The following is a 72089-nucleotide window of genomic DNA, read 5'->3' as shown; positions in this document are numbered from 1 at the left end:
TAAAAAGGCTCAACAACCTGATGAAGAAGGTTAGTTCTGTTCTAGGGACTACTTTACCTACAGCTTAGTTTTCTAACTGAATGCCCAACTGAACTGATCTGTCGGAAGCATGAAAAATGATCCAAAATGATAGATATTACTTTAAAGGGGTGTCCAAAAGTATTTATTGGAATGTGACTGACAGCCATCATAGTCGCATGACAGCATTGTGTGACTGAGCCTTCTTGGTGTCGTGGGCTCAGCTTACCCATATATGGTAAACCATGAACGAAACATTTTTAAAGTAAAGTTGCAAAGTAAAGCTACAGCTACAAAAATAAAGCTACAGATCATTATATGCTAGACAGATGTACTGTAGAGAGTTATTACATGAGACATGAAAGACTTCCTGTATGTTTCCTTGTTACAGTAGAACAGTTTGTAGAGAGAAAGTGCTCCAGTGCCCAAGGGGTAGTCATTGCGATCAGGATTATTCATGCTGGATAATAGCTTTTTCATTGATTTCCTCTCCAGCTATGCATCTGGATTATCCATGTCATTTTTGTTTTATTTAGTGGATATTTGTCTAGCTTGATAAAGAGCGATGAGTGCTACCCACCTGAGAGTAGTTTGATGAAACCAAATCATGCCAACGTAGATATGAGATTGGGCAGTTGTGTTGTGTTTTGTGAGATTAAAAAAAACACTTCAGCCAATCCTTTGTAAATAAGATACACACACACATCTTATATTTCTGTTTCACTTCCCTATGCTTTTATTTCAACTATCTTGGCAACAGGTTTCAATATTCCCTTTCCCTCTTTGATTGCCCATATTTTTTCCTTCTGATGTCTCAGGGTGCTCTTTCAGATGGGAGGGAGAAATCTGTCAGCTTCAAAAACACCAGAACGCATTCCCATTCTTGTATTTGTGTATTTGTTCTTATATTTGTATTAGATTCACCAGCTCTCTGTGACATTAAGGGAAACAAATTTCATAACTATATTTGAATAATTTTTTTTTTTTTAAACAAAGCTTCCTTGGAAATAATGAAGACCTTGGTTGCATCTCTGCCTCTTCCTCTACTTACATACTTGAGAAAAATAAGGACTATAATGCAAACAGTAAATGCATAATGACTACAAGATGTTTGAAATACCCTTTTCAGATCTGAGAGTTCACTCCTTAATACTTTCCTGCATCTAGGTGTCTGCTGATGGTATTGCTTCCCACACCTCACCCCTTCCTGTGCCTCATTTCTTCCTCCCAGAGCTGTCAGATTTACTTCCAATTAACGTATATCTTTTCCAGTCCAATGACTCAACACAAACTCTGCAGCCACCATGGCTCCCAGCTCTACTTTTCTCTAACTTTCTCCTGTTGCTATGGTGTCTGTCTTTTTCCTGAAAGGTGCTGGCTGCTTGAATGTTTTTCAGCCCTCAGCAGGCACAACATTGCCTTAGTTTGTAGGTTTATTCAGTGTTTTGATTCTGTGACTGTCTAAGTAGTATTTGCATGTCTCAGTAAAGCAGTTTGCCTATTTTCTATTTTCCTAGGAAAAAATAAAGAAATGAGGCATGTCTCTAGACTTTTGAAAAATACTGTATATACACAGAATACCTGTGAAAAAACAGATACACACACATCTTATATTTCTGTTTGGTGCTTTTATTTCAACTATCTTGGCAACAGGTTTCAATATTTGTCCCTTTCCTTGTTTCATTGCCTGTATTTTCCGCTCTGGTGTCCCAGGGTGCGCTTTCAGATATGGTGTTATTTTTGTGCCTGTGTTCTGAGCGCATGTTAAAAAAAAAAAAAAGGCATTTGAGGAGAAAATTATTTTGAGCGAAGAAAAGATTAATTTGAGTGAACAAAATTCATTGCTGCGTGGAAGAAATGTGTTTCCTATTATCTGTATACACGCACAGCAGCCCCTCTCGCTCAGTTGTTGGCATTTGCTCTTGCTCAGATCTCTGCTCTATGTGCTGACAGTCATCTGCAGACCTGCTCTCAGCGTGTCGCTCGTGCTCACAACATCTCTGCTCCCTGCACGCTCTTTTCATAAGTGAGCCACTCGCCTAGCTTGGGAGTCACCGTACCTAGTGCTCCGATCACCACTGGGACCACTGTTACCTTCACCCTCCACATCTTCTCCAGCTCTTCTCTGAGCCCTTGGTATTTCTCGAGCTTCTCGTGTTCCTTCTTCCTGATGTTGCTGTCACTGGGAACGGCTACATCGATCACTACGGCCGTCTTCTCATGTTTGTTTACCACCATTATGTCAGGTTGGTTAGCCACCACCATTTTGTCCGTCTGTATCTGGAAGTCCCACAGGATCTTAGCTCGGTCATTCTCCATCAACCTTGGGGGCATCTCCCATTTTGACCTCGGGACTTCCAGGTTATACTCAGCACAGATGTTTCTGTACACTATGCCGGCCACTTGGTTATGGCGTTCCATGTATGCCTTGCCTGCTAGCATCTTGCACCCTGCTGTTGTGTGCTGGATTGTCTCTGGAGCATCTTTACACAGCCTGCACCTTATTAGATTATTCTGTTATCATATGTTACCTTATATATGTAATCAAAGTAGTTGAATTAGAATACTGCTGTAGATCATATTATACCCTTTAATATAGAGTGTGTGATCTGTATGTAGTTTAGTTCTCATTATACTTTTGAGTTAAAAGAACATATTCACGTATTAGTTCATTAGATAAATGTGCATCACTCTGTATCCTTGATCTGCTGTGAATGTATTACACTGTTTTCTTAAAATGCTTTATTGTTGAATCATAAAAAGAAGGTTGTAAGCAGGAGACTCTGTGTCTAAGACAGGGGAGATAGACAGACCACATTCCACACCCCCACCTTACAGAAAGCAGAGAAACAACTGCCGAGGTCATAACTTAGGCGCCGTAAGAGAGAAAGAATGTTAATGTTTGGTCTTTTACGACTAGGTGGGGGCCGCTAGGAGCTATAAAAGGCTGTGTAACCCGTCACCATTTTGAGACTTGCTGTGACCCTCTTCAGGCATGTCTCCCCATCATGATGGTTCTAAATGCTCTTTGTGTTGAATTGTATGGAAATACATGATTGTTGATTGAGCATAAATACACCGAGTATTGTCCTTCCTTCAGCCCAAAGATTCAAAGAATTGGGAGATTTCAACGACCTGGGGTCTTGCCTGGTGTGATAGACCCCAGCCTCTATGTATCTTGTGCTTAGTGCTTGTTCCTTTGCTGCCATGATTAGTGCTTCCATGCTGTCTTTCAGTCCAGCTTTGTCCAGCCACTGGTAGGATTTCTGAGGGTCCTGGTCGGCTCAAGCACCTGTTCTCCTCCGCTCCGGTCCTAGTCTAGGCGGACCTCAGCTGGTCCTTTATCGTGGAGGTGGACGCCACCTGACTCTGATGTGGGGCGGTCCTCTCCCAACAAATCGAACGCAAGTTACATCCCTGTGCTTTCTTCTCCCTTAGGCTGTCTCAGGCTGAGAGGAATTATGATGTGGGCAATCGAGAGTTGCTCGCCATCAAGTTGGCCCTCGTAGAATGGCAGCATTGGTTGGAGGGCAGTGAGCAGCCTTTCGTGGTGTGGACGGACCATGAATACCTGGCGTACCCTCCAGGCAGCCAAACGCCTCAACGCCCGCCAAGCCATATGGGCCTTGTTTTTCACACGCTTCCACATTTCCATGACCTACAGGCCCGGCTCTAGGAATACCAAGCCTGACGTATTGTCACGGCAATTTGCACCCAAAACCAATGAGGACGAAAGGGAGAAACCCGTCCTGCCTCCTACCTGCATTCTGAGCGTGCTCACATGGGAGGTTGAGAAGGTGGTCAGGGACGCCCAGCGACTGGAACCTGACCCAGGAACTGGCCCGAGGGGAAAACTGTATGTTCCAGCAGCGGCACACACCACCAAGTTTGCATGCCACCCAGGTAAAAATCGTACAATTTCGTTCCTTCAACGTTTGTTTTGTTGGCCTTCTCTTATTCTCGATGTCCAGGAGTATGTTGCAGCTTACCCAGTGTGTGCAACAAGACCTCCAACTCACCTGCCTCTGGCCTTCTGCGACCGTTGCCCACTCCTAGAGGGCTGTGGTCACACATTGCCCTGGATTTCGTCACTGGCTTGCCTCCCTCTTCAGGTAACACCACCATTCTGACCGGTTTTCCAATGCTGCCCACTTCATCGCTCTGCCCAAGCTCCCTTCAGTCCTGGAGACAGCCCAGTTACTGACGCAGCACGTGTTCCGGCTACACGGCATTCCCCAGGACATAGTTTCCGACCGAGGCTCTCAGTTCACCTCGTGAGTCTGGAAAGAGTTCTGTTCGGAGCTGGGAGCTCAGGTCGGCTTGTCCTCCGGTTTCCATCCTCAAACTAATGGACAAACTGAAAGGGCAAACCAAGAGATGGAAGCCATGCTGCACTGTGTCGCTTCGTCGAACCAGTCGGCCTGGAGCGACCAACTGGCCTGGGTGGAGTACGCCCACAACATGAGCACCTCATCAGCGACCGGGCTCTCGCCCTCCGAGACATCGCTGGGGTATCAACCCCCCCTCCTCTCTATCTCTGAGGGAGAGTTGGCAGTTCACCTCTGTCCAGCACCACCTTCGGACTGAGTCAAAGAAAGTGGCCCCTCGGTCTCCTGGCCCCTTTTCCATCCAGGAGGTCCTGAACCCGGTGACACTCCGGCTGGCCCTGCCGCCCGCTATGAAGGTACATAACGTCTTCCATGTTTCTCAGATTGCTTCATAGTTTTGTAACTTGTACTAAGCTACAAGGTTTTTGGGCTTGAGTGGTTTTTTTCCCAAACTTTTCGATGTACAGTTAGACCCTGACCCTATTTTCATTCTTACTGGACTGTCGGAACGATCTCAGAAGAATTAAGAGCACACAGACCTCACTCCTGTCCTATGGCCTAATGTGTGAGACTGATTCTCCTGCTATGGAAGGGAAACAAAGTGCCCTCTTTAAAAGTCTGGATTTCAGTACTGACAGATACTTGTCATCTGGAAAGGAGCCGTTACATTATTATTGACAAACTGGAGGACCTTCATCAAATCTGGAGGCCACTCACTGGAAACTATGGACAAATGACAGCTGCTATGTAGACTGTACCCCAGGTTATAAGGGATAAGGGAAGGGAGGGAGGGTTTTTGTTTGTTTGTTTTGTCTGCTCTTTTTGTATTTTCTACTGTCTTCGGTGTGTGTTTTCTACTGTTTCTTCTTTCTTGGCGATAAAAGTATAAAAAATGAAGCAATGTCAGCCCATGGGGCAATTTGTAATCTTTGCTAGTGGTGCTTGATACTGCATATTTTGGTATCAATCTAATATCAAGTAAATACGGGCCAGTATCGCCGATTCCGATATCGATACTTTTCAATACATAAGGTGTATGTGCCATTGAATTGCTAAATCTCAATTCATTTTCATGACCTTAAGTGTTTTTTGCGATGTTTCCTTTTTTATTATTAAATGGTTCAAACCCAGGACATAATTAGGGCAAGGTTTATAATTAAAGTGCTGCAGATGGACTCACCTACACGGCATCTACAATCACGCCTCACCAGCTTAAAACCAGGGCCCTGTGCTTCGTACGTCGCTTACTACATCCAAGATCAAATGAAACATCCAAGACCAAATCATCGCGCTAACTCTGAGCTCGCTATTCCGGTTCCCCGAACACACCTGTTGTTGACGATTAGTATAGCTGGATGAAGTAATGTGAGATCACTGGGTGGCCCAACAGGGGCTACGCATCGATAGTAGAAACATTGATCGGCAACCCTCTGATTGGTCGGCGAAAATTTCGAAGGAGCGCGCTCGGTATTTTTCGGCAGCAGAGCAAGAACTCTTGAGTGAGGGATTTCAGGAGTTTCAGAGTTTAATTAAAACGCAAGGGAACACTGCAAAGGCTGCAAAAGCAAGGAGAGAGGGCTGGCAGAAAGTTGCTGACAAATCAAACTCGTAAGTAATTCAATAATAACAATAATAATGGAGTGGATTTATATAGCGCTTTTCAAGGCACCCAAAGCGCTTTACAATGCCACTATTCATTCACTCTCACATTCACACACTGGTGGAGGCAGCTACGGTTGTAGCCACAGCTGCCCTGGGGCAGACTGACAGAAGCCAGGCTGCCATATTGCGCCATCGGCCCCTCTGGCCAACACCAGTAGGCGGTAGGGTAGATTTATCATATCACACCATATTATCCAATATTATATTACATTATATTATATTATAATGTGTTATATTATATCCCCTTTCACATTAGAGCCACAACAGGACCCACTAGAACATGGGAACAAGTAAAAGTGAAATATAAGAATATTCTACAGAATGGTAATATTTATCACTTATATTGCTTGTCGTCTCTTGGAAAGAGACCCTGGAATACTCTGTTTGTTTGTTCATAACAGCAACCAAGAAAAGGGCAGAGCAAAAAAAAAGACAGGTGGTGGTCCTGCACCCCCTCGTCAACAAGTTGGTTAAGTGAATAATACCCTCACGGGAAAATCGATATCTCTCTATGAGCACACTGTCGCGCTGAGCTAAAGGATCCTGTCTGTCCCGCAATATACGCTGAATTCTGAGGACTCTCCTTATCAATCTTGCACCTTCTGCAATGGGCTGCTCGCGTAAACAGACAGGATATGACTGCGACAGACTTCCCAAATCCACCTTCGCTTTTATAGCCGTGGTCTCTCATTTTGATTACACGAAGTAATTTACTATTACTACTCTGAAATATGAATTACATCTGTAATAATCACATACATGTAATAGAATGTTAATAGTACATTTCCCTTTTTTAGGGAATGACCTGTATGTATCTGTGTGAAATCAATAAAAGGATCAAGTGCTGCATTATCTTTAGTTACATTGATGTTATTTATTTATGGTGAAACAGTGGTGGAATATCGCTGTTGCTTTCGTATGAATGACGCGGACATACCTGCGTGGCCGCGATCTAATCCTGTTTACATAAAGTAAACCTGCTCCCCAGCAGGTTTACGCTTACGGCTCTGTTGCTATGACAGCAAGTCCCGGATGGGCTTCGGGGAACCGAACGATCCAGGATCACGCGAAATCGTCAACAATCTCATCCAGCTAACTCACTTAGCGCGGTACGAAGAACAGGCCCCTGTGCTCTGCTTGTGTTGTTGTTGTTGTTGTTGTTGTTGTTGTTGTTGCTGGTGATGTGTACGGACGGCAGTGGAAGAGCTGCAGACGTTACAGAAACTTTGTGATTATTGTAAAAATAAATGATGCTGCGAAACATGAAAATGTCACCAGGTCTGCTGTCGTGGTTTACAGTTATCAATTGTTTTTTTTCCAGAAAAATCTTAAATAAAAAGTGCACGCAAACCAGTAAACAAAATAAAACAAAAAAGTACTGTTGAAAGTACTGTCAGTTGTTTAAGTGCTTTATAAATAAAGATAGATGCTTGGATTGATGTATAGATGTATAGATAGTGTTGTGGAATTTTGTTTAATAAAGTGCAGACACCTATTGAGCACTTACACATTGCCACATATCACCTGGGGGTCTATACCTTCAACTCATCCTTGAACCCTCCCCCCACAGAAAGAGATTTACAACTTTGTTTTTCACTTAACAGAGTACAGCTCATAAGGCATTCCTTCGAAGGCCTCCCCCTGGAGGCCCAATGACTCCCAGAGGTCAGAGAGGGGTCTCATTATCTGGCTAATGTCTCTACTGTCTAATAGGGCCTGGGTGTCCCAGTCTACATCTAACCTACAATACCTAACTGTGTGGAATAAAGCATATCTATATTATTGCTAATATATATTGTAATATATCTATATCACTAAAGCACTTCTGGATGGATGCAAACTGCATTTCGTTGCCCTGTACCTGTGCATGTGCAATGACAATAAAGTTGAATTCTATTCTATTCTATTCTATAAAACACATATATGATGCTATTTCTAACTAATACCTCATACGTACCATTATCAGAACACATGATCAATACACTAGGTAAAAGAAATTTCCATCACAATAGACACAACCTTTTTCAGACAAAGCATGAGATTTGCACATCACATCTGAATCATGCATTTGGTGCAGTTATGATCCTGTGGCCTCTGACTGTGGAAGACAGTTCACTAACCCTTTCCACACAGAAATCTAATAATACTTTATAGTTAGTATATTACCTCAGATTTAAGAAGCAGACATTTAACAAGAAAAATTATGTAAATAATTAAAAGATATTTAATGGCCAAATTCCAAGTAATAGTTAAACAAATTAAGGCCAGCTGCTAATACATGCCTTAAAGGGGGCATCATTACTGCATAGCAGTTGCTCATAAAAACAGTCATGTCTAATTTGCTTTCAAATGTTGTTGTTCACGTTGCAGAATGTAAAGTACATAAAGCAGCTTCTGCAACAAAAGTACAATTAATTTTAAGATATCAATAATTAAAAACAAATTAGTAAACCCAAACTTTTCACTATACTTCATGCGTTTTTCTGTGAAAAGATATTTTACTTCTACGTAGCATTCACCTCCAACCTGGCCTGTATGCAAATCCTATGGGGCTATTAAGCAATAACAACTGATTTTTTCATGTGAAATGTTGCTTACTAAAACAATTTTAATATTCTATGGGTCCATGTGGGGAAAATAAAGTGCTCTGCAGCTGTCACTAGGAAGCATTGAGACCTGGTAGTGGTCTTCCATTGTCCCTGTTAAATGAGTGACTTATGCTCTCTGCCTTACATATTTCAGTAAGTGCAGAAGTTTTGTTACATCACCTTAGAACCAAAAGAGATTTTTGTGCTATAAATATCTATGGTAGATTAGCAAAAATGACAATATTGGTCAGTTGTTCTTGAGAATTTCCATTTTTGTTTGGCAACTTCATGTTTTGTATAAGAGCATGTGCAATCTGCTGTTTTGTCTATGGTGGCTCTCTAGATGTGTCTGTTGGTTTCTGCCAGCATGGCTTTCAAACATAGAGTGATTTTGGATAAACTGAATAAACACACATCAACTGAAAATAAAGACAATAATAATAATAATAATAATAATAATAATAATAATAATAATAATAATAATAATAATTTTAAAGAATATAATTAGAAAATTTAAAATGAATAAAGTTACACATTTAGTAACTGATGCGTGCATAGTAAGTTTGTCAGGATTAGTGTCGTGGATGAGAGAAGGAGGACCCAAACACTGGACTCACAGGTAGGTAGGTGAAGGCTGGTGTTTATTGCCAACAAGTGAACAAACAGAACAGAAGTCGGATAGGGCTGGCTGGCTGGACGACTGACTGACTGAAGGACTGACTGACTGAATGGCTAGCTGATTGAACGCAGGCAGAAACGACAACATAACATTACATGTACATCAATAACACGACAACGATCGGATGGAACTGAGGACTTAAATACACGCTGGGTGATTGTTAGGTTTTGTATTGTTGATTGTCATTTATGCTTAGAAATATTTAACCATATATGCTTAGAGGTGCATAATCGATTGTGTAGTGATAGGATGTGTGATCTTTAACAGGCTGCAAAGGCTTGGTGTGTATTCCACACTGGAATGCACACCTGGGAGCATGAGAAGAGGTCGTACCTTGTTTTATTGTTTTATGGTAGGATAAACGTGGCTATATCTGTTTTAGGCTAAGTGCCTTTTGTTTAGATGAACTGTTGGACTTCCAGACCAGCAGGTTTAGGGAAGTCTTTTATGGGGTCACACTCTGACCCCACACACACACACACACACACACACACACACACACGGTACTCTTTGTGTGTATGTAGACGTCATATGTTAATGAACCTATGCATATTCATGTAACCTCAATAAAAGAGCAGTGTTACGGGAGGACGGACGAGAGCAACTGGGGTCAAGCGAAGGAACGGCGTTTGTCCGGTTCTCTCCCGTGCACGACAAACATGAAGAACTTTGCCTACCTCGTGTCTTGCTTGCTGTGTAATTATATTGTCTTCAACGTTCCAGCGAATAGGTTCAAGCTACAAACCTATCATTAATTGGTCCTTCGAGAGCCGGAGCCCTGGAGTCGACATTCACCGAGGGGAGAAGAGACACGCTGAAAGACTGACGTCAGCCAGGAAGTTCCTGTAGTAAAGTCCCGAGACGTGAGAATTTGTCATCGGGCCTGTGGATTAGCTGTCTGTTTTCTCTCCTTGATGAATGGCGGTCGGCGGGATCCGAGGCTGATATTACACGCTAAGCAACACCAAGTAAGTTCCTAGAGAGCGACTCTATAACCGCAGAACTGGGTTAGTGTCCCGAAAAAGAGGTTTTGGTAAAATCGCCCAAAGGCCCAAGCGTCCGGTGAGTGTCCGGTTTTGAAATCGCCCTGGGTTTGTGTCCCGAGCGTCCCTTCATTGGGTTTTGTGTCTGTGAAGGTTCTCAGTCAATTTTGCCATTTCTCCACAACAGTTGCCCATAGTGGACCTCATCTCAGCCACAGAAACCGCCATACGGATTAATAAATTATCACAGACAGAAGCAGAGCAAATCAGGATGAAAGTCTCAGCCACGCTCTCCAGTGCCAAAGTCCCTCCATCCAACCTCACAATACAGGAAAAGAAGGCCGTCGCTTTCCTGAGCAAAGACCACAACATCACTGTTTTACCAGCTGATAAGGGAAGATGCACCATGGTCCTAAACACTACAGATTACCATACAAAGATCACTACTCTCCTCAGTGACAACAATACCTACGAAGCCCTAAAGTGAGACCCCACAAGCAACTACAAAAAGAAAGTTATAGCTTGCCTTCAAGACTTTGAAAAGGACAAAATTATTGACCACCTTACATATCACCGCCTTTACCCAGGGGATGCCATACCCTGCATCTATGGACTTCAGACCCATAGTCAGTAGCATAAACTCACTTACAACATTGCTAAACACCTTGCTACCATCCTTGCGCCTCTCGTGGGGAACACCCCACACCACATCAAGAACTCCACCGACTTCACCGACAAGGTCCAGAAACTTACCCTGGATCCAGATGAAACCATGGTGTCCTTCGATGTAGTCTCTCTTTTCACTTGCATACCCACCACGGAGGCCGTGGAGACTGTCAGAAAACGACTACAAGAAGACAGCTCCTTGGAGGACAGGACCAACTTCACACCCCATCAGATCTGCACACTGTTAGACCTCTGCCTCACCACTACATATTTCAAGTACAACGAAGGCTTCTACAGACAAAAACATGGCTGTGCCATGGGCTCCCCCGTGTCACCTATTGTAGCCAACCTTTACATGGAGGAAGCAGAAAGGAAGGCTCTTGGCTCTTTCAAAGGAAGAGTACCCAGCCACTGGTACAGATATGTAGACGACACCTGGGTCAAAATCAAGACACAAGAAGTGGAATCCTTCACTGCGCACATTAACGCTGTGGATAAAAACATCAAGTTCACCAGGGAAGACACAAAGGACGACTGTTTGCCTTTCCTGGACTGCGCCGTGCACATTGAAGAGAACGGCAAACTCAACATCGAAGTTTACCGGAAGCCCACACACACGGACCAGTACCTCCTCTTTGACTCCCATCACCCTTTGGAACACAAACTTGGAGTAATTAGGACCCTACACCACCGGGCAGAACATGTTCCCTCTAAGCCTGAAGGAAAAAAGAAGGAACACACAAATGTAAAGGAAGCACTCAAAACGTGCGGCTATCCTAAATGGGCGTTCTTAAAGTCAGCAAAGAGGCACAGAAAAGAAGACCAGACACCAGCGAGGGAGGATAAGAAGGACAGACGCAACAACATTGTCATCCCCTATGTAGCCGGTGTATCAGAGAAACTCAGGAGAGTTTTCTCCAAGCATGACATCCCAGTGTATTTCAGACCCAGCAACACGCTCAGACAGAAACTGGTTCACCCGAAAGACAAAACGCCAAAACACAGACTTAACAATGTGGTGTATGCTGTACAGTGCAGCGAGGAATGCTCAGACCTCTACATTGGAGAGACCAAACAGCCACTTCACAAGCGCATGGCACAACACAGAAGAGCCACCTCCACAGGACAAGACTCAGCAGTCCATCTGCATCTTAAGTATAAAGGTCACTCTTTCGAGGATGCCAATGTTCACATTTTGGACAGAGAGGACAGATGGTTTGAAAGAGGAGTGAAAGAAGCCATCTATGTCCACTGTGAGCGACCATCTTTGAACAGAGGCGGGGGTTTACGACACCAACTCTCTGCCATCTATAATCCAGTTTTGAGATCCCTTCCCAGACGCCTTAACGCCCACTCACATCCTGGGCCATCTGACCTCAGGAATTCACATGATAAGGTGGGGCCAGGTTTCACAATGAACACACCTGAAACTCTGGCTGATTGGGACCCACGCCCAGTTTCCCACCTTGGCTCAGGCGATTAGAGGATCATCAGGGGGTCCTTTTGTCCCTCTGTGGGGCGTCACTCCCACTAGGTTTATATCTGGGACTCTCCACCATTTGACCTTAGAACTGAAGAAGCTTCTCGGATGAGAGGTGAAACGTCTTCAAGCAACTTAAAGAAGTCCAGACGCTTTTCTTTGCAAGCTCCTTTGGCCTTCATTGGGTTTTGTCGCGCGACTGGGTTAGTGTCCCGAGCGGTCCGGTGGGAGTCCGGATTAGGCCTATTTTGTGTTGTTGTTGCTGTTGTTGTTGTTGTTGTTGTTGTGTTTGAGTGTGTTTGTGCGAGTGTGTGCGGAGCAGAACACGTGTTCTGTGACGTCAGCAGCTGTTGTTGTTATCATGGGTTCCTAAGCAACCAAGAGTGTGTCAGAGGGTGACAGACGTTTATGCTGGACTTTGCTCCTGGCAGCGCAAAGTATTTAAATAAAAGAGAGCGACGGCTCCTTAGCTGCGCGGGTTTCACGCGGACCTGAGCCGTGCGGTTAATCGCAGGCTTATAAATGGAAGAGATTCAAATGTTAGAAGTTTTCAGAAAACACACCAGCCTTGAAGAGCGTGTGGAGAAGGCCAGTCCACATCAGCAGCACTTGAGATATGCTCTGGTGAATGGCTTTCCCCCACCCCTTGCTGACATAAAATGTTTATTCTTTAGCTTGCCCTGATCGACAACAGCCTGTGTGCCAGACCATAGATTTAATTGAGGTGGATAGTTGTTAAAAGTAATCTGCATTAGGCTTAGGGTTGCTCAAGTTCAGTACAATGACATATGAGGTGAAGTGATATAATGATGTGCATAGAGGCACTTGATCTGTGTGAAAGACTGTCGTCTTATTATGAGCTATTGTTGAGATATAGAGCGCACCTGTGAAAACAACTAATATGTTGAACCCTGTATGAAACATCTAAAGGTACATGATGGAGAAGCTGAATTGAATATGAAAGTGCAAGTCTTTGCCACTGTGGGCAAAGCATACAACCACTGTGTGAGGTTGCGTTGCGGTCTCTTCTGAGCTGATGAGCAAGCTACACATCATCAGATCGAGAGCTGTCTGAGAACTCCTCAAAGAGAGGGAAACAGTACTATGATAACTATGATAACTGGAGTTTGCAGCGTTTCCGTGAGCAGTTTTCCTGCATCTTGACTCATGTGTGTGGAGTGTTCATAGCATCAGCATCATGTTTTTGTTTATTTGTTTTGGTGGGTTGAAAATAATTAAATAAACTTGTGATCATATTTATGGATCACCATGGCACATGCCACTGCCCAAATGATTTATTTATGCAGATGAAAAAGTGAGTGTGAATGTGTCTGACGTCACAGTGTTTTTGTGCGCTGTGTAAAAGTAATTGCCTTTGATTGTGAGAGCAGTGATTCTGCAGGTCACCAGCTATTGTAAAGGGAAAAAAAGAGTGAAAAAGAGAGAGAATTTATATTGTAGATGAAAAATAATCATAGGAAAAAGGTTTTGTGCTGATCAGCCAAAAACAACTACAATTTCATTTTCTGCTTTTAAGAAAAGACTGTTCACAAAAACACAGAGAGAGAGAGAGATGTGTATTGATTAAGCAGTGATGATAATAATGAAAATGTTTTAGTTTGTCACTTTCAGGTGAAAAGCAGACCTGAATCAATTTTCCACATGCAGCGGTCAGAAGAAAGTCATAGTTTAACATCATTGAAAACATGCAGGCCAAGTTTCTGGCTAACTTATTTACAGCACCATGTGTCTCTCAAACTCACAAGCAAGCTCTCACTCCTCCCTGAAGACAAGGAATGCAGCTCCAAAGAGCAATAACATGGCAGATAAAGAGACAGCAGCAAAGTCCTGAGCAAAGAGTCCCAGCAAGCAGCAGCAGTGTGGACAAACAGCATCAGAGAAGAAAAGCAAACCCATCATCCTGTCTGATCGGATGAATGGCACTGTGTTTACAACAAGCTACAACTTCACTATGCATGTGAAGAAAACTTTTGAGGAGAACTGAGGAGACTGTTGGAGTTTGACATTTGCCACCTTTGGAGTAAAATGGCAAGAAGAGACAGTGGAACACAGGACAAAGCTGAAGGAGAACTGCCGGCTATTGGACTGTTGAAGTGGGAGAGTTGAACCTGCCAATTAGTATGATGGTATGATAAACCATGCTAATGGTATGATTTACCCTCCTGAGATGAGGAGCTTGTGTCATGACTTAACGAGGCCTTTTTACTTTGATACTTTCACAGTGCACTGAAAGTTTTGTTCAATAATCTCTGTCGTTTGAGCAGATCTGCACAATTAGAACAGAAAGCGCTGTACGACACGTCGTCGAGAAATTTGTTACAAGTGAGCTTCTCCACATTAAAATGGGCTCTGGAGAAAGCCACTTATTTGGGACAATTAGAAAATGAGAGTCCCTGCCTAAAAAGGATTCAGCGAGGTAATCCGATCTAAAGTTCTTCTTTTTCTTTTTGAAATGACGTCATTTTGCTGAGAGTGGAAATGTAATGCGACAATCGATTCCACTATCAGCAAAGAAAGAAAGAATGAATGTATGAATGAATGAGTGAGTGAAAGGAAAAAAACTGACTGGTAAAAGCTGACAAAAGCTGTCAAGACTTTACTGATGTAACACAACTGTGCGAAGTTAACCCCCACCTGACAAAGGTGCAGATGAATCTATGTGTGTTTCCTTTTACAGGAGCAGAAAGATGACGGCAACATTCGAGGTTGCGTGATCATTTAACCTTTTAGGTGCCACTTTCTGTGTCTGTGCATCTACCAGGGGTGTTATTCACTACCTTGTGTTGCTCATAGAGATCACTGTGAGAAAGTGTGTACACACCTGCGCAGCGCTAACATTTGCATTTTCTTTTCTACAGCATTACAGTTCTTCATGTGACTTGATGATGCGATTTATACCAGGACAACTGGTTGATGTTTTTTCTACTACAGGATTTCTGGGTTTATGTGTGAAGAAAACTGTGTTTACAGGTTATGAGTGGTGATGCTGTTGCACTGTGTTGATGGGGAAATGTGAAGGTTACTTTGATAATGTGAATAACATGTGAGAAATTTCCTGTGTTGAAAACTAGTGTCACTTCTTTCCACAGCTATGGATGGCTAACTTTATGGTCTTTTTATGGCACCTCTGGAACCTGTCGACCTGCGTCTGACCACGGTCAATGTGTATTGCTAATGTTTTTTTTTTTTTTTAAGAATGCATGTAGAAGATTCAGCAGAAGCGGACAAGTGACATGAGAAAAACTGTCAGGCTCAGGAGAGACTCGGAGGCAGACCGTCACTAAGGTTCACAATTTTATTTACACGTAGACACCAGGTGCGGGTATATACAAGTGAGGGGGCACAGGAAGAGGGTCTCCGGGGAACACAGGCACGGGAAGGGAACGGCTATATACACAATCCACTGAAGCTCAGGTAGCTCGGGCTCCGGTCTTTAGGTCACCGAACGGCGGTCCTCAGGCTGGCGAGAAATCTGGCACAGAGAGGAAAGGCAGGTAAGTAGTGGCACGACAGAAACTCGGAAAAAGGCTCAGATAGGTGATGACACTGACGAGTGTTACACAATAATCCAGCGAGGAAGCACTCTCAGCAGCCGCCTTAAGAAGTGAGTGAGATGATTGTTTGCAGGTGTCCGAGCCAGGGGCTGGAGCCGTCATGACTCCGCCCCGGTAGAGGCAGTGCGCGGAAGGGGAGAGAGGGAGATGCAGCACAACAAAAACACTTGTAGCCATACAGAGTCAGCCGAGAAGGCACAGGGTCATGACAAAAACAAATAAGAGATGCAGTGTTTATGGAATAGTTGAATATGGGCTCATTAGCTGGCCACTTTGAGCCCATAGTAATATATGAGTGGAGTGACTTTGCTTAAGGGAAGTCACCGATTACATTAATGTTGACTGAGTACATGGGATGATCCATGTCTGAGGCAAATTAGGGTAATAATTGTAGTTTACTGATTTCAGAAAACCTGCACATGGCACTTGTCTTGCTGATGTTGAATGATTTATTACTTTTATGATACAATTGTTTACAAGTGTGAAGTTTGATTTTACTTCCAGATCTTGTTTTCCAGGCCATGATGGTGTGTATGCAGGCTCCTGGCAGAGCCAGGTGTTAAGCAAACTTAATGTGCAAAACACGCTAACATCTTTTATTGCAGGGTTACGGAGCTACTCCAGCGGAGACACCCTGATGTTGCCTGGGACATGATCTAGCTAACCCTTTTTCTTTAAAACAGGAATCTGGTTTTGATGAGTTGACGCGTGGGAGTGTCCATGCGTCAAGAGGAGGGGTCCAGGATTAATATTAAACAATGTTTTTTATTATTGTTGCAGTGATTTGTGTGATTAACCGTTTATTTACAGGTATTAAACCTATGCAAGTGGTGCATCCATGTTCAGATGAGGCTTTGATGGCCTATAAGTGAAGTTCACTGAACTAAAGAATGTGGTTTGATGATTGTTGACATGCTCTCCAAATAGAAGTTGGGGCTTTCCAGAGGCCAACAGAGGAGATTGTGGACAACAGACGGGCACCTGAAGGATGAGGGGAACGTGCCAAGCTCCATCGACATCGCAGAGGGAGTCTAAGGATGGCATCATGATTCTGTGAAAGCACAGGAACCAGAAGCTATGGTGGTGATGACAGCAGTTTCCTATGAACATCACCTAATGCTGTGTCACTATACTGTGCATACGATGACACTCTGAAGGCTGCTGGGATCACAACAGCAGTAAGATAACTGAACCCAGCACCCTTTCCACAGAGGGGTTTTTCTGCAGAGCGTGGACAATGGAAGAGTCATAAGTATCCCCCTCGCAGGACGAAGGCCTGAAGTGAGGTGATGGGGGTTGGTAGAGGCCATAAAACTTGAGTGCTGACAGGTCTGCAGCTTTCACGATAAGCTGAGACCCATGTTGACAAACAACAAAACCAACTGGTATGTTTGAATGTTTATTCTACATACATTTGGACTCTGGTCCTATGGACAGTGATGGAAACAACTGGAAGAGACATTTATGACACCCTGCAGAACTAAAACCACTCTGCACAGATGATGAGTGATCACTGCAAAGCTGAGATGTTTTTGAAAATGTTACTTTCTTATTTTAACTATTAAATTAACAGTTCATTTGTTTGCTCGTAGGGTGCATAGTGCCATTGGATGAGATCAATGATGAATGGGATAACTGCTAATACATTTGTTAAACTGTGTACTTTTACAGTAATTTAGGGTGATTGACATATGCTGAGTATAAAAATGTTTGCATTGAAACTGTCAGACATGAGGTATTCATAACTGGGAACTTTTCTAGCATAAAGGTCAAAAATGGGGGAATGTTAGGTTTTGTATTGTTGATTGTCATTTATGCTTACAAATATTTAACCATATATGCTTAGAGGTGTATAATCAATTGTGTAGTGATAGGATGTGTGATCTTTAACAGGCTGCAAAGGCTTGGTGTGTATTCCACACTGGAATGCACACCTTCAAAACTTACATTTAACTACTGATTTTATCTATTGTTCTGATTTTATCTGTTTTGATTTTATATACTGTTGTGTCATGGTCCTGGGCCGTGTTGGCCCAGTATTCTTAGTTCTCTTGTATTTTTGTATTCAGTTCCCTGTTTAGGTTCTGTTTCCTGAGTTGCCCTGTTATGTGGTTCCCTGTGTGCTTTCCCTTTGTGACTCTCACCCCCTGTGTGCCCCTCTATGTATTCATGAGCCCTTGTCCCCTTTCGTGTTTTATTCCATGTCTTCCTCAGCCCGTTATGTCTGTGTTTTTCCCCGTGCTCTCTCTCCTCCTGTTTGAACCTCTGTACTTCCTGTTTGACTCTGCCTGTCTCCCGTCAGTGTTATGTTCACCCCGCCCTGTCTCGTTATGGTTATCTGTGTCAGCTGTGTTCCCCGTGTGTTCCCCGTGTGTTCCCACTTTCCTCGTTAACCCTCTGTGTATTTCTGTCTGCGTCTCCCTCTGTTCGGCGTCGCGTTCTCCCTCATGCTGTGTGGATTTCCCTGTTTCTCTCTCCTTGTGCTTTAGTTTTCCCAGTTTAGTTTATTTTGTATTGTTTCTCGTGGCCAGCAATAAAGCTGTGTTTTTTGAGTTCATCCCCGTGTGTGTGAGTTTTGCGATTGGGTCCTCATCCTGCCTGCCACACAGCGATCCTTGACACTGTTGTGTTTGTTTGTTAATTAGTTTGTTTGTTTGCTTGTTTTAATCAATTTTAAATCATGCTTTTTATTTGTTTTTGTTTCTAATGTCTCTATAAAGCACTTTGAATCACCTTGTTGTTGAATTGTGCTATACAAATAAACTTGCCTTGCCTTGCCTACATCCTGGGAGCATGAGAAGAGGTCGTACCTTGTTTTATTGTTTTATGGTAGGATAAACGTGGCTATATCTGTTTTAGGCTAAGTGCCTTTTGTTTAGATGAACTGTTGGACTTCCAGACCAGCAGGTTTAGGGAAGTCATTTATGGGGTCACACTCTGACCCCACACACACACACACACACACACACACACACACACACACACACACACACACACAGTACTCTTTGTGTGTATGTAGACGTCATATGTTAATGAACTTATGCATATTCATGTAACCTCAATAAAAGAGCAGTGTTACGGGAGGACGGACGAGAGCAACTGGGGTCAAGCGAAGGAACGGCGTTTGTCCGGTTCTCTCCCGTGCACGAGAAACATGAAGAACTTTGCCTACTTGTGTCTTGCTTGCTGTGTAATTATATTTCCTTCAACGTTCCAGCGAATAGGTTCAAGCTACAAACCTATCAGTGATGAATGATTAGAAACCGGTGGGTACGCAGCTGAACTTAGTCTGACTAATGATACATGGAAATAACTGGAACACAATACGCATGCGGTATGCTGGCACAGAAAACATAGAAGTGAAAATAAACTGAACATGACAAAACGGAAAACACTGGGTGAACGACCCAGGAACCCTGACAAAGTTAGTAAGTTGAAATAACCCCAGTCTGGCCTGTAGCCCGTGGATTAAAGTTTCATGCAGAATTGTGTTACTCAAGGCTTTGATTTTATGGGGCATGGACTAGGAATCTTCAGAAAACCAGACAGAAAGAGATCAAGAAAATCATATTATAAATACTGCTTTTAAGTTCAAAAATACTGTTGAGAAAAATTGGTACATTGTTCCCAACTCCTTTTACATCACCACACACTGAAATCATTTATTTTGGATTTCACACTTCCCATCACACTTAAACAACTCTGATGGTGGAGCGATTTAAATAATTATTGGCATTGATTTTTTAATGTATTTGAATCATGGCTTAATGTTTTGAGAAAATAATTAATTTGCATGGATGATAGATTTGAGGAAAACTAATTTTGCCCCACAGGAAAACAAAAACATCTTTGACATGTTTAGCAGCAACCTACATTTTCCACTGCTTCATCATCCAATTAGCACAGCACCATTTATAGTCCTCACACATAGATAAATCTGTTTTGCTCATTGTAAGGGAGAAAGAAAACGTAAACCTACTGAAAATGCAAGCACTAACACAAAATAAAAGCACCTTTTCCTTCAGCAGTTTTACAGCTTCATTTTCACTTTTACAGCCAGCCTACACTTCCATATACATTCTGTTGGATTCAAGGAATCAGTGTATTAACTCAGATTCATTCCTCTTCTGATGAGTGTTAGACTCTGTTAAGCCTTTGTTACCTATTTCTGTTAATTAATGTTTGAACAGAATTTCTGCATGCAGTGGAGGGACAGAGGGTGCTGGCTTTAAAGTTTAATGTATCACATCTCTGTTTATTGATGATAAAGGGTTTTCATTGGCTTATATTCAACATTTATTGATGATCTCCAATTTGCATGTTTTTTCTCAGCAGAATTTGAAGTGGATAGGACGACAGATAGAAGCTCCAAGTCTAGGTCATAGTTCTCTGGCAGAATTATAGTTCAGTGTTCAAAGGTGAAAATTGCTTACTGCTTTACTTGAGTTATTACCTCATTTAGAGCTTTACAGGTATGTCAGGGGATTGTCCATGTGGGGGAGAAAGTTGATCTGATGTGATATACTAGTCTATTCCATTAAAAAGAAGCTAAGCATTAAGGTCAGGTTGTCAATGTCCTGATTCCCTCTAAAGATTTATGACCTTTGCCATGAGCTTTGGATAGTGACCCAAGGAACATAATTAAGGAAACAAGCAGTGGAAATGAGCTTCCTGCTATTAGACTAGACTATTAGAGCTAGGAAGAGTAGTTCCAGAGAGGCTGAGAATACAGGTGCTGCTCCTTCACATCATAAGGAATTAGTGGAGATGATGATGATGTTTTGGTCAACACCAATATCACTCAAGTTCAGTGCGTGTAAGGGAAATGAGCAAATAAGTTGCAATAAGCAATATAGTATTTTATTATTATTATTTTTTGCCTGTGCCGTTTGGTTCTTTAGCAGAATTGTTGTCTGAAGGACAACAAAGATGCCCAACGGATTTACTTTACCAAGTGGATCATCATGGCCTTGCCGTAATGGTCCACTTGATCGACCTTTGTTTTTATTATTTGTTTTTATTTTCAGTTGTTACAGATGGGACAGACATGGCTGGGGGATAGGAAAGGGAGAAAGAAAGATGAAGGAAAAGAAAAACAGAGGGGGAGAGGGACAATAAGAAAGGGCACTTAAAAAAAATAAATCTCCCGGATCACCTGTGGAGAGAAAAAAAAAGAAGAAAAAAAAGACCAAAAATAATAAACACAGCACCATTGCATTAATCTAGCTAGGTGTAAATATCCATAAATACTAAATATTGAATGTTGTTGTGCAGTATGCATGACCGACAGCACACAATGTGCTTTAGCAGCCAAGAAAGATGTACTGTAGATTATGTCTGTGGACAGTGAACACCCGCGTGCACACCTGTGTGGATGAGTGCGCTAGTATTCTAAAGGTTTCTCCATGTAACGATCTGCTAGAGGGTGTAGGGAGCCATGGCCCCATCCCCCAGTGCATGAAGCAGGCATGGAGGAGATCCAAGCCCCAGACATCCAGAGGCCCCAGAGCCTGAGAGCCCAAGGATGACCACCGGAGGGGCATCCATGCTACCCTCCTGGGAAGCCTAGGAAGAGCTGAAGAGAGCCCCAGCCACCCCATCACCCATGATGGGTGTAGCTCAGGAGGTAGAGCAGGTCACGTACTGATCGGAAGGATGGTGGTTCGATTCCTGGCTCCTCCAGTCTTCATGTCAACTATCCTTGGGAAAGATACTAACCCCAAGTTGCTCTCTGATGCGTCCATCGGAGTATGAATGTGTGTGAATGTAGTTAGTGAATATGTGTGTGTGTGTGTGTGTGTGTGTGGTATATACAGGGAGTGCAGAATTATTAGGCAAATGAGTATTTTGTCCACATCATCCTCTCCATGCATGTTGTCTTACTCCAAGCTGTATAGGCTTGAAAGCCTACTACCAATTAAGCATATTAGGTGATGTGCAACTCTGTAATGAGAAGGGGTGTGGTCTAATGACATCAACACCCTATATCAGGTGTGCATAATTATTAGGCAACGTCCTTTCTTTTGGCAAAATGGGTCAAAAGAAGGACTTGACAGGCTCAGAAAAGTCAAAAATAGTGAGATATCTTGCAGAGGGATCCCAGTAAACACCAGTATGTGGGCCCCACATGGGCTATGGGGGTTCCAAGTGGGGATGGGCTTACAATGGGCATCCAATCTGGGACCCACCTGGGTTAGCCAAGTAGGACCCACTTGAGCCAGCCCAGATGGGCTATGTTCTATGGGCACCATATGGGTAACATATGGGAAGTTGCATGAACAGGCAACTGAGTTTAACGATCTTAGTTAAGTATAATTATTAGTCATGTGTAAGTATAAACATGAATTAAGATGAAATAACTGATAATAAATTATGCCAGAGGCAGCATATGTATATTTAATTAATAACAAAATATACATATAAAATATATTAATATAAGTGAAACACAAAGAACAGATGTGACTTAAAATTGTAAGACGCTTAATAAAATAAAACTAATGGTTTTACATTTGAGTGGGGAAAAAATTTCACTCCATGTAGGAGTGCTTTTCGAAATCTCGCGTTATTTCATGAAATATCACAAGGTTTTCTCAGACCCGTCCCCCCATTCTGGAACATTCTTCATTTCGCGCCCTTGGACAAAGCTGACAGTTAAGCTGGCAATTTTTGGATTAAGTTCATCTTTGAACTACGGACTTATTTTCTGCACTAACGGTAAGAACTTTTTGACTTAATTTGAATCCCTAAGTATAAATGAAATGTTTACAAAGTTATGATGCTGCAAAGTAATGTATGGCACAAGTGCTGGCGAACTTTTTCCTAGCACTCACGCAAGGCTAAGCTAGTTTAAATTTTTAGGTAGTGTTGGATTTAGCCAATTTTCACAGTTTGAAAGCATTTTCTGGTGTCCTGTATACTGCTTAACTAGCACCAAAATTAATTACTGCGTGTACTTAACATCAAGTTGTACTTAAACATTATCTTGGTTTTTCTCTATGATTAGTATTAATAAAGGACTGTATTAGACCAATTTAACAAAGTTCTAGTTTTTTAGGAGGAATATGGAGGGTATTTTCACTATCAGAGCAACCAAAATTGCTTTGGTGTTGTCTTTATTAGCTTCATTCCTCACGGCTAAGTGAGGAGGGTAGGCCATGGCCATGAGCAACTAGTCCCCAGCTTTTGCCCCTGTGTCAGGAGCATGCACAGCAGTCAGAGAGGCAGATCAGTGAGCACTCTATTTCTGTAGAAGACATAATCATCATTTTTCTTGCCATTGTTCTCATTTTTCCAGAAAAAGCAAAAAAGAAAATATAGGTATTCTTGATTTGTTTGGGTTTTTTTTTTATACACACTTTAGTATGCAACTTTATATGTGTAGTTGTTTTAGTGAGAACTTCATCAGAAATACTGTACTGACTCAAGAATCTGCCTCTTACTGTTGTGCAAGCTCTGTACATGAGGGAAACTGATTATTTAAGCAGAACTGGTCGGTCTAACTCCTTTTACTATGATTGCTGTGGCCCTCCTTTTTTCCTTTTGTAATGTATATTTGGCTAGAATCTACACAATATTTATTTATAAAAAAGAAAAGCAATTGCTCTTTGGATGTGGTCCTAAAGATCTGTGATCTTTAAGTGTTTGTCTGATGCCTTATTTGTGCATGCGCACTGTTATTTTAATTTGTTTCATTATGGCTTAAATTTGTTTGAATTTTGTGCATGCTCCTTTATCAGCCTTCCTGCATGGACAGCTTGTGTGGTTATTGGCCAGGAGGGTTTGCAATTATCTCAAAACTTGAGATGTTTGTTGTTTTGATTATGACTATGGCTACTTATAAATTGCATAGTCACACTATTACAATAATATGTTATTAATATCTGTATATTGGTTTGATTTTGCTGTTGGACAGTGGAGTGAATAGTAGCAAGGTTATGTGTAGTTTCTTTCTTTATTTATTTTTACAGACTTTGACATAAGAAGCAGTGTATATTTCAAAATTCATTTCTATTTAAAATTTGATGCATGCCAGAAATATACTAGTAGGAATCTTTTTTTGAGTTTGTAACAATTATAATTGTTACTTTATAAAGTGATGTCAGGGTCTTTTATTGTAATACAACAGCTTTTAAGGCTGGTGTAAGCATCACAGCAGATGTCTTTATGCCAAAGTAACTGAGGATAAAACACAGAAAAAAGGAGATTTTCCTGGAGTGGCTTTTTAAATCAGATAGCCTTAGAAATATTCTGCAGTTGAACAAAAACTGAAGAAAACCATGAATCAATATATGAACATTACCTGATGCTGCTGAAGTAAAGCAGAACAAAGTTACAGAAATTTTTTTTAGAGGTTTTATTAGTGAACAAGGTGAGTTTTTTGCAATTTGGCATAATTTGGCACAAAAAACAACTGACAACAGCGCTAAGCACAACTGTACACTGATGTATAATAAGCAAGGGAATAATGTGGAAAACATATTTCAGATGGGGAAACTTTTCTTGAAGTATACTACGAGAGAGCTGTGCAAGAAGTATGATGTTTTGTTTTGTTTTTTCAATCGTGGTGTAAACAAGACAGGAAGAGGGAATTAATGACAGTATTTATCAAATGTGAAGCGTAGTTTGGATCTTCTTTTGCTGCTGGTTCAGTTAATTTTGAATTTTGATTGGAGAGTGATGAAACCCGGAGCTTCAGAATCTGTGAGCTGTCTTTCAGAAAGCAATGGAGCAATCTCAGAGGACAAAGAGCTCAGAAAGTTGTTGAACATTTTAGTTTCGTTTCACAGTAAAATGAGTCAGAGCATCATCAGGACTTAATATTGTACTCTGATTCTTTTGAGAATAAAACACTTGAGGAAGAGCACCATGATTGCGATGAACATGCTAAAGATTATGTTATCATGAAATGTCTGTTGACTAAAGGACTGATGAAACTTTGTGCTATGGCCAACAAAGAGCACCAGGTTGGGGTGTCACTTTGAACGAGCTGGGTGTGGGATATGGGGGTAATGCGCAAGCTTATTTATCTTTGGTTAAAAAGTCCCCGAAAATGCAGACAGTCTATGCAAATTCTAACTGATTTCAGCATTCATGGTTTCTGTCAGGCAATATCTTCCTTAAAGTTTTGCAAGGAAACCAAGGTCTCTCATTGAAATTACCACGCAGAAAGCAACTGAATTGAGACAAGTTTTGCTTTACACAAGCCCAGTTCTACTGAATAATATACCAAGCCAAATGTATAGATACTTTATACTGTTATTTGAATAAAGCACCAAATCCACACTTTTAAGCTTAAATTTCAAAACTTACACTAACTGCTGATCTTATCTATTTCTGATTTTATCTGTTTTGATTTTATATACTGTTTTGTTTGTTTGTTAAGCTTAAATTTCAAAACTTACATTAACTACTGATTTTATCTACTGTTCTGATTTTATCTGTTTTGATTTTATATACTGTTTTGTTTGTTTGTTTGTTAAGTGGGTTTAGAGCTCTGGGTAGCTCCCCAGCTGGGTCTAGACTGGGTCTAGAGAGTATTTTAAATTCAGGGAATTTAAAATAGAAAGTAGCTCGTCCACAGAAGGACTGGTAGCTCCCCTTACGATAAGGGTTCAGATCGCGCGAACAGGTGTGGGATTAGAGCTCTGGGTAGCTCCCCAACTGGGTCTAGACTGGGTCTAGAGAGTATTTTAAATTCAGGGAATTTAAAATAGAAAGTAGCTCGTCCACAGAAGGACTGGTAGCTCCCCTTACAATAAGGGTTCAGATCGCGCGAACAGGTGTGAAATGTGTGTGTTTAGTTAGTTTGTTTGTTTGCTTGTTTTAATCAATTTTAAATCATGCTTTTTATTTGTTTTTGTTTCTAATGTCTCTGTAAAGCACTTTGAATCACCTTGTTGTTGAATTGTGCTATACAAATAAATTTGCCTTGCCTTGCCTTATCTGTATCTACAAGAATTCTTCTAAGTCCTGATTTGTATATTGATAACTGACTGTGATTATGCAGAGGATGTTTTGAAGCAGTTTGTGAAAGATTTTGCTTTGATTTATGGTCTTGACTTTGTTGGTTATAATATACATTCTTTAATACACCTAGCTCAAGATGTACGGAAGTTTGGCCCTTTAGACAGCATTTCCTGCTTCCCATTAGAAACCTTCCTTGGTGGAATTTATTTGGATTCTGGAAGCAGATTGGGAAAGGGAAGCGGAAAAGGAGGTAATTATGTTGAAAACACCTTAAAAGCAAAAATTTATTGAGATTATAAGAAAAAAAAAAACCTGACAGTTTCTTTAGCAGACCCTTGCTGCTCATCAGGTTCAGATATGATTTCAAAATAGCGCTTTATAACTTGTTGACTTTTAAAAATCTGTTTTAGACTTTTTTTGATGCCATTATATACATTAATGTTTTTAGTTTGTAGGACTAACCAGTACCCTAAATTATGTGTTTGGATTATTATTTATTTGTGTGTGTATGTTTGTTGTATTTTGTTTGTTTGTTTGTTTTAAGGCCAGTGATCCCGTCGAGCTCTGATGAGGATTGGGACAACACTGTGGAACAGCCAGAGACCTCACCACCATCAGCAATGGAGAATAGACATTCAAGTGAAACTCACTTCCTGAACATCACTCATCCATTTGTTCAGCCGCTACAACCCTCAACTCCTTCACCTGTGGTTTCACAACCAGTTCCAAGACAACTTCTACAAGCCACCAATACGAGCATGTTTGTACGTGTTCTAACCCTCCTGGAAGACATTAAGGACACTCAGAGGGTCCACAGTCGAATGCTACAGTCTCTCCTTACACAACGTGATGGACCAGTTGCTGCAGTATTACCCGAGGGTGCTGTATTTCCCATCCGGACAGTAGCAGATGTGGCAGCACTGGAGCAAAAACTGGCAGACCCTGTCTTCCTAAAAGAAGTGGTAAATAATAATGATGTAATAACAATATTCAATGATTAATGCCTCAATCAGTCTGTGTTTCATGCTAGCAGTTATGATCAAGGAAAGTTGCTGTTTGTTCGAACATGGTCAGTGCAATGAAGGAGTGGGAGGAGAGCTGAACAAAAGTTGCTATTTTTGTTAATAAAATAACTTCTCCAAACATTACCTAGTTATAAGTTGTGCCATGCCAAACCCAAAACTTAAGAAATTACTTTTGGTGAATCATTTAGCTCTTTGCATTCACATCAGACAGTGTTTGACTTTGACACCTAACTCTTTCTCAGTCAATTAGCATCAATATTATAGAGCCTAATTACTGTGTAGCTGTGCTTGCTTTCTTTTAGGTGTGACTGATGGTACTACTGTCAGTAAAATTATTGTCCTTGCGTGTCCTAAGGTTGCTGTTGTGGCAGAGATCAGAGGGAGCACTGTTGATGAAGCCACAAGAAGAATGATGGCCTTCATTATGGACAATGCTCTTTCCAGGCAATATAACTTCGTTGGGTGCCATGGAAAGCGGGAATTTCGAGGGCTTAAAGTTTTTGAAGTGCTATATGGTAAGTTCATTAGTTGTAAGATATTTTGTTGATGTTTGAATAACGGATGCTCACTACAGCTGCAGTCATTCAGAATCAACTTTTCTCTCCACCATTGGCTAGCTTCGCAATAACATAAGTTTGACTTGATTGACGCGGGAATGTTCCCAGTTAGCCTAGCGGTCAGCAAGGAGGCTTCAGCGCTGCATTATGGGATCTGTAGTTTGTATATTATTAGCGCCTCATATCGCCGGGCCATGCATAACAATAATAGTACATCTATATAAAATGATCTTGCGGGCCGGATATAAATGTATGCCGGGCCGGATGTGGCCCGCAGGCCTTGACTTTGACACGTGGTTTAGATAGACTGTACAAATTGTGGAGATGAAACCATCAGCTCATGTTGTTCTGGAGGTTGGTGGCTGCTGGCAGGAATGACCACGTTTCTTTCTGGCTTGTAGCATACTTGAAGAAGTCTCTCACTAAACAGTTTTTTGGTTGCTCACAGAATGTGAATAAGCTCCAGGAACTCCAGAGCCAGCCTCTATTTTTTCCAGTGTAATTAGTAACACACTGATTTATCTGATGGCCCTATTTTTGATTTACATGAAAATTATTGGCGCCCGCCTGGCACACACCTCAAGAAGTGGAATCTGTTTTCTCCTTGGTAGATGTAGCCCTTGTTACATTTTACTATTTTGTTTTGTGTTCATTATGAGGTGCTGTACCATACAAAAAACTGGTTAACCACTTGCCTGTTCTAAGCTCTGTGCCAATCACTGAGACAGCCCACAACACCAGTTATCATTGTAACTATGTAGACATCTTTTAAACATTTGTCTTAAATGTTTTAAGGTAAAATATTTCACATTAATTTAATTTTTGAGTGCCTACTTGGTAAATCATTTTGTAAATAGCTTTTCTGTTTCCATGAATACTCACGGTCTTCAAAGAGTTCAATGTAGGAGGTCAAACAACTTGAACAGCACAACCTCCAAAACAACTTCAGTACTATCGCAAATCTGATTTTGTTTGTGAAAATGCACTAATTTTTTATTTTATTTTATTTCTTTCAGGACCAATGGATTGGTGAATGAGTGAGAAGCTGTGGTTTGCTGCATTTGTTTTTCCTTTAAACTGTATAACATTTATTTGTTATTGTTTTGTGTATACTGTGGACATTTTTGTCAACATGTTCTCCAAACAAAAAATGTATTATATAAAAAAGCATACTGTTTTAAAATTTCATAGTAATCATTATTAATAAAAAAAATAACCTGGCTTTGTTGTACAGGTGATTTAAATTATAGCTTACTTACATTATCCAAAATTCCATCTGGGCAAACACACTTGGGGCCACCATGGAAACTGAGGACAAAAATAGCTGGGTCTCAGGTTGGTAACCCAAGTGGGCCCCAAGTATCAGACCTGCTTCTATCCATCTGGGCCCCATACTCATTTATTGTCTGGGGCTGATTTGGGACCCATCATTAACCCATCTGGGAAAACACATTTGGGGCCATCATGGAAACTGAGGACAAAAGTAGCTGGGTGTCAGGTGGGTAACCCAAGTGGGCCCCAACCATCAGACCCGCTTCTACCCAGCTGGGCCCCATACTCATTTGTTGGCTGGGCCTGATTTGGGGCCCATCCGGGTCCCATCAATAATCCATCTGGGCAAACACATTTGGGGCCACCATGGAAACTGAGGACAAAATTAGCTGGGTCCTAGGTGGGTAACCCAAGTGGGCCCCAAATATCAAATCTGCTTCTACCCATCTGGGCCCCACATATTTTTTTTGACTGGGCCTGATTTGGGGCTTATCTGGGACCCAGCATAAACCCATCTAGGAAAACACATTTGGGGCCACCATGGAAACTGAGGACAAAATTAGCTGGACCCCAGTTGGGTTTCCCAAGTGGGCCCCAAATATTAGCCCTGCTGCTCCCTATTTGGGCCCCACATATGTGTGTTGACTGGGATGCAGCAGTCTCAAAATTGCAAAGCTTCTGAAGCGTGATCATCGAACAATCAAGCGTTTCATTCAAAATAGTCAACAGGGTCGCAAGAAGCGTGTGGAAAAACCAAGGCGCAAAATAACTGCCCATGAACTGAGAAAAGTCAAGCGTGCAGCTGCCAAGATGCCACTTGCCACCAGTTTGGCCATATTTCAGAGCTGCAACATCACTGGAGTGCCCAAAAGCACAAGGTGTGCAATACTCAGAGACATGGCCAAGGTAAGAAAGGCTGAAAGACGACCACCACTGAACAAGACACACAAGCTGAGACGTCAAGAGTGGGCCAAGAAATATCTCAAGACTGGTCAAAGGAGCTTGCAAAGAAAAGCGTCTGGACTTCTTTAAGTTGCTTGAAGACGTTTCACCTCTCATCCGAGAAGCTTCTTCAGTTCTAAGGTTCCAGTGTATTTCAGACCCAGCAACACGCTCAGACAGAAACTGGTTCACCCGAAAGACAAAACGCCAAAACACAGACTTAACAATGTGGTGTATGCTGTACAGTGTAGCGAGGAATGCTCAGACCTCTACATTGGAGAGACCAAACAGCCACTTCACAAGCGCATGGCACAACACAGAAGAGCCACCTCCACATGACAAGACTCAGCAGTCCATCTGCATCTAAAGGTCAAAGGTCACTCTTTCGAGGATGCCAATGTTCACATTTTGGACAGAGAGGACAGATGGTTTGAAAGAGGAGTGAAAGAAGCCATCTATGTCCACTGTGAGCGACCATCTTTGAACAGAGGTGGGGGTTTACGACACCAACTCGCTGCCATCTATAATCCAGTTTTGAGATCCTTTCCCAGACGCCTTAACGCCCACTCACATCCTGGGCCATCTGACCTCAGGAATTCGCATGATAAGGTGGGGCCAGGTTTCACAATGAGCTCACCCGAAACTCTGGCTGATTGGGACCCACGGCCAGTTTCACACCTTGGCTCAGGCGATTAGAGGATCATCAGGGGGTCCTTTTGTCCCTCTGTGGGGGGAAACTCCCACTAGGTTTATATCTGGGACTCTCCACCATTTGACCTTAGAACTGAAGAAGCTTCTCGGATGAGAGGTGAAACGTCTTCAAGCAACTTAAAGAAGTCCAGATGCTTTTCTTTGCAAGCTCCTTTGACTACGATGACCTGGATGACTGAGAACCTTCACAGACATCTCAAGACTGGTTTTTCTAAGGTTTTATGGACTGATGAAATGAGAGTGAGTCTTGATGGGCCAGATGGATGGGCCCGTGGCTGGATTGGTAAAGGGCAGAGAGCTCCAGTCCCACTCAGACGCCAGCAAGGTGGAGGTGGAGTACTGGTTTGGGCTGGTATCATCAAAGATGAGCTTGTGGGGCCTTTTCGGGTTGAGGATGGAGTCAAGCTCAACTCCCAGTCCTACTGCCAGTTTCTGGAAGACACCTTCTTCAAGCAGTGGTACAGGAAGAAGTCTGCATCCTTCAAGAAAAACATGATTTTCATGCAGGACAATGCTCCATCACACGCGTCCAAGTACTCCACAGCGTGGCTGGCAAGAAAGGGTATAAAAGAAGAAAAACTAATGACATGGCCTCCTTGTTCACCTGATCTGAACCCCATTGAGAACCTGTGGTCCATCATCAAATGTGAGATTTACAAGGAGGGAAAACAGTACAGCTCTCTGAACAGTGTCTGGGAGGCTGTGGTTGCTGCTGCACGCAATGTTGATGGTGAACAGATCAAAACACTGACAGAATCCATGGATGGCAGGCTTTTGAGTGTCCTTGCAAAGAAAGGTGCTATATTGGTCGCTGATTTGTTTTTGTTTTGTTTTTGAATGTCAGAAATGTATATTTGTGAATGTGGAGATGTTATATTGGTTTCACTGGTAAAAATAAATAATTGAAATGGGTATATATTTGTTTTTTGTTAAGTTGCCTAATAATTATGCACAGTAATAGTCACCTGCACACACAGATATCCCCCTAAAATAGCTAAAACTAAAAACAAACTAAAAACTACTTCCAAAAACATTCAGCTTTGATATTAATGAGTTTTTTGGGTTCATTGAGAACATGGTTGTTGTTCAATAATAACATTATTCCTCAAAAATACGACTTGCCTAATAATTCTGCACTCCCTGTATATATGTGTATGTGTATATATAAATATGTGTGTGTGTATGTGTGTGTGTAATATATATATATATATATGGCCTGTATTTGTATAGCGCTTTTCTAGTCCCTAAGGACCCCAAAGCGCTTCACACTAAATTCAGTCATTCACCCATTCACACACACATTCACACACTGGCGGTGGCAAGCTACATTGTAGCCACAGCTGCCCTGGGGCACACTGACAGAGGCGAGGCTGCCGGACACTGGCGCCACCGAGCCCTCTGACCACCACCAGTAGGCAAATATGGGGTTAGTATCTTGCCCAAGGATATTTGGCCGAACCACCGACCTTCTGATTAGTGGCTGACCTGCTCTGCCACCTGAGCTACAGCTAGTATAGCGAAAGTTGAAAAGAACTTTGAAGAGAGAGTTCAACAGGGCGTGAAACATATACATATACAGCATGTATATACATATGTATATGTATATACATGCTGTTTACTACACCAAAAGTGAAAACTACAAATAATCATGCACTACTTTGTGTTTGAAAAATTACAGAGAGCTGATGAGTAGCACATAACAGGGTAAGCAAGGTTTCTGAGGAGGCTCAGCACTTGTAACAAGCAAAAGACAGAACAGGCTAGGTCAGCACAAGCGGGTATTTACAAACAGCAGGTAACAGAGATGGCCTAATGTCCACCATGTGACAATGACACATGGTGGACATTAGAAGAGAACTGTTTACTGGATACAAGGCAGAAGGTTTTTTATATTTGTATTTGTATTTTATTGTGTTCTCTTTAAAATATTTTTATATGTCCAATTTAAAATCCTCCTTAAATAACAGGATCATGAATAATCAGGCCCCATCTTATCTTAAAGACCTTATCACCCCAATAGGGCACTTTGGTCTCGGGGTATTGCTGTCCAGCGTGTTTGAAAATAAAATGGGAGGCTGAGCCTTCAGCTTTCAGGCTTCAGTTTGTGTAATTAGAAGACAGGCCTTCTGATTCAGGAGTGGCATTTCGATTTGATTTTCATTTGATTAGGCTTCAAACGTTACTTTTTCATAACACTTATACCATGGGTTGTATCAGTTCACTCTGAACCATTCCTTAGCTACAATGCAATATCCTGCTGGGAGCTTCCCATGATAGAGTGAGTGTTTCTTCTTCACTGGTCTCTTTTCATTCTGTGTGTGTTTCTATGCCACTTTGCATTTAATCATTAGTTATTATTAAAGTCTGGCTTCCTTTCCTGTCTCCTTCCCCACACCCCCAAGTGACCATGGTTTTTCTGAGTGCTTGCTCATAGGGGGTTCTTCACTTCTTGGAGTTTTCTCTCTCTTGTTGTATTGTCTTTCCCTTTCAATAGAAAGCACCTTGAGGCCACTGATGTTGTGATTCGGTGTTATATAAATGAAAGTGAATTGCTCTATTTATCTGTTTTATAACATTTTCAGTTCTCTGCAGAATAGGTGGATAGAACGGAAAACCCCCCCAAATGTGTGGTCTTCACCTTTGCATTATAATCAGCTCTTGTGGTTCATGAGTAAGGGGGAGGAAAATGGTTGAATGGTTTATAACTATTGAGGAGCAGGGATTTCAACTTTTATTTTTATTTCAGACACAATCGTGAGCACAATGGTGAAGTGCAAACTGTTTCCAGGAGCTAATACGAGTATGTCCAGAAGACTTATAGTGGCATAAATCTTTAGAAATACTGCTCTGGCAATTCCCAGGTTGAAAACTTTTCTTAGTTTAAACTCAAGAGAAGTTTTCAAACTGCCAAAGCCTTCTTGGCACAGGTGCTAATTTATAAAAGACACTCCCCCTTTTAAACAAACATATTTATTACACCAGGACTTGATATGAGAATTTCATTCATAAAAAAATAAGCATTTTCAGTTCTTGGATTCCTGGGTAGCCTTATTTTTCTATAAGATGGATTGCAGACAAGTGCCACTAGAGTGAATATCAAATTACTCCAAATAGCTGTTATGGCCCCAAATTACAGTTATTATTAAGCTTGAGATGAGCCTCTCCATCACTTGTCTGACAAACTGCAGGGGATGATCTAATGAGTAATCTGCTTTATTGTGTACAAAGGAACAAAACAAAATAAATCAGGGGAGGATGTACTCCAAATTGTTGCCGTCTTGCAGTCACTCTTATTACTGAAATGACCATGAAATAAAAGACCAGTATTTATAATAATATTGACCCGATTCTGGAAGTAAGTAGTGTGACAGTGTCAGTGCAGTCAGTATGGTCAGTATTTAAAATGCTTTAAGGTGACTGCTAATATAAATTGGTATGTTTAAAAAATGTGATTAGTTTGGCATTAATGATAACATGTGATTATTAATGCCAAACTAGTCTCTGCAGCTTCAACTGAGTCTCTTACTCATGACTCGATAGCAAATCAGGAGACCTTATTCACACATTCATACAGTTTGTGCTATATACCTTGTTGAATCCTCCCAATTCTTTTGATCTTTGGGCTGAAGGAAGAACGATACTCGGCGTATAAATGCTCAATCAACAATCTTTTATTCGATACAATTCAACACTTTATGAGCATAAACCATCTGGAAGGGAGATGAGCGCGGGAGGGTGTCCGCCTGATCTCGAAGTGTCTGAGCGTTCCTCCCATTCTTATAGCTTCAGCCCCCTCCACCTAGTCATAAAACCTAAACATCCACATTCTTTCTCTCTCTCAGTGAGCCTGAGTTATGACCTTGGCTTCCTGTGCAGTCTGTTCTGTTCTTTTCTAATCAGACAAATAAGGCGATGACTCTCTGAAAACAGTATTTCTCAGCAGTATCATGCATCATAAAACAATATCATTCATTCACAATAAATCAGCAGTCTAATGTAATACAAATCAGTTTAATAAGTGTAATAGTTATCACCTTCTTCTAAGTCAGGAGAATAATGCAAACTAAAACTACATAATGATTTCACAATCTTTAATTAGGGGCATAAAATAATATAATAATCTCACAACCTTTAAACACTGTCTGTTATAGACATACCTACACTCTCATGTATGACAAATCACAACAACAGTAGTCAAATGTGTGTTTCATGACACAAATTTGGGTCTTTCATAATAAAGTCAAGATGACATAGTTTGTTACCACCTACCCATGGGCTGATGTGAGCAAAAGTACAAGATGGGAAAATAAATGCAAACTGACTAACTCTGACAAGGAAACACTAGGGAACAAAGACCAGGAAATAGGACAGTGCACTCTGGCAAAAGACAAGGGGAGACTGAGAAAATATTTACACAGGAGAGTGATTGGGAAAAGTGGAGACACATGGGAATATACCTGGGGCAAATTAGACATAACGAGCGAAACTGAAGACAATACACAGGAGACAAGGACAATCAAAATTAGGCAGGTGTCACGGTCCTGGGTCGGTGACCCAGCGTTTTCTGCTTTGTATTGTTAATCTTTGATTTCTTGATGTTTTTGTTTGTTCCTAGGTTGTTGTTTTTTTTTAAACTTTTTTTTATTGAGCATCAACAACATAGTACACAGCAAATTCAAAAGTGTTAAATGTTTTGGTGTTAATAGTCTTCTTGCAAAAGTAGAGTTAATTTTACTCTAAGCAGAGTCACATTCTTTTAATGTAACTCTGAGGTGTAAAATGATAGTAGTTAAAATCGAGTGTTAAAAATGAGTGTTTCTCTGTCAAATCTGGAGGTGTTACAATGGAAACATTAACTCTTGACCTCTTAACTCTGAACTCCTACAGGGGCTATGACACCAATAGAGTAAATTCACAGACTCCGCCCCCAGCACGGCTCCAATCGAAGCTGAAGTGAAGCCGTTTAAGAACATTTTGCTCTACATATTTGAGTTGTTTGCCATGCTTGGTGAGTCATTTTTTCAAAGATTGTTTCAATTATTATTATGAGCTTTTACTTCTGTGGCTCTTTGGAGTTGAGACAAAGCTGTGTGAAAGGCATTAGCCATGTTGCTCAGTGATAGCATAACATTCTGTTTTAGCTAGCTGAAAGGTATTGTTTGCGGGCAAATACCACAGCCTTGAAAAAAAGCTTGCATGTGAATTTTCAGTCAAACTTTTGGTCAAATACACCTAAAACAATGTCTAGAATGTGAAATGTTGGTATAATGGTGCTACTTGAAGCCTGAAAACGATCTCCCTTAAAAAAAAAACGAGCAAACAGCAGTAGCAGACGTCCTGACTGGATTCTACGTTAGCATAGATCCCTCCAGAGTTTTGTGCACACGGTTTAGGTAAAAATTAAAAAGGTTGAGGTTTTACATTTAGTTCAGTATTACCTGTTGCCTGTGTCCTTGTCTTTTGGGAAAATACTTTACACAAGTAATGTCTCAAAGAGGATTCCTTTTTTTTTTTTTTACTGTGCTGCAATTGTTTACTGGATTATTTGTGCCATTAATTAGTGTCAACTAATTTTTATTCAATCTCCGCACAGGATATGCTTGTGAAGATGGAATATGGGGGAGAGCAGAAGTGCGTTGAAGTTCCACAAAGGGATGAATGAAGGACATGCATATTGTATTGAAGAAATAGGTGATGAGAATGCTGTTATTTGCATTTACCATGTCAGACCTTTTGATAAACACAATTCTAATGAAAGTGAGAACATGTACACTGTTACATCTTTCAGAAAATGTTTTGAAATTGTGGTGCACAGTTCAGAATAAATGTTTTTCAAAAACCATTGCATCTTTTTAGTAAATGTTTATTTCCAAAAGAAATTTCTAGAAGTTCAGAACAGTAAAATTCCCGCTTTTTAGAATGAATTAGAAGATAACTCTTACGTAGTTAAACTAAAATACTCTTTGAGAGTTAATATATAAACTCTTAACACCAAGTGTTAAATTATCAACTCCAGACAGATTTGGTGTTTAACACTAAATCAGAGTTAACGTACCAACTCTCAAAAAGAGTTAAATTAACACTCTCTGGTGTGGACCCATATAGACACTTTAATAGTGTTGAAATCAAATCCGACAGTGTTAATTTGGACATGCTGGATTTGCTGTGTACAAAGACATAGATATAGCAAGGCCACAATGCTCCTTTTTATATATTTACCCCACCCCAAGAACATATTGGACACCGATCCAGAAGGGGAAAGAAATTAAAATAAATAAATGAATAAAGTGAATTTAAATGAGGTACAAGGAAGTTCACCATATTTGAAGATGTGCACTTAAAGGGGAATAGTTTACACAAAATGAATCCCAATCACACAGAAAAAATAAAAAAGCATCTTTCAGGTGGGTATGGTTTTAATTTTCTCTAAATGTATCCCAAACAGCAAAGAATCTCTCCTTCGACCCCTTGAGAGCGTACTTTATCTTTTCCAACTGTATAAATTGTGTCAGGTCACTGAACCACAGAGCCGCTTTGGGTGGCTTTTTTGATTTCCAATGCAACAATATCCTTCTGCTGCAAGCAGTGTAGTGAAAGCGACTATGTTTTTATGACTGTTACTTAGTGTTCTATGTCTTCTCTCTGTGACACCAAATATGCTCATAACTGCATTGGGTTGAAGCTCAACATTCAATGCTTCGGACAATGTTTTGAAAATTGTTGAGCAGTAGGCTTTTAAAGTTGGACATGACCAAAACATATGTGTTAAATCTGCAGAGGGATTTCTACATGTCTCGCAGCTTGCATCTATGTTTGGAAATATTTTGGCCAGTCTTGCCTTGGAGTATTGAATGCGGTGTAGAATCTTGAACTGTATGATGTTTAATTTGGCACAGAAAGTGCTGTTGTTTACTCTTAAAAGAGCGCTCTCCCAGGTCTCCTCCTCCAAAACCACCCCCAGCTCATTCTCCCAGTCTGCTTTGATCTTTGCCATTGTTATATTCTGAAAGGAGGCTATACAATTACTAATTCTTCAGATTAGACCTTTAGACTTAAATGTTAGTTTCAACAGATCCTCTACAGCAGTAAATGGAGTTATATTTGCAAAGTCAGGGTTATGATGCTGAAGGAAGTGACGAACTTGGAAGTATCTAAATAAGCTGAACGAGGGAGGTCAAATTTGTGTGACAAATCCTGAAAACTTGCCAAGACACCGTCTAGGTAGGTTCAAGGTTCAAGGTTCTTTATTTGTCACATGCATAGTTATACAAGTATAACACACAGTGAAATGTAGTCTGACACGCTCCTCGACATGTGCAAAAAAATTGGGGGGGGGGGGGGGTGTAGAGGAAGAACATTATATATATATATATATATATATAGTATATGTAGTGAATGTGCAGTAGTAGCAGCAAGCAGGTGAATTCTGTACATTAATATGAATAGACATCTGACTATTTTACAGGATAGACAGTATAAACACATTTAAAATTAAAGGAATTGAAATGTACATTGTGCCTTGGTTTAGTGTCTGGAAGAGTCCTGTCTCAGTCAATTATAGATGATGTGAGAGGGCGGGTGTGTGTGTTTAGGGCACGGATGGCTTGGGGATAGAAGCTCCTCTTGAGTCTCTCTGTCCTTGCCCAGAAGATGCGGAACCTTCTACCAGATTGCAGAAGTTGGAACAGTTTGTTGCCAGGATGGGACGGGTCCTTCAGTATCTGCGCTGCTCTAGTCCAGCATCTCCTGGTGTAGGTGTCCTGAAGCGGGGGGAGAGCAATCCTGCAGCAGCGTTCTGCTGTACGGATCACTCTCTGGAGAGCTTTTTGGTCCTTCACACAGCTGTTCCCAAACCACGATGTCATGTTCTGTGTGAGGATGCTCTCCACAGCGCCTGTATAGAAAATCCTGAGGATCTTTGGAGAGACCCTGAACTTCCTCAGTTGTCGTAGGTGATACAGGCGCTGCCTAGCCTTTTTGGTCTGGACCTGAATGTGGGCAGCCCATGTCAGGTCTGAGGAGATGTGGACACCAAGATACTTGAAGGACTGCACCCTCTCCACTGGAGCTCCATTGATGATAATGGGCTTGTAGTCTCTGTGCTGACCCCTTCTGAAGTCCACCACTAGCTCCTTGGTCTTGCTGACGTTCAGCTGGAGGTGGTTGTCCTGGCACCACGATGCCAGATTCTTCACTTCATCCATGTAGGCCGTCTCATCGTTGTTGGAGATGGCACCCAACACCACTGTGTCGTCAGCAAACTTCACAATGGTGTTGGAGCCATGGGTGGCCACACAGTCTGAAGTGTAGAGGGAGTAGAGCAGTGGCGAGAGGTAGGGCTGAACGATATATCGCATTTGCGATAATATCGCGACATGATCAAGTGCAATTTTCTAACCGCAAAGGCTGCGATTATACTCTGGACATGTCCAAATTCATGGGCTGCATCCTCCTGAGGCCGCATTTGTAGACCGATTACGTCACAGCGACGCGCCGAAGGCTGTCCAAATTCGTAGACTCCTCCGAATGTAGCCGACAAATGCGTCCTCCTTTTCCCCGAATTTGAAGGATGGGTCGGGTGTGTCCTTCGTGGCCTACCATATCCCAGAATTCATAGCGCGGCCCAGCCAAACTCCAGTTTCCAACAATGGCGGCCGCTACTAAGTTTTAAAATTACTCATACTAATCTTTCTGGGTCACAAAATAGACTTTTAACATATTTTCAGGCGAGAAAGTAGTTGTGTAAACATCAAATATCTGCTCGGTTTATCAAGATATCCCATATTTGCAAAAGTGCTTCGACGTTTTCGGAGGCGTCTGCTACCCACCAGCTCGATAGCTAGCCGGGAGCTCGAGGGTTACTGATGCGGCCGAGAACGGCACAACTCCCGGCACATCATTTTCAGATCACCGCGGACTTTCGCTGCTTGGGTTAAACGTAATATATAAGTCACTTAGACAACCTAAAAATGTTATTGTTGGGCTTTTTTCAGTGTTTTGTTTGTTCGTGAGTAAATCGGTTTGGCTGAGATTAAAGTTATTAGATTAGATAAAATAAAACTTTATTAATCCCCCGGGTGGGTTCCTCCTTGGTTTTCACACAGCTGACTAAACGTCAAACAGAAAACTTATTAAACAGAAGTATGAGACAGTCGAGAATTTACACCAGTGTCTGGTTATATTTTAGATAGCAAGAAGCAGACGGCCGAGTTTATTAAACTCCACCGAGACAGCGGTGACGCTAATCAGAAGGCTAGACCGTCCAATTTCACGCCTTTGAATTTTAAAGGCGTGTTTGTGTGTGTGTTTATACAATTGCTATTATGTTTGCACTTTATGTGTAATGTTACTGACTGCAGAGATCAGTAAGATGTGTGTATTTTTTATTTATTAGTTTTATTTATTTAATATTATTTTTTAATTTAATGACTGTCTAGTAGTTCACAGATGTCGAAAAACTGAGTGTGGTAAAGCCACTGATTTTTTATGTATATTTCTGCAATCTGCACATTGTACTGACTTTCATTTTAATGTTTACACCAGGGTTCCTTGTCAGCACTTTATGCTCAGATGTTTGTAAGCTAAAAATAAACTATTGTGTATGTTCAAATATACTGTTGTGATTGAAGAAGTTAAATAAAAATGTCAGTCATCAATTCATGCATCACCTCATGTCATCATAACAGAGGTCTGTCTTCCAGGAAAGAACAGTTTAAAATTAATGTAATATAGTATTGGCCATACTATATGATGTATTGCTTGTCTTTGTTTAATAATACAGAAGACAAAGACCTTAAAAAATAATCGCATATCGCATCGCAATCTTGGGGCAAAAAATCGCAATTAGATTATTTTCCATAATCGTTCAGCCCTAGCGAGAGGACAGATCCCTGTGGTGCTCCTGTGTTGATGGTGATGCTGTTAGAGACGCACCTGCCCACCCTCACCACCTGAGTTCTGCCAGTGAGGAAGAAAATTATAATTATAATCCAATTATTTATGTTGTAAACTATTCATATAAATCAGGTCACTTTAACCTTGCTGAAGTGAGGTAACATTTTTTCTTATGGATGAAGTGGCCTAATCTGAGCTTTGATCATTTGTTGAATGATTTGACAAGCAGTTGGGCACTATTAGTTTTAGTTTGAAAACTAGTTTGGAATAGCCTCGTCATAAAATTTAAGTGAGCAATTTTATAAGACTTAACCATGGAATTAACACAGGCTCTACTTAGTCTGTCTTTTGCACCTTATCCAGGTGTCTGATTGCATAGACTTTGGATCCATGGCAGGTGGTGTCTTGACTCAGTTTTTCTTTTTGACCCAAACATATGTTTTTCTTTCCTCAGGGAAAAGTTCTGACAAAAGCTACACCAGTAAATCACGGAGGGTTTGGATGATTGCAGCCTTTCAGTTCTAAATGGTGGGCCAAGCATACGCATATTTATGCAAATTAATGTCTAAATGAATTTTGTGTTGCACACACTGACAGTGACCTACATAGAATCAGTTTTATGTTGTCAAATCAATAAAATATTTAAATTACATTTAAAGGTATTTGACAAAATGGCAATTTGGAATTGTTTCCTTTTTTGAACAGTCAAATGTATACATTTAAAGAGATGTACAACTTTTACATTTTTGAAAGTTACTGACTTTTATTTACAGCTGCCAACATAGACGAGGTCTTGCTCCACACCCTCAGTAGGGGCGATTTAAGGGACCTGCTTCCAGGGCCTGAAAATTTTATGAGGAGGAAACAGTTGTGGGCTCATATTCACAAAGAGGCAAGTTTTGCTGCTTTTGATTTAAAAACACCTAGCACGACACATTTTGTTTAGGACTCCTGTAATATAACTATTTTTGTTTTCTTATTTATGATGAAACTAAAGAAAAGGCGTCTCATGGATATCTCACCATGTGACCAGGGAGAAGATTATGATGCAGATTCAAGTGGTGGATCAAACATGCTTTTGCCACCAAGGAGCAGTTCTGGTGACAACAGTTGTAAGTGAAAGATTACAATTATGGCAATAATATTGAATATTGAACTGAAAGTTGATTTAGTCCTTTCTTTCCTGTTCTGTTTAAACATAGCCCTGTTCAGGGCACTACCAACTCTCTTCCCATCACAAGCTGCACCACCCAAGAAGCTGGGACATGCCAGTGAAGCACTGATTCTTGTCCTTCAGGTCTGGGTTTCTTCATATTTGTTATCAAATAATGCCCCTAAAGCCTTCACTTTAACAGTTTAATTGGCATATGGTGTTTTTATCCATGCCAAGTCCTCCAACAATGTAGTTTATATTTGGGAACGTGTGCAGAAGTCTGAAATGGCACAAACACTGATAGATCAAAACATTTCAATAAAAATAATAAAGAAAATCATAAAGAAATTAAAACAGAAATTGGAAATAATTATATATTTAACTATCACAGGTGCAGTATTTTTGTCATTTCCTAAAGTGTGTAAAGACATAATCCTAACGGTGATGAGGCAGAATTTATTACATTTTTCAATGGCATGAATATTGGGGATTTTCTATACAGTATTTGTCTATCTAAAGAAAAATAACATTAATATGGACTGTAGCGCATCTGATCTATGGTTGTCATCATTCATGTATCACCCCCAAGGGTGCACCCCAAAGGGTGCAATAAAGTGAAGTCCAAGTTTAATACATACTTGTGGTTATTTGAACTACCCTGATAGCGTTGGAGTTTCTCCGTACATTGTACAATTTTGTCTTTGTTTTTCTTTTGCCAACAGAAGATCCAGCATCAGCCCTGTTCTGCTCTTTGAAGGGTCCCGCTGTCTTATTGCAGATGGAACCACTCCCATCACCACATTTGCCACAGATGACCTCGGAGAAGGTTTGCTGTATCTTATGGCATACTACTACACCCTGCATCTCACCTATCCTGAATGTGTGGCAAGGCTTCTGTCTGCCATTCAGACTGAAGTGTTAAAGGACAAAATCCATGAGCAAGACACCACAGGCTCATACAAAACAGTCATGGCAGGCTGGAGAAATTTTTATTCAAACGTAGAGTTGTTTGAGCAAGATATAACTTAGGTCTGTGTTGGAAGGTTTGGGCCTGATAGTTTTGAAGTTGCAATTTACACTTGAATTATTTTTTTAATTCTTATGTAGGATTAAAGAAGTTATTTTACTGCTATTTTATTATCAGTATTATCATTGCATTAGAACCACGTAACCACGTAACGTGCATTAAAGCATTTATTGAAGCTGTTAACATTACATTAAAGTCTGTATTATAGGCGGTATCATAATCATTTAATAATCTGTCATTGCAGGAGCAACTGTAATCATTTTATACACATTGCATTTTGGTGCTTATTAAGGAGTTGAAGCTCAGTCAGTTAATTGATGGTCAGAAGCTTCGTCCGGCGCGATATCCGGCCGATCTATTGAGTAAAGTGGCCTAGAGCTGTGGAAAGGTTGCTTACACGCTTATAAAACACTTATATCATGTTATTCTTTATCATGTTTTATTCATTTATAATCTTAATATTAAGCTTTGAGTAGTGGCATTTGATTAAAACATTTATTCAATATATTACACATATAGTTTCAGTTGTGTACATGCTGGCCTTCTGTCTGGTGGAAAGGTTACAAGGTTTAGCTGGTGAGGTGAGAGGTGAAACTGAGTGCATTTCAGGTCGACACATATACACACACACCCACACAGTAGATGGACTCATTTATAGGTGAAAGTTTAATCGTATTTTGCTTGTGACTGCATTTTGTGCCTGCAAAAGAACAGTTTGTTGCAGAACTGCTGCTAATGTTCCAGATGATAAGCGAGCATCCAGCAGCGACAGGAAGCACCTGCCGTGGAGACGTAGAAAATGTTCTTTTCTAACTGTGTTAAAAGTTGTTAACAGAACATTTGTGGTTTTGAAACTGATGCATGTGATGACGCGGAAGGGCCATCAGTAAATACTCCCTGATGATATAAAAACAACTGATTGTGTATTGTTCGAGTGAGATCGATGCTGTCTGCGCACTAGTGATGTGCGGATCGATCCTGAAATATCGATTCCTCCGATACCAATCATTTATGTTCTAGAATCGATTCTCATATTAAAATATCGATATTTTAGTAATTTAGGGTAAATTTGTAGTTTATCATTAACAGGAACACAGTGGAAAGAAACTATAACATTCGGATTGTCTACATTCAAAGGAACTACCAGGCCATTTACCATTTACCATCTCTTCCGCCTTTCATAAGAAACTGGGAGAATGGTGGCTCCGGGAGATTTTCGGGAGGGTCACTAAAATTTGGTATTCTCCCGGAAAAATCGGGAGGGTTGGGATGTATGGTTGTGGCAACATCACTAACCTTGTCAAACACCTCAGAGTAAATCATATCACAGAATATGACGAGCGTATGTTGAGGCGAACTCAAGAGGAGGACAGGGACAGGTGCTGCTAGGGCGAGACAGACGTCTCTCATGGAGTCCTTTAGTGCTGCAGGCAGGCAAGCTGTTCAAATAGTGCACAACTTCAGTTTTTTTTTATTTCTATATGATGAACTTTGCATTATTAAGTGATAAGAACAAGAAATCTGATGTCCTGTAATCATTATGACGCTATAATTTGAGATACAATAAATAAAATAAGTTGTTGTACAAAGTATCGGTATTGGATCAGTATCGTCGATACCACCCTGAATATTACTTGGTATCGGATCAGAAAGAAAATTAGTGGTATCACACATCACTACTGTGTACAGTGTTCATCTCCCACACGTGTGTTCATTAAAATCATTAAAATCATCGTTTGACTCACTCTCCTGGACCAGTGTTGTGATTTTGAATCCCTCCTGTATCCCTCCTCAATATTTTTGCAGTGTATCTTTAAAATAATTGTACTAGTTTTTAGATTATTTGCCTTGATTTGTTCCTTAGAATAAGTGTTTTATGCCTGTTTTCAGATTCAATTTCTTCAACATTTTGCTTAGAACAAGTGGTTAAAACGTATTTTAAGTTTCAATTGCTGTGATTGGTTGCCTGGAATAAGTGTGTAAGGCTTATTGTAAGATTCAATTTGTTGACTGAAATAAGTGTAAAAGACTTATTTTTAGCTTTATTTCAATCTAGATATTGTTCTTATTTCAAGAAATCTTAGTAAGAAAAAAAACAAATCTTCACCAAAAATAAGTGTATTTATCTAGTATTAAGGAGGTGGGTTTTTCAGTGTGGTCCTAAATGCCTGGCTTCTTTCAGTGTGTACGAGTAGTGGCTCTGAAGTAGGGCTGCTCGATTATGGCAAAAATGATAATCACGATTATTTTCACTGAAATTGAGATCTCGATTATTTGACGATATTTATTTAACCCTTTAAGACCTACCATAGAACCAAGTCCACCAGAGCTTATATTTTTCTTTTTACATGCTGTAGTGCCATTTTTGGGAGCATTTCAAGTTGCTATACATCAATACAACTGTTATAGCCCATATTTTAATAATATGTATGCATTAAGTCCATAGTAATTACATTAATTGCAAAAAAGTGCAATAAACTACAAAAAAATTGAAAATCTTTTTTGTTTTGTTTTTTTACATATATTTCTACTTGGGGAAATTTAAGAGGTTTATCCCTCAAAACTTTAAATACAAAAAAGTTGCAAAAATAGTTCCCCACCACAGGAAATTTATTTTGAGTGTCTTCATAGTTTTATTTTGGAGATACCGCAATTTTTATATACTGCAGGAAAAACAAAAAACAATCCTATGATGCAAATTTGCAAAGAAAACAGCAGGTGCATCAAAATAAACTATTTCCAGCAGTGCAATTCGAGTTCTGAGCATCCCAGCAACTATTCAGAAAAGTCAAACATGACTTATAAAAACACCAGTATAGGCTTTTAAGGCCTACAAGTAAAAAACTACATTTTCCGCGAAAATGACGTCACTTCCGGTTTCGGACAGGAAATGGCGAACATGCGATAGTTCGCGTTGACGTCTTTATCAATGTGGGAAGTGTTACGAACAGCTGATCGGATCGGCAAAGCGTGTTTCTGGAATATTATGTTTTTGTTCCTGCAAGCGCTTTTTATGCAATTTTTGCAAAGCTTTATGTGGAAGGAAAGCGTGACCGAGGACAAGCTGATGGCATAAGATGTAAGTACAACTCCTCCGGTTTCATATGCAAAACAAATTATTGCGCTAGCTTCCGCGGTTCCGGTTCTACAAGGATTTAAAGGGTTAACAATAACAATGTGTTGAATAATGACTTTAAAAAACAATATAAAATAGTGTGCAAATACTGATAACAGTGCAAATGTTTGCAATATAAAAAATAAATGAAAAATGTAAACATCTATGTTTAGTGAACTTTGCAGTGTTGCTGTAGCAAAGTTTACACACTATGTCTACTTGATCCACATCTGACTCCGGGAACCCATAATGTTTCCTCACCACTGAAGTTTTGTTTTTACCTCTCTTTTCAACCAACGGCAGTCACTCTCCTCTCCAAATAACTTCTGCTTAGCTTTCCGAGCTTTCCTCGGGTCCTCTTAATTGTTGTGATGCATGTTCGAAATGCAGAGAGGTGCGCTCAATTTGCCACACGGAGCAGCGCGAGAGTAAAGCACGAGGGAGGGGCTAATAATCGGCTCAGTCATTTTTAATGATCGTTGAAAGCCCAGATTGTAATCGTGATTAAAATTTGATTAATTGAGCAGCCCTAGGGTGAAGAGAAGAGGGGACAGCACAGTTCCCTGTCGTGCCCCGGTGCTGCTGACCACAGTGTCAGACGTGATGTCCTTCAGACTGACGTACTGTGGTCTGTCAGTGAGGTAGTCGGAGATCCAAGCGACCAGGCAGGGGTCCACCTCCATCCTGTTTAGTTTCTCCTGGAGCAGACAGGGCCGGATTGTATTGAAGGCACTGGAAAAGTCAAGAAACAGGATCCTGACCGTGCCTTTTCCCTTGTCCAGGTGTGAGTGGGCTCTGTGTAGGAGGTACAGGATGGCATCCTGCACTTCGACACCCGCCTTGTATGCAAACTGTAGTGGGTCCTGGGCATGTTGTACCTGTGGTCGGAGGAGGGTGAGGAAGAGCCGCTCTAGAGTCTTCATAAGATGTGACGTCAGTGCCACTGGTCAGGCAGTCATTCAGCTCATTGGACCGGTTCTGTTTGGGAACCGGGATGATGCAGGATGTCTTCCAGAGGGCGGGCACTCTCCCCAGTCGCACACTAAGATTGAAGATTTGTTGTGGCGGCTCTCCAAGTTCAGCAGCACACGCCTTTAGCATCCTAGGACACACCTTGTCTGGGCCTGCTGCCTTCCTGGGGCGAAGCTTCTTCAGTTGTCTCCTGACCTGATCCACTGTGACACTGGGAGATGATTGGAAGGGGGTAGGGGGGTCAATGTCCTCCTGTTGAGAGAGGGGTTGGAGGAGGGGGATGTCATAGTGTCAGGGAGGGGGAGAAGCGAGGGAGGCAGGAGAGTAGGGAGAGGGCTTTGTAGTAAAGGTGGGGGTGGGGGTAGGGGGTTGTGTGCCTTCTCCACAGTCCCCCCCCCACTGTGCTGTTCTTGGTGTTGTGGCCCGTGATGGTTTTCACACCATCCCAGACCTCCCTCATATAGAGATTGAAAATGTGAAGTCATTCAGGGGTAAAACCGCAAAGGATTCTGGGAACTCGTGGCAAGAGGTACTAGCGCACGCAGGCTTTCAATTGAAATCAGAGATAAAAAGAAATACAAAAAATGGCAAGAAGCTGTTGTATTATTAACTGCAATAGCCGGTCGCATGACAGCCACGGGAAGCCGACGGGTAAAGAGATCGGTTGTTATCGGATTACGTCGTTGAAGAGAAATTGTTCGAGCCATGTTTCCGAAGTAACAAAGAGGCGACAGATGGCCTGGATTGCAGCCATTCAAAGACCAAATATAACGTCTCAGAACCCTCCAGCTCACAGGTTAGTCTGCTCCAAGCATTCCCACAAAGGTCAGTCTTCTGTTGTAGTTAATGCGTCATTTTTCATAACATAATTGGTGACATAGGTTACAAGCAAGTAGAATAGAATTCAACTTTATTGTCATTGCACATGCACAGGTACAGGGCAACGAAATGCAGTTTGCATCCATCCAGAAGTGCTTTAGTGATATAGATATATTACAATATATATTAGCAATAATATAGATATGTGAGTATATTACAGAAATGGGTCTATTATGGTATGTTATAATGTACACGGTATGAAGTATGTTGTGAATATTCTATAACTATAAGTATGTACAGGCTATGAACAGGATATAAATATGAAAAACTATACAGAATATGAAATAAATAACTTTACAGAATCTGAGATATACAGCTATACAGAAATGGGAACTATGCAAGTTGTAAACAGTTGTCGGATTAAAGATTATCGAATGTACAGAATGATTATTTACACAGAGCTATACAGTAGTGCAGTTAAGATAAGTGAGGGTGTGGATAGTTTCTACAGAGGCTGTATAAAGTGCTGGTGGTTGTGAGTGGTGGTTCAGTCCATGTTATTATTGTGTGTTTGAGGGTACAGTTGTCCATTGTGGGTGTGTGTATGTTCAGTCCATGTTTTAACGTGGGTCAGATGTCAGGAGGCAGAGTTCAGGAGTCTGACAGCTGTGGGGAAGAAGCTGTTCCGGTACCTGGTGGTCTTAGTCCGGAGGCTCCTGTGGCGCCTCCCAGAGGGCAGGAGGGTGAAGAGTCCATGTGATGGGTGACTGGGGTCTTTGATGATTTTCCCAGCCCTTTTCAGACACCGCTTACTGTGGATGTCTTTTATGGCAGGAAGTGGTGCTCCGGCGATGTGGTGGGCAGTTTTCACGACCCTCTGCAATGCCTTCCGGTCCGAGGCAGAGCAGTTCCCGTACCAGACTGTTATACAGTTGGTCAGGATGCTCTCGATGGTGCAGCGATAGAAGTTCACCAGGATGTCTGAGGACAGGTGGTTCTTCCTCAGAGTCCTCAAGAAGAAGAGGCGCTGGTGAGCCTTCTTGACCAGCTTGGAGCAGTTGGTCGTCCAGGTGAGATCCTCGGAGATGTGGACTCCCAGGAACTTGAAGCTGCTCACACGCTCCACAGCCGTCCCCTTAATGTGGATGGGTGGATGTGGGTCAGCATTCCTCCTGTAGTCCACGATGAGCTCCTTGGTCTTCTCGGTGTTAAGCAGCAGGTTGTTTGTGTCGCACCACTCAGCCAGACGATCCACCTCCTCCCTGTAGGTGGCCTCATCATTGTCACTGATGAGGCCAATCACCGTGGTGTCATCTGCAAACTTAATGATGGTGTTGGAACCATCAGCAGGTCTGCAGTGGTGGGTGAAGAGGGAGTAGAGGAAAGGGCTCATCACACAGCCTTGTGCTACACCGGTGTTCATTGTGATGGTAGATGAGCAGCGGTTATCCAGCCGGACATGTTGGGGGCGGTGTCTGGCGCTGAACAGAAATCACCGCGCTATGCTCCTTTGTTTATTGTGCATAAATAGTGAATTGTCCTGACACAATATTGTGTTTCGCTTCTGTTATTATGGTACACTGACAAAAACATTTTATTCACAGGATAAAAGAGGTTTTTTTGTATCACTAATTGCCCAGTACGATTACAGCATACAATATTATTGTCACTGCTACATTTCTGTAGTGCATACCAGAAATTATTTCTACTACTAATTAATTGCCATTGAGCTCAAAGGTCCTATTAACCCTTTAAGACCTACCATAGAACCAAGTCCGCCAGAGCTTATATTATATTTTTACATGTTGTAGAGCCATTTCTGGGAGCATTTCAAGTTGATATACATCAATACAACCATTATAGCCCAAATTTTAATAATATGTCTGCATTAAGTGCATAGTAACTGCATAAATTGTAAAAAAAAAAAAAAAAGTGCAATAAACTACAAAAAGTTAATTTAAAATCGTTTTTGTTTTTTAACATATATTTCTAGTTAGAGAAATTTAAGAGGCTTATCCCTCAAAACTGTAAATACAAAAAAGTTAGTTTCCCACCACAGGAAATTTATTTTGAGTGTCTTCATAGTTTTATTTTTGAAATACACCAATTTTTATATACTGCAGGAAAAACGAAAATAAATATTATAGTGCAAATTTGCAACAAAACAGCATATGCATCAAAATAAACTATTTCCAGCAGTGCAATATGAGTCCTAAGCATCCCAGAAACGACACAGAAAGTCATAAAGCCAAACATAACTTTTAAAAACACAAGTATAGGCTCATAAGGCCCTGTTGGTAAAAAACTACACTTCCGCAAAATGACGTCATGTATGCATGTATTTGCATACATTATAGAGGCCACTAGTGCTGACCAAGCTGCCATCTTTCTCTCTTCCCGTCTTTCAATGGCTGCTTCAATTTCAGCTTGACCCTCCAAACCGCAAGTAAGTAATCATTTTTTGTCATCTTTCCTTGCTGTCCCACTGGACTGGACATTAGTTTAGTTTTTTTAGCTACATCTGGTGAAGTTGTGGTAAAATGCTGGTATTAGCCTATTCGTCTTAGCAAGCTAGCCTGAAGCTAATATTTGCTAAATTTAGGGACACCCATGTCTCTTCAGGAGTTGGAGGCCGGTGTTTTAGGAGCGGATCTCAGGATCTCAACAACAGGCAGTGTTGGGGAGTAACATAATACATGCACCGGCGTTACGTATTTAAAATATAAAATATGAGTAAATGTATCCGTTACAGTTACCGTTCAATAGGTGATATTGAGAATACAGTTAGTTTGTTGAAATAAATGGATTACATGGTGGTATTTTCCTGTTTCATATGTTTGGCTATGGTCTCTCTATTTTTGGTAATTCCACGCCGGTGGAAACCCAAACAAAACACACAATAGGAGCCTCTAAAAATTATTACACAAAAATGATTTAATATGAAGGCAATAGCAGAGTGTTACAGGCATCACCCTAAACAATGTAGCCTGATGGGCGGTGTAGTCCGTGCGGCAGGGAGAATGGACTGCCATACCCGTTATGTGTCTGTGAGCGAGGGAGGGAGAAAAAGGAAAAGTACAGCTGTCACGGAGCAGAAACGGGAGCTGGAAGCATGTAAATAATATAATAATAATATATATAATATATATATATAATAATAATAACCACTGCAGCCAAGAAGAGTGCCTGACGAGCCCAGCTGTAAGTAAGCTATTAAGACTCGACTGTACACCGTGTTCGTGTTTTCCTCTGAAACAATAAGCTCTGTTGCAGCAGCCTTTCAACGCCTCTCTCTGTCTCTCGCTAGCAAAGTGACCCAGACAACAAAGTAAAGCTAGTTTTCAGCTACGAGCCCAACACGAACCCGACGTATTAGCCAGAGGTCCCTTTACTACGGTTCGGAGCCGCGACCTGTTTTCTATACGAGATCGCTGCAAAAAGTGCAGCCTTACCTGATGTGCACCTACTGTTACTCATTTATATTAAGATTTAAACATCTAGTTGGTGTTGGTATGGAGAGTAACCTTCAGTAACAGTAATAAATCACACAGCAATAGCACATTCATGTAGTTGTAAAGTATTCAGAATACATTACTTCTATAATCTTTGGTGGAATACATGTTAAAATTAACACTGTCAACAGGTTAGCACCTCATACCACAGTGCAGCAAAGCAGTCTCATGAGCGCTGGGAAGGACACGCCCAGAGCCCAGAACAGACAGTGCAGGAGATGACAAGGTTAGTAGTTGTATGGTGAAAATTATACTTTTAGTTATCTTGATTGGCAAAAGAAAAGTAAATACAAAATCTGCTTCTCACATTTAGGGCATTTCCAAGATTTTTTTTCAAAACTTCTTCAATTTCTTTTTTTTTTAAATGTATTTATTTATGCAAGTTTCAAAATTTTTTTACACATTCACAAACAGCGGGACAGAAGAACACAGACAATAAAGACAATAACAACCAAAAAAAACAAACAAACAAACAAAAAAAACAGAGCAACAAACCACACAACAGGGTACAAGGCCAGCACTTATTAAAAACAGCAGAGAAGCAAACAAAGCAACTGGTATACATGTCAAACAACTCACAATCTAGTGAGTCCAATCCACAAGATCAAATCCAAAGATCGCTAGGAGGAGCTGATAACAATCATGCAAAAACAGTTATGGGCAACAGCTCAGAATGAAAGCAGTTAAAACAATGTGGTCAGGACCCAGGGCGTGGACTGTCCTTCTTAATGTGGTCTATAAAGGGCCCCCATATCTTCCTGAACTTCTCCATGGAATCAGACGTAGAGAACCGAATTTCTTCCAGGTATAGACAGGAGACCATCTCCTCGAGCCACCTCTTGAAGCAGGGAGGGGAGGCAGATTTCCACTCCCCCAGAATCAAACGTTTGGCAATCACCATACCAAACATGAGGGCCTGTTGAACAGCAAAGGGAAGTGCCAAGGAGTCACCGGAGCAGCCCAGGATCACCATAAGACAGTCAGGATACAGTTGCCTATCATAAACAGTGCTATAGAAACTAAAAATACTAGTCCAAAAGGCTGTAAGCGTAGAACAGGACCAAAAAAGATGGCCAAGAGTACCGTCCACAAGTTTACATTTATCACATTTGGGGGAAACGTTAGGAAAAATCTTGTTCAATTTGGTTTTGGAATAGTGCAGTCTATGGACAACCTTAAATTGAATTAACTGAAGCCGGGCGTTAACAGAGCATAGTTTTATCCGACTTAACACTTCAGCCCATAGATCGTCAGAGATAACCAAACCAGTGTCCCTTGTCCAAGCCTCTTTAATATGGCAAGAGGGGACTGCCGAAGAAAAAAGGTTGACAAGCCGAGAAATTAAGTGTTTTGAGGTGGGAGGTTCGTTCATCATATTGTAAAAGACATGCTGTATGGGGATGGTATCTAAATTTGAGAATGCTTGCTTGACATAATTCCTAATTTGTAAGTACCGAAAAAAATGACTTGTAGGGAGATTGTACTTTGTCTGAAGCTGAGCAAAAGAGGCAAAATGATTGTCAATATAAAGATCCTTTATAGCAATTAATCCTTTGACAGGCCATTGTTTGAAAGCAGCATCCATTGTACTAGGCGTAAAGCTAGGATTGTGGCAGATCGGGGCAAAAGTTGACACTACCGGGAGGTTCAAGATTCTCTTAATTTGATTCAATATTTTTATGGAGTTGCAAAGAATAAAGTCATCACATGCACTTTTAATAACCGATTTTGAAAATAAGATAGCTGGCAGGGATGCTCCAGTGTGCTCGATAGCAGTGCTAAGCTCCAATTCGAGCCATTTAGGGCTGGACCTGCATCCCACAGCATCACCAACTATAGGCAGATTCCAGAAGACCCAGGCTCTGGCATTACAGGCCCAGTAATAATGTCTGAAAACTGGAAGGCCCAGACCACCCTCGTCCGAGGGCTTTTGCAAGTGAGACTTCGAGATGCGGGGGGGCTTGTAGGCCCAAGCGAAAGGCATGATAATGGCATCCAACGCTTTGAAAAAGGAAGACCTGAGAAAAATAGGAACGTTCTGGAATAGGTACATGAATTTAGGGAGCACAACCATTTTGATTATATTGATACGGCCAATCATTGAAAGTGGGAGAAGTTTCCACCTATCTATCATACACTTGAGCTCATCAGTTAGAACCGAATAATTAAGCCTGAAGAGGAGTTTTGAGTTCCTAGGGATGTTAATACCCAGGTATGAAAAGTAATCCTGGGAGACCTTAAAGGGCAAACTAGACAGGAAATCAGGGCCCAGACCAGACAACAGCGGCATAAGAACAGACTTCTTCCAATTTATGGTGAACCCTGATAGGTGGCCAAAGCTGTCAATCAGCTTAAGAAGTGGAGGAAGGGAGATCTTTAAATCTGAAAGAGCCAATATGATATCATCTGCATACAGACCGATGGTGTACTCTGACGTGCCACAATTTATACCAGAGATATGGGAATTGGCTCTGATGGCAATGGCCAACGGCTCAAGAGCTAAAGCAAAAAGCATTGGAGAGAGGCAACAACCCTGCCTTGTCCCACGGTGTAAGAGGAACGGGAGCGACCTCTCATGGTTGGTAAGGACCGAGGAACGAGGGCAAGCGTAAAGCAACTTAATCATATTCAAAAAATTCGACCCAAAACCAAATTTTTCAAGAGTAGCAAACAAATAACTCCATTCCACTTGGTCGAAAGCCTGCTGGGCATCGAGTGAAATCACCGCAGAATTGGGCAGTGTCGTTGAGTACATCGCATTTAAGAGACATCTAGTATTAGAAAAAGAGAATCTATTGGGGATAAAACCCGATTGGTCAGGATGAATTATAGAACCTATGTGCTTATTTAACCGGTTGGTTAGGACTTTAGCAATTATCTTTTGGTCTGAGTTGAGAAGACTTAGGGGACGATAGGAAGAAACATTAGTTTCGTCTCTGTCTTTTTTCAGGAGGAGACATATATGGGCATCGTAGAAAGAATGAGGGAATGAGCCGTTTAACACTGCGCAATTTACCATCCAAAGTAGCAGGGGAGCGATAACGTCAATATGTGTCTTATAAAGCTCTATCCCGAAACCGTCCGGACCACAAGCTTTTCCATTAGGAAAGGAGCAGATTGCATTTCTAATTTCCTCCAGCGTAAAGTCTGCATCGAGTAAGCCCCGTGCAGCCTCAGGAAGAGTCGGGATGTCTAAAGCATTAAGAAAATTAGTGATTTCAGCAACTGTGGCCATAGTACTAGATGTGTATAACTGACAATAAAAACTGCGAAATCTGTCATTTATCTGCTTGTGATCGGACAGCAACTGGCCAGTTGCAGAGAGAATTCTGTGTATCGCCCTTTCAGCTTGAATGCCCTTCAGCTGTCTGGAAAGCACCTTGTCAGCCTTTTCACCAAGCTCAAAATGCTTCTGTTTTAATCGACGAATACAATTCATGACCTGCTCCCCCAACATGTGGTTGTAGTCATATTTCAATTTGAGAATGGTATTAAGTGTGTCAGCAGCCCCGGTATCGCGATACTTCTCCTCCAACACAGACAGCTCTGCCTCAATATTAGTACGCAGCCTGAGTTTGTCCCTCTTCTGAGAAGCTTGATAAGCAATAATATGACCTCTAATAACGACTTTAAAGGACTCCCACAAAACAGAGTCCGAAACTACACCATTATCATTAAATTGTAAAAATTCTGCGATTTTAGTAGATAGGTAAACCGTAAAAGAGTCATTTAGATATAAAGAGGGGTTAAATTTCCAATTGTATTGGGGGGTATATAGGTTGAAGTCAATTACCGTTGAGAGAGGTGCGTGGTCCGAAACTAAAATACTGTGATAAGTGGAACTAACCACTTTCGAAATAAGCCTGGAATCAATAAGAAAATAGTCAATTCTACTGAAGCTGCCATGGACAGGGGAGAAGAAAGAGTATTGCTTTTCTAACGGATGCTGGTGCCTCCAAATGTCAACCAAGTCCAAAGATTTAGTAAGAGTATTGAGTACAGAAACAGCTCTCAAGGTTGGGGCCAGGGACGCAGAAGACCTATCCAACAATGGATCGAAATAACAATTAAAATCACCACCGATAATGATATTATGGTCATTGTATTGTGAGACAAGATTGAATATTTTACTAAAGAAGTCAGGGTTGTCAAAATTAGGGGCATAGATGTTCAAGAGGACTACAGGGGTGGAGTTGACTGTACCTGTAACAAGTATGAACCTCCCACCTGGATCACATATCTGAGTTTTGAATATAAAAGGGATAGTTCTGCGAACAAGAATGGCAACCCCTCTCGCCCTGGAAGAAAAGGCGGACTGGTACACCTGTGACACCCATACCGATCTTAATCGCCTCTGCTCTGAAGGTTGGATATGGGTCTCCTGTAAAAAAATTATATCAGAAGACAGAGATTTTAAATGCGAAAATACTTTACCACGTTTAAGAGCTTTGCCCATACCCCGACAATTCCAGGTCGTAAAAGTGATGTGGCTCATCCCCAGCTCAAGTGGGTGGATGGTGTACGACGATGTGGAGGGACAAAATAAAGGCTTTGACATTCGACAAATAAAGAGCTGGCACTTACAACAAAAAACAAAAACGACACATATTTAGAAACATGTAGACCCCCCCCCCACCCCCACAAAACGCAGAAAAAAAGATAGCGGAACACCCCCAATATCCAACAGGGAGGCAGCCGGGAACCAGGGCCAGCCTGACTGAACACTAATACTCAAAGAAAATACCGTGGAGCCCCGTGCGCCCCACATATAATCTATTTAACAAACATGAAAAACAAAATTGTGCACCAAGTACGAAAGATCCAACTCAAATATCTAGATGGATATAAAACTTTAACCGTTGCAACAAAACTGCAAATATGCAGAAATGAGACAGAGCATACAGAAACATTTGCATATTCCCAATATCACAACGTAACACAAATACTGTAGAGGCAAAACCCAATAGGCAAAATAGGCACTGTACACCGTTTCAGTGCGGGAAAGAGATGAACTCTACAGTATGTAAATCACAGTATGCAAACCAAAAAAACCTTTATATTGCGCATTGATCAGCTGAGGACAAAGATGTTGGATCAAAACATTCAACATAGCTGGGTAGAGAACATTACTGCAGAAAATGCGCGAATATGTAAACATGTCGTGAAATTAGTAGGTCACTTGTGAATTATTATTCATTTGCAGAGCCAATGGAGTCAGCAAACCGTGCAGCTTCCTCCGGCGACATAAAAGTCTTCGATGTGTTGTTATATTCGACATGGAGCTTTGCGGGAAAGCGAAGAGAGCACTTAGCACCGGCGTCGATCAGCCGCTTCCTCACACCACCAAAGGCCTGCCGCTGCGCCGAGACCTCCGCAGTGTAATCAGGAAAAATGGAAACTCTGTCTCCGCGGTACAGCAAAGGAGACCTTTGCCTGCTGAGTCGTAGTATGTCAAACACATCACGGTCGTTGTGGACTTAAGCGATGATGACACGTGGCCGTTCATTGGGCTGTGGCTTCGGTCTCAGGCTACGGTGGGCTCGGTCTATTTTTATCGGCCTGCTGAAGTTCTCACGACCCAAAAGTTCTGGAAGTAGGTTAGCAACGAAGTCGGTAGGGCTGCCTTCCTCATCCCCTTCCTTAACTCCCGCAATCCTCACGTTGAGTCGGCGAGAGCGCCCCTCCAGATCGTTGACTTTAGCTTTGAGGAGAGTGTTAACCACCTGTAGCTCTTTGCACGATGCTTCCAGCGCTGCTAATCGGCTATCGTTAGCGGACATAGCTTCATCAAGGTCTTCAAACCGGCGCTCAGACTCATGATATTTCTTCTGGAGAGAAGTTAGCGTTGCATCAATTGCATCGAGACAGCCCTCAACCGACTTCTTCAACCCGTCCACGAGCGAGGTTATTTTGGAAAGCTCAGCTCCATGGTTAGCGATAGCCGCTAATATGGCATCATTACCTGCCGCCGACTGGCTCGCCTTGGACGTATCCCTCTGGCTCTCATCTTTCTTCGGCATGATGACAAAAGATCGGCTCCGACAGTCCGCGAAACAGATTTTAAAACTACCCAGCTAGAAATAAACTTAAAGTGCAACTTTATGAGTGAGAAGGCACGGAGAGCACAGAAAACACGTCTACTCCATAGCTGCACACGAGCGCCCCCCCCCAAAACTTCTTCAATTTCTTTCATTACAGCTGTCCTGTGCCAGATGTTCTGTTGACCCACAGTGACAGGCATCATTTCAGAAACACCAGGAGGACTGAAACTCATCGCCGGGATCAAGCAGGGCTCGTGATCTTCACCAGCAGCTCCCTCACAAGAAGGATGAACCCAGCATTTCATGAACACTGATGGAGACCTTTGCTTTGTGTAATGTTAGAAGTACTCAGATAATCCTCAGGGGGTCTGGACTTTTACATAATATCATAGCTTGAAGTCCTGTAGAAAGTAAAATATATGTTGTGCTCTCTGGTTACTCTGGTATGATCCATCCATTCACTTCCGCTTATCCTTTTCAGGGTCGCGGGGGGCGCTGGAGCCTATCCCACCTGTCATAGGGCGAGAGGCAGAGTACACCCTGGACAGGTCGCCAGTCTGTCGCAGGGCTAACACACAGGGACAGACAACCATTCGCACTCATTCGCACATTCACACCTAGTGGCAATCATCCAATTAACCTATCCCCACAAGCTGCATGTCTTTGGACGGTGGGAGGAAGCCAGAGTACCTGGAGGGAACCCACGAAAACACGGGGAGAACATGCAAACTCCACACAGAAAGACCCCGGCCTGATGTTGGAATTGAACTCAGGACCTTCTTGCTGTGCGGCAACAGTGCTAACCACCGTGCCGCACACTGACTGGTATGAATGACTCTGAATTACTTTATGATAAATAACACACTATTGTCAAAAACAGTGAAAGAATTCCAGATCACAAGTTTTTAGTTCAAATACAAGTAACAACCTTTGACTTTAATCAGGTTTTATTTAATTGTGTCAGAGAAAACATCATCTTCATGTAGCTGCACAGTAAAATTCACTGAGTAAATTTTACTCAAATTGAAAAAAATTTTACTCTAAAAAAGACAGTATTTGGTCCCAGTCTAAATGGAGTAAAGTTTACTCTTACGGTAGAGTTAAACTTTCAGAGTTAAATCTACTCTATTCAGTGCAAATATTTTAATACACATGATGATAATTTACTCAGTTTAGTATAAAATAAAAACAATAATTTTACTCTGAGTAGAACAGAATTTTACTCTACATAGTATTTTATTCTAAATAGAGCAGAATTTTACTCAGAATTGAATTCTAATTTATTTCAAATAGAACAACATTTTCCCTCCAAATAGAATTAAAATTTTACATACAACTAAATTTTACTCTAAATAGAATTAAAAGAAGAAAAATATGTGACTTTATTTCGCCCTCTATGTATTATCATTCACTGCAAGGTACAATAAATAAATCAGAAATTATTTATATTTTAACAGCCACCTTTATTGTTCACAGGAAACAGTATGGTACAATATAAAAACTGGAATCACTATCACTGTATGACACCTGTAAATCAAATGCTTTACAACAGAAAAGCTCTTCAACACAAATTACATGAGGTCCATCTCTTGTACACAAAACTTGAACCCAGAAAATGTGCCATAAACTTGAGCACAGCCAAACTGGCCACATTTAAGACGAAGAGTCTTACCAGAACAGAGTCCATGGATCACTTTGAAATGCTTTATCAAGGAATTAGCATTTGTCTGGGACCTCTTGCAAATGAAACAAAACATTCCAGCTCAACACTCTTAGTAGAAAAAAAATATTCAACGCAGCATCCGAGCCCTCAACTCTGCAACCCTAGGATTCACTTTGGTTGTATCAACATCTATCTCGTAAATGGTGGTCTGCAGGAAGTTGTACATATTGACCAGATCGTGGTCATATGACGTACCAAAGACAAAGTGAGCTTTGAAAAGCTCATCAAAACAAGCAAGAGAGCCTGGTGACTTACAAGGTACTGCATGTTTGTCTATCACAATGAAGTACTTGTGAATCACATTCCTCTGAGTGCCCACTGCAAGAAGGTATGGTTGAAGGCTCTCTGTGATGCCATCGAGATGCCCCTGGATGCTAGTTCCCGTCTGTGACACAAAGACAGATAAACGTTCCAACATGATAAGACTTCGGTTAAAAAACAAGAAGCTGACAGAATTAAGGACAGATACAAAACAGACAAAACTAGTTCAATTTTAACTACTAGCTTGTCAAAACTAGTATCTGTTATCTGTATATCTACAAAAATCTATATGCAGATATAATCTATATAAATATGTTAATTACCATGACAGTTAATGTGTTGAAATTGTAGCATTTCTATTTACAATGAACTTAAAGTTTGGAATGACTTGTTGTTTGTGTACTTTACTCAAGTGATAAAAGAAATGTGTGATGTTGCAAATACAGCCTACATATGGTTGTGGAAGACATAAAGGCTGCTTGACTGAGCTGTATACATCTCTTGGTAATGACTAAATTCATAGTTGTATTTAAACATACACCTTTTAGTTCGTCTGAAATATTGTTATCAATGTAAATATAACTAGTTATGTTTCCTTTACTGTAACTTTACCTTGACAAACTTGACAAGATGGTCACAGGCTTGTCTGGCTGAGAGCTTTCCTGGTCTCTTGCGGCCATGAGGTGATGGTGGTAACAGGTGTACAAGGATCAAAATGGATGACATGTCACTGTCCCATCCTGGAAACATAAGTAAATTGGAAACAATAATTAGCTGCCAAAACACGTTATCTGCAACTGTGTTAACACTTACATTATAAAGTTTTGAAAAAAAAAAAAGCGACAGCAGGTGACGGTGTTACACTTTCAAATGCTCCAATTAAAACATAACAATAAAATTCCATTTATTTTATCTCACCATTTTCCACTTCTATTGTGCATTCAGCATTTTGCACAAGGTACTGAAGGTCATCTGATTGCGTGAGACCACGGCTTTGTTTGAGGACTTTCTGCTTGTAGATAGTGGGCCACTTCTCCAGGAACTTCACAGAGGTGGCTTCATCGAACATCAAAGTAAAATCTTGTTCAATCTGCAGAAGAGATGAAATTAAGTTTTTGAAACTCCTTGTATCAAACAACTTTTATGCTCACTTTTTTCTCAGATGCACCTCAACTTATAAATGTAACAGTGAGGGAAGTTGAAGGTAAGATAAACATACTAATCCTCCTATATCCAGGAATCTTGGGAAGTCCAAAAAGATATCAGATGACTTCACTGGATCATGAATCATCTTTTGGCGATAGTTGAAGGTCTGCTTCATCTTCATCATAACAATTCCTTCATCAGCTGTATGTTTCATCAGTGCAATAGCCTCAGAACACAAGCTGTCTGTCATTAGGCAGTTGTCTTCTCTGAAACAGTCTCTATCAGATGTTGGGCCCCCTAACAGTGGATATGAATAAGACAAAAAAGTGACACCGTGTCCTACAAGGCTTGAGAACTCAGCTAGAATTTTCATGCATGCAGTTTAGTCTCCAGATGAGTGAGACTTGAATTATAACTACTAACAATATCACATACCCATTTGCGTTTTTGACATTCTGGGAGTCTTGTTTTGTCCATTAGAAGCTTCCTTTTGGATAAACTTCAATCTCCAAGCCAGATACCCACTCCCATCTTCTGCATTGTAAAAATGCTCCTAAAATTAAATGAAATATTTTAATTAACATGTTAAAATATATTTACACTTTCAATCTGAAAATTGCAGCAATTGAGCTCCCTTGCTCGGGACTGGAGTGCTGAACTCTAAAGGGATTTAAATAATGAGAGTTAAGAAAAGGCAGCACAGAGGAAAGTCCTGCGAAAAGAAAAACATCTTCAGCTTTACTCAATCCAGAGCCAAACTGTTAAGTAAATTCTACATATATTTCATGCCTGAAAAATGTCTTACATTCACGAGTGAAAAGTAAATTGTTTGAACTTATTCTTTTTTGTACTTACATAGCCCAGCCTGCTCCTAGGATCAGCCAGGTATGGGAACAACGTGATGATACCCTTTGCATATTTCTCTTTAACACGTCTTGAAGGACTTGTCCTACACAGACAAACACAAAGTTGAAAGTCTAAATACCACCTCTAAGAAAATAAATGAATGAATAAATGATAAATGAATTTATCATATATATACTTATGAAATAACTATGTCAGCATACCCATGTTCACTTGTCATATGTGCAACTAATATCTTGACCATGTCACGCCGTCTGCTATCCGTTAGGCTTTTTGTCCGGGCATACTCATTGATGATCCTCTCTCCTCCTGGTTTGTTCTTTAGAACATCTTCAACCATCTAAGTTACAGTAAAATAGAGCGATATAATAATATATAATCAATATATCATAAATATTTTTCTTGTGATACTAAAAAAGCTTTCAGGTTCGTTCTAGATCAAATCAAAGGTCTATAGTCACGAATACATGTTATTTTTTTTAAGTATGTTTTAGTATAGAATTGAGGTTCATTAGATATTCATGATCACTGTGCTTCAAAGCCACCTAAAGTTCTGTTAAAAAGCACAAATAATTACCCTTAAATTTGTCTGTCTCTCAAGCACACTAACTTTTTATGTTGCCGATCTGGTCTACAATTTGCAGACCTGTGCTGAAGGAAAGACAGCAGAATCTTGTGCTTTTATGACAGTGATAATAATACATATAATATATTCAAATTTGTGTCAACTTTCTGAAAGGGTATACAGCAAACTACATAGCTTACTCGGGCAAGAGAAGTGTCGTCAGCTCTCCGTCTTGTTGTAGGACTGTGTTCCAATAATATGGTGTCATCAGAGTCCACTTCAATTTCTCCACTGGAACTGGTAAAGGAGGTGCTTGCAGAAGAATCTATCAAATCATAAAAATTATAGAGGTCACTTTTGTGCTGCCCCTGACTGCAACAATGAGGTTCATGTAGCTGGGTTTGTAAAGTGCTTTATGAGTGAGCAGTGTTGAAGATTTTTAGTTGTAGTGCCTTGATGTTCCTGTTTTAGCCAATGAGTGACAGAATCGATAACATAAACTAATTTAAGTTTATTAGTCACAACCAACCACATGACATCACATTCCATAACAAACAGAAAATCTTTTTAAATGTTTAGCAGTTATTTCTTAAATCCAGCTTCAGAAATAGTTAAATCCATGTCAGTTTTTGAGAGCAGGGCTCCATGATGTAAATTAGCCTTTATATGTTTAGTGTTTCATGTCTTCTTGCCTTCTTGTTTAAGTTCGTATGATGGTTAGTGTTATTTACACAATCATAAACATTGTAGTACCCAGCAAAATATAGGATTATTTGAAAACAATTCAGTAAATTTATTAGCTTGCCTTACACAGAACATGTTCTACTAGCCAGGACTTAACCCTTGTGTGGTGTTCGTATTTTTGTTACTCAGCCAGTGTTCATGGGTCTGGTGGACCCGCTAGAGTTTTGGCTTTCCAAATTAACACTATCAAACAATTTTATGTTAAATTACTCAACAGATGTTTATTTCATCCCAATTACAAGACATATGAACAGCAAACATGGTTAATTTTTTCCCTTTACCTTTGTTAGATCACATTTATGAATTAATGTGCTTCTCGTTTTTCTTTTATATAAAATGTTATAAATAAATCAGTTATAATCAAGTGGAGTGAGTGGAAAGACACAACACATTTACACGTGAAAAAATAATTAATTGTTTAATTTTTCTTTTGAAAAAAACTGAACACGGGTCTCACAGACCCGAACACCATACAAGGGTTAAAGCATGAATGACACAGTGGCTCAGTGATTGAGTGATTCTAGTGACATTTACCTTTCTGCAGATGTTAGATTTTTCTTTGCTTAAGTTAAAATGCTGTTACCAAGCTGATGGGACATTAAACTGTTAAAAATTCCATCAGGGATAGAAACTCATCATTATTCCATTCCCGTGGGATCCTGAAAAAAGTTTGGCCAATCTTAATATTTGGACCAAGTAATTTGATAGGACAACTGACTGTGCTTACGTAACTGCTCACACCCTCTCCACTTGCAACCAGGAAATAAACTGGACTGTGGTTTCTCTCCCCACTACCCGGTCAATTAAAAGTTTAAAAATGACGATGATGATGACATTCCAAGATACTTACCATCTGGATTTGGACCTTGTGCTTGACAAATCTCTAGCACACCAAGGTTTTGTTTTTTCATAAGGAAATCAAAAACATCCTCATCAACTTCAGTCTTTGAGTCATCAAAAACTTTGAAGTCCAAGTTTGGAATGTTGAACTTCTTGGCAACTGTGAACATTATAAAATTGCATTATACATTTGAAATTAATACCAGAACAAGGCAAAAAAAAAGTGAAATTACATAAACTGAACCAGAAAAAAAGCCTAAACATTTGGTATAGCAGCTATTATAGCACCATCCCCAAAGCTTGACTTATTCACACAAGCTATGAAACACACTGGAAACTTTGATTTTTTTACTCACCACATTCCAAAAAACGATGTGTAGGTCAGTTGGCCCTCAAAACAGATGTACTTTTGTTGTTCTCTATACTTTACACGCACAGCTTGCATCCTTCATGATATGAAAAGGATATTGTTAAATAATCTGATTTATTACAAATACTTGCAAAATTGAACAAAACACACACATATATTCCTTGTATGTCTTACAATCTCACGATGCTCTGTTCTGATGAAAAAGCATGTAAAAAAAAACACATAAGTAATAGAAAGCTCTACATTGCAGCAATAGGAAGTTTGTATAATGCTAATCTAATACACTAGGGGCTACAGACTGCAACCATGCACACAATTCAATTCTGAGTAAAAAACATGTGCTCACCTACCATTTTGGATAAAACATTGGTGCACAGGATTTGTTAAAAACACACTTCCCTGGTCAATTATACTACCTAAAAACAGCTATTCAGCAATGCTAAATTAAGTTTATTGAAATATAGCTGTCTGAGTGGTCGAACAACATTAATTTTGTTGGAAGCTAACATTAGCATAAACCTTGGCAATTATGTAGCATGTAAGACCCACAAACTCAGAAGCTGTAATATAATACATGCATTACCCTTCACATAAACAAAAACTCCACATTTTATTCTATATAAAATCATTATTTAGCACTTTGCTCACTTACCTGGCTTATGCTGACAGTCGCCTCCGTTCCACTGCGGGATAAGAAAATGGCGGCAGAAACGAAACTTAAGAAGCGAAAATGGGCGTGGTCGTTCTATATTACTCTGATAGAATTTCCTCTGTTTTTTGGCTCCAACTCTAGCGGCCAATTGAAGTGATTAGGTTCCAAAACGTGCAATAACTACTCTTTTAGATGAAAATGATGTTGACTCTGGAAAAATTACTCTCTCCGTTTTCCTGTGTGAGTACATTCAGTGTTTAAAACAGAAGTTGTGCAGGTCTGAGATCAGCAGCTTTCTGAAACACCAAACTGAGGTCCTGTTAATGCTGATGTATAGTGACACAGTTACAGGGGTGATTAATCCTTTTGACTTGTTGTCTTTAACTTTATCAATAAAACAGCTGCAGCTTTCAGTGACAGCACATGTGGTACTTTAACCTTTGTACTGTTTTCTTCAGTTAATTTTGGAGTTACTACAAAGAGTGAAGATATAGGATGATCTGTCTGCTGTCACTGGGTGGTGCTGAGGTCTGAATCTGAGGACGGCTCCTGTAATCACAAACAGAATCATCACAAACTGAAATATAAAGTTTATCTCAAATCTGAAATAGAGCTGATCCTTCTCTGTCCTCACACACTCAGGATCTGAAGTTGTTCAGTCCTACAGTTCTGCCGACAGCTGTTTAATTTTTATTTGTTTTAAAGGCCTGTACAGAGTACTGCACATGTGACTTTGTGAACATAACTCATTAAAAATAATTCCGACAGTTTTTTTAACCTGAATATTTGTAACAAACTCAGTAAAAAAATGCTAAAAAAAATAATCAGAGGAAAAAACTTAACATTTTAACTTAAGCTGACAAGCGGAAGTAGTTGGTTTCAGTACATACAGTGGGGCAAAAAAGTATTTAGTCAGCCACCGATTGTGCAAGTTCCCCCACCTAAAATGATGACAGAGGTCAGTAATTTGCACCAGAGGTACACTTCAACTGTGAGAGACAGAATGTGAAAAGAAAATCCATGAATCCACATGGTAGGATTTGTAAAGAATTCTCACAGGCAGCTGTTGCGTAGGCCCTCGGAGGAATGTAAACACACACATAGATCACATCACTGAACTCGCGAGGTAGATAATATGGCCGCAAGCTAATGGCTAACAGCTCCAGGTCCGGACGGCATACCTATACTTTCACGGAGACGTGTCCAGGGTTACAATATCTGTTGTTAACGCTTTTTCCGCTGGCCTGTGTGTCCCTATCAGCTCTCATGGATGTGAATCCACATAGGTCTATGTTAGCCTGCGGCGTTAGCTCGGTTAGCCACGTCTCTGTGAAGATAAACAAACTGCACTCTCGGTAGAGTCAGTGGTTGTTGAGAGCAGACAGTTCATCAATCTTATTCTGTAATGTGTTCACGTTGCCCATTATCACTGTTGGGATTGATGGTTTGAATCGCCTCCGGTGATCCGCTTTCCTCGCTCCACCCTTGCAGCCTCTGTTGCTCCTCTTTAGTTCGGCCGTTGTATCTCATGCCAATCTGTGTCAATAGATTCCTATCCCATTGGCGATATTAAGATCATAGTCCAGATTTAATTTTCTATTTCAGAAATTTACTTTACTTTACTTGCAATGCAATCAAGGCAAATGTTGTTTGAGCCCTTGCATTTAAAAAGTATTTTGCAATCGGAAAGTAAAAGTAAAATGACCCAGTTTTACTAAAAAGGCTGTTATGCATTAAGATGATTAGAGAATTTCTCAGTTGATAGCAAGGATAGCAGTCTGATTACAGATTAGTGGTGGGAGAAGACTGTGTGTGTGTGTGTGTGTGTGTGTGTGTGTGTGTGTGTGTGTGTGTGTGTGTGTGTGTCAACACGCATTTCTGTTATCTAAGGCTGTGATAATCCAAGCGGTTCTTTTGACACCTTTTAGCTGTTTGATGTATGGTGTTTGTTTTGCTGTGATTTCTGCATTGTCAATTTTGCCAAAACACTGGGAGAAGTGGATATCTTCATGCACAAATAATTCTGAATGTAACAATAGCAGTGTTGTTGTTATAATGAATCCAGTTTCCTCTGAGCGCAAAGGGCTCTAGAATAAAAATGACTGTTATTCCCAGAATAGTCTTATAGGAGCAAAATAGGAGCTCTCATTTCCCTATATTTTGTCAGGCTCGTGAGTTTGTAAATCACTCTGCTGGTACTATTCCACAATGAATATGAGTTTCACTTTAATGATCTGCTACAAACAAGGCAAAGGTTTTATTTTCAAAAGCACAGACAAGCTGCAAATGTAGTGAGAATTTTTAGTGATAGATGACTTTTGCATCCTGTTTTTGTATTTTGAATACAGGAATTACCCAGACAGGATGTAGCATGAGTGAGCAGGACAGGATGCTCCCTGTGTGTATGACATGAGCTACAGAGTTCTGACATGTGACTGGTAAAGTATCAGTTGTTACACTCTGCTCACGCCATGCAGGCTGCTGAATGTTGGGGTAGATACCTTTGGGAACGCCACTTTATCCTACGGACAGACCACCATCAATGCTGCAGCGGACTGCACGTACTTCTTGCCCTTTCCTGCTGCTCCATCAGCTGGTTCCAGTGGTGCTTCTGTACATGTTGATGACACTGACCCTGTATTTGTTGCCCTTCTCAAATACTGCTCATAATACTCTTTCTACCACCTTTTTGTTTTTCATGGCTTTGCATCCTGACCTGATTTCCACTGCGTACGAGTCTCATGAGGGAGTGCTGCAGACAAAGCAATGACTAAGTGAACTCTACTGGTGGCTGAACATGGACACAGAGGTGATCAATGCCATTCACTTCTGTCATTTGTGCCAGTTGATTGACCAGTTTTACCTCTGCCAGATGGCCCATGGCATAAGTTTGCTGTAGTCACTGTGAGTTAATTTGACTTTGATCCTCCAGCATCTAGGTATGTTTGCTGAAGGAGCACTGATTCTTGTAGTTATAATCACTAATCTAATCTAATAATCTGACTGATTATTATAGGAAATGGCCAGAGGCTGCTTTTACTCAGAACATTAACACAAACACTGTTATTACAATACAAAGCGGTGTTCAGAGAACCTCTGCTGCCTTTGCTGCCTTAATAGAAGACAGACAAATTCGCCATCACCATTCATCTTGCACTGCTACTGGGCAAATTGAGAGATTTAATCGAGTGGTTAAACAGACGATACAGTTGGCGATTCAACAACACAAGCTGTGGAAGCCATCTGTGACCGACTTCTTCCACATAAAATTGAGGTACATATATTTGTAAACTGTATCCACAGATTTGAGGACCACAAATTCTCTGCTAGGCTGGGTCAATTGCAGTTAAAAGTTATTTGCAGATGTATACTTTTGTGAATGGGAATTCCAGTGCTGTCTCTATGGATTGCTATCTGAGAGGATGTATTCACAATTTTTCATAGCTGAACTTAGAGGAAATGCTGTAGAATCACTGCAGGTGTAGTTCACCTGGGCTGTGTGTGGACTGTAAATGGTACGTTACAGTACTGCTAAAAGAAAATGTGTTTGTCTTCAATGGACAACTTTGTCACCAAGCCAACAACATGCACACCCCAGCAAGCAGATATCCTGACTGAATTAATGTTGAACATCTTGGTGATAGACATGAGACGCCTCTCCATGGTTGATGATTGAGGTTTCAAAGAGATGATCAAGCAGTTCAACCCCGATTACCATGATAACTACCTACCAGGCCACTCCCACTTCACCAAAATGATGGAAAAGAAATATGATGCAACCTTTGTGAAAGTTGGTCTCTCTCTGTCTCTCTCCCTACTCTCTCACACCACAAACACAAAATAGCAATTTGTATTACAATTTAATACATTTCATGAAGAAATAATATTAAGAGCTTGCTGACTGAGCAACCAATTCATTAATTCATTCATTTAATTAATTTTGGTTAAAGCATGTGTGGCACCCTGAGTATTTTAAGCGTCAAAAACAAGTCTCAGAATTCTTGTTGAAGTTCTTGTGACGAGTTCGTGCTCCCCACCCAACATCACCTTTTTTTGCTATTGTTATGACAACAGTTCATATCATAGCACAGAGCCAAAAGCTCATTTGCTCCCCCCTGATGTGATGTTAGGGTGATATTTAGTTTTGCCAGAAGGTGGCAGTGGAGGCTGAGACAAACTGGCAAAATAAGACCAGTTATTGTAATGGAAGCCGTCAGTAACACAGAACTGCTGTTTTGCTGTGTTTCAGGTGAGAGCAGTATATGAGCACTACATATGTTTATGTAAAGTTGATACTTATTTACTGTAACATGTTTAGAGTGTTTTTCTTGTTTATAAGGCATTTAATGTGACCAAATAAGAGAGTTGATTCAGTGTATCCGTGGGTAACGCTAGTAACGTTTGTGCGCTAGCTACAGTGGGGCAAAAAAGTATTTAGTCAGCCACCGATTGTGCAAGTTCCCCCACTTAAGATGATGACAGAGGTCAGTGAGATGGAATAGTCCAGTTTGTATTATTAATTACTTAAAACCCAGGACGTAATTAGGAGAAATAATTTATTTATAATTAAATAAAAAATGCTTTATTATTGTGGCGGCCGTGGTCTGCGATGCTGCTGCAGATGAGATGGACTCACCTTCACTGCATCTGCAATCATGCCTTACATGCTTAAAACCTGTGCGCTGCTTCTGCTGTTGTTGTTGTTGAGCGAGGTGCACGGGGGTCCTGCCTGAGGGCGGCACACAGCAAAATCTCCAGTGTTAAATTAACACTGGAGAGTGTCTATATGGGTCCACACCTCTGAGTGTTAAATACAACACTGTTGAGTGTTAAATTAACACTTTTGACAGTGTTATATGTTTAAAAGTAACCTAGTCAGTTTTGAAGATTAACAATGGCTAACACTGAGCAGTGCTCGTTTTCTAACTGTCATGGTCCTGGGCCATGTTGGCCCAGTATTCTTAGTTTTTGTGTGTTTTGTATTTTGTTCCCTATTTATATATAATAAATAATAGATTATAATAAATAATATATTATATATAATAATAAAGTTACATTGAAACCAAGCACGCCATTGTTTTTCTTGTGACATTACCAATAAGTTTGATGTGTCACATGGTCCTCTTCCTATTGAAAAAACAAAAGTTGTATCCAAGATGGCCGACTTCTAAATGGCCACCATGGTCACCACCCATCTTGAGGAGTTTTCCCCCTCACATATACTAATGTGCCACAAACAGGACTTTAATATCACCAACCATTCCCATGTTATTACGGTGTATCCATATAAATGGCCCACCCTGTACAACTGGGACAGTAGTGTACTTGATGACATCACAGCTGAGCTCAGGTCCAGGTTTTACTGCCATCCCCCCTTAATTTACCCATGATTAATATCCGCAATGGAAATTACACATGATATTAAAACAATTACACACAAAAGAGTAAAGAACTTTGGCAAATTTCCTGTTTACATCTGATCTGTTTCATAGAGTTTAATAAGCACCAACAGTCACTACATAACTGAAACTCAAACTTCATCACTCTTAAAATATTGTCCATACATGCAGAACTTACCTGTCTTACTGAATAAAAATAAACAGGTCAGAAGTTAAAATACTTTTATTTGTATTTTAGACACTCAAAACTTACAATCGACAGCTGGGGGTTTAAAGAGAGTTGAACAAATATTAAAAACATAAATTGATCATTTCTGGAACAGTCTTCAGGATCTCCATGTCTGCTCCCGGTGAAAAATGCCTCCTCCTGAATTAACAACAGTTTTAATGACATACTCTGTCGCCTACTTGCAAAGATGGGATTTGAACAATAATCTAAAAATTAGAGAAGGCTGGTTCCTGCTTGTAGTAACTTTGAATAACTTCGTAATAAACTTTGAGAAAATACAAAGAAGTTCAGTAAATACTTTCTGTCAGTGATTCATAGAATACTCTTTCCATGTGTTAAAATCACAGCAATGGGATAGAGAGAATATTTGGGCTGGATTTTGGAAGTTGTTGGCCTTGGCGGATGGGTCAGAGAGCTGTTTGAATGGTCACCTAATGTGTGACAAAAGAATCTGCTGTGACGCTAATGACAGTCTGCACTCTCCTACCTGCTGTAAAACGTTTTTGTTTTTGTTTTTTTGCAATTTATCAGAGATGTGCAGAGGAGTGTGGAAGGAGAGATAAAAAATACAGGTGGTTCACAGCAGGCGATTTACAATTTATCCATCGTCAGGATTCAGAGTGTTCCTGCAGTTTCTCATAAATTTTGTGTAGTTTATTCCCTACATCCAGTTTTCTTGGGTCATATGATGATATGTATTTTGTTGTGCCTGAAATGAATAAATGAATGAATGAATGATGCTTTGATTAAACAATCACAACATGAGACTTGCCGCTATGACCATGAATTTATTTGGAACGCATAAATAGTGAGGATTACCAGAAGTTTTAAGCATTGCGCCAGAGTTTCATGGTTCTCTCACTAAATTTATCAATCGAGGTGTTTAGAAAACTGCTCTGCCTGGTGGCTACACATGACATTACCATCGCATCGGTTTTCCTAAATACTGGTTAGGGGCGTTTGTACTCATGTTTGCATCGTCCACATGACAGTTGAGGGATATAACTACGCCCATCTGTTTCTGTCAAGGATGAGGCAGCCACTGTAACTGGCTGTATCTGTATGTGACATCATTTTATATTTTTATAACATTTTATATATACAGTGGTCCCTCGTTTATTGCGGGAGTTGCGTTCCAGAAATAACCCACGATAGGTGAAATCCCCTCACTACACACTTTACACACTTTTCTCAGACAGGCATGAACATTTTCACACTTTTCTCTTGTTTAAACACTCTTAGCTCAAACCATCGTAGAAGAAAAACAGCCAAAACAACAAAGAAAATGTTCTTAAAAATAAACAAAACACTTACCTACCAACAAAATCAATGTCCTTCAGCTTAAATAAAATGAAATGTTCCCTCAATGAGCGATCCCTTGGACCACTGTGAGCAACATCAGACGTGTGCACTGTGGTCACGCCGGCATCTGCTGGTTTATTACAAGATTAATATTTATAGTTTTTACATTTCTGTTAGAATACTTTTAATTAAGTGCTTTAGCCCACTTACAATGAAAATTAAAAAAATCTTGTTCATGGCCTGTGTTGTATGTTAACACTACTGGAAGTAAAAATAACTTGAACTCAATGAAGCTCTGACTTGTATTATGAGTCGGTGTGAAGCTCCTGCTGTGCACTGGTAGAGAGTCCTTTTTACTCTTTGTCTGCAAAATACAGTACATAATGACCAATGCTGGGCAAGTTACTTAATTATAGTTACTAGTTACTTCTTCAAAAAGGTAACTGAGTTTTGCAAACAGCAAAGTTCTATGAAATTTACCTAAAAATGCAGCCAAGGCAGTTTTTTAAATACACATTTCAAACTATTTACAGAACAATCAGGTGTTCTGCATCACATAAGATGCCACACAAATTATATGTGCAGCTTCAAAATATAAATTCTGTCCACTATGAGATAAATGAGGACATCACACACCTGATACCTGCAGGCCTGACAGCAGGAGATGTATCACTCCTCCTGTTTCCCACCTGGAGACAGTGTTTACACTGCAATCTGCCTTTGGTGGCTTTTTAAGCAGCACCTGTGACATTCAGCAGTTGCCTCATTGTTCTGACACAAAACGAACTAACTACACAGTCCAAACATGCTAAACATCACAAATCTCTCACACCTCAAGTCTCGCTCTCTCTCGCTTCTGCTCTCTCACTGCCGTCACTCGTAAAACTTCCCCCTCTTCCTAAACAACCAAATGCCATGTTGCCATATCATTTTTGGATTTGTCGACTTGGTACATTTTTCCACCAACAGGAAAGGGGCGGGGGTTTTGTTTTTTGTTTTTGCTTACAAG

The 72089-nt window shown here is 40.7% G+C and overlaps 3 protein-coding genes across 4 annotated transcripts; 2 read left to right on the top strand and 1 right to left on the bottom strand.

Annotated features, from left to right (window-relative positions):
• Nucleotides 1-26073: 26073 nt before the first annotated feature.
• LOC146697877 (uncharacterized) lies at nt 26074-28716 on the top strand. Of its 2 annotated transcripts, XM_085472797.1 has the most exons (4): nt 26074-26195; nt 26490-26907; nt 27326-27485; nt 28544-28716. In XM_085472797.1, exons 2-4 carry the CDS (start codon nt 26566-26568, stop codon nt 28558-28560), a joined length of 519 nt encoding a protein of 172 aa, XP_085328923.1. In that variant the 5' UTR covers nt 26074-26195; nt 26490-26565; the 3' UTR covers nt 28561-28716. The 2 variants fall into 2 exon arrangements, with proteins under 2 accessions (XP_085328923.1, XP_085328921.1); XM_085472795.1 differs by lacking the exon at nt 26074-26195 and having other exon boundaries at nt 26353-26907.
• Nucleotides 28717-40660: 11944 nt separating this feature from the next.
• LOC146697876 (uncharacterized) lies at nt 40661-42528 on the top strand. The gene is made up of 5 exons (XM_085472771.1): nt 40661-40711; nt 40841-40874; nt 41120-41242; nt 41510-41663; nt 42222-42528. Exons 1-5 carry the CDS (start codon nt 40661-40663, stop codon nt 42526-42528), a joined length of 669 nt encoding a protein of 222 aa, XP_085328897.1.
• A 15920-nt stretch (nt 42529-58448) lies between these two features.
• Nucleotides 58449-61319, bottom strand: LOC146697875 (uncharacterized). Its single transcript, XM_085472618.1, has 7 exons — nt 61183-61319; nt 60971-61064; nt 60551-60668; nt 60189-60412; nt 59888-60059; nt 59582-59709; nt 58449-59093 (listed from the first exon to the last, which is right to left on the bottom strand). The coding sequence occupies exons 1-7, from the start codon at nt 61317-61319 to the stop codon at nt 58776-58778; spliced, it is 1191 nt and encodes a 396-aa protein (XP_085328744.1). The 3' UTR covers nt 58449-58775.
• Between the last annotated feature and the right edge of the window lie 10770 nt (nt 61320-72089).

The sequence above is a fragment of the Copadichromis virginalis genome, linkage group LG11 (genome assembly GCF_057382275.1).
Source record: "Copadichromis virginalis isolate Kocher_CV1m ecotype Utaka linkage group LG11, C_Virginalis_male_GT1.1, whole genome shotgun sequence".
NCBI classification, from domain to species: Eukaryota; Metazoa; Chordata; class Actinopteri; order Cichliformes; family Cichlidae; genus Copadichromis; species Copadichromis virginalis.
Note: the sequence above shows the minus strand (reverse complement) of the source record. Positions and strands in the feature narration are given on the sequence as shown.

Bases quoted from the DNA above. Each gene is read 5' to 3' on its own strand.
- LOC146697877 (XM_085472795.1), top strand. From the start codon at position 26,422: ATGTGTTTGGATTATTATTTATTTGTGTGTGTATGTTTGTTGTATTTT. The intron at 26,908-27,325 runs GTAAATAATAAT...GCGTGTCCTAAG, and splicing joins CTGTCTTCCTAAAAGAAGTG to GTTGCTGTTGTGGCAGAGAT.
- LOC146697876 (XM_085472771.1), top strand. From the start codon at position 40,661: ATGGAATTAACACAGGCTCTACTTAGTCTGTCTTTTGCACCTTATCCA. The intron at 41,243-41,509 runs GTTTTGCTGCTT...TTGAACTGAAAG, and splicing joins TCATATTCACAAAGAGGCAA to TTGATTTAGTCCTTTCTTTC. The intron at 41,664-42,221 runs GTTATCAAATAA...TTTTGCCAACAG, and splicing joins GTCTGGGTTTCTTCATATTT to AAGATCCAGCATCAGCCCTG.
- LOC146697875 (XM_085472618.1), bottom strand. From the start codon at position 61,319: ATGGTTGAAGATGTTCTAAAGAACAAACCAGGAGGAGAGAGGATCATC. The intron at 59,710-59,887 runs GTGAGATAAAAT...TTATGTTTCCAG, and splicing joins CACAATAGAAGTGGAAAATG to GATGGGACAGTGACATGTCA. The intron at 59,094-59,581 runs GTAAAGTTACAG...TTTGTGTCACAG, and splicing joins ATCTTGTCAAGTTTGTCAAG to ACGGGAACTAGCATCCAGGG.